Source organism: Tyto alba, unplaced genomic scaffold, assembly GCF_018691265.1.
Source record: "Tyto alba isolate M040663 unplaced genomic scaffold, T.alba_DEE_v4.0 Super-Scaffold_1, whole genome shotgun sequence".
NCBI classification, from domain to species: domain Eukaryota; kingdom Metazoa; phylum Chordata; class Aves; order Strigiformes; family Tytonidae; genus Tyto; species Tyto alba.
In genome coordinates, this window is record NW_024881261.1 from 7,661,634 (window position 1) to 7,733,722 (window position 72,089).

Genomic DNA, 72,089 nt, shown 5'->3' on the forward strand with positions numbered 1-72,089 from the left:
ACAAGAACACTCAGTTTCTGGGGACAGGGCAAGTAAAACAGCTCATGTAAAAACAGTTGAAATATTCCTCTGGATAAAAAGTTACAAAAAATTATGACATACTTAGCATATTTGTGCAAATGAGATAAAAAAATGCACTACTATTTTACCTCAGGTAAAGTTCTTCATCATAACTACAGGCTTCTAAAATATGGTTTCCAGGCTATTCTGCCTCTATCTACTATTCCACAATGATAAACCTTTAAACATATTATGTAACTATGTTTCTTGAGACTTCCAATGTATGGATAATTTAATGGCATCTACAGAAGTGTTTAAATGAGTGTAAAGAAATAAAATTTATGGATTTCAGATGCTGCTGAGTTTAGAAGCAGACTGAAAAATATGGAAGTGAGGAAGTGATGAGGTATAATGAACTACAATTGCTTTGCATTTGGGATTTTCAAATATGTTTAAACCATTGGAACCTCTTCTTGCATTCAGACATGTTTCAAAGAGCTTTAATGATTCTTTCTTCAGATAAATGCTGTGCATTGGGAATGGTGTGAACCAAAGCTCCTCTGGATGCTCTTGTTCCAGTCAGTGGCACACTGCATCACAACCTGAATTTTGGAGCTGAGTTCCCTCCCTGTTATGTCCAGAATTGCTGACTCTTGTAACACTTTGTGTAAGGCACCGTTTTGAGTACTAAAATTATGTCAGTGACGTATGTTGGTTCATGTGATTTTAGACATTTCAGGAATTACTGTAGAGTCAGCATAGAAAAAAAAAAAAAAAGGTCAATAATGTTGAAAAAAGCAAAAATAAAACAGGAGAGAGAGGTGAATGAGTCAGCCTCAAGACCTGTGATGCTGATGGTATTTTCCAGATGCTCAGTAGGGGCTTCCTAAAAAATAGAGTGTCTTCTGATGCTGAAGGAGAAACAGGTAAGAAAAGCACCAGTAGGTATGACTGTATCTCCATAAAACTTAAAGGTACACTTGCACATACAGCTTCCCTATGAAACAACTGTCTAAAAGGTCCGTGTTACTGTCTGATTTCCTGGGTTAATTTATTTATAACTTATTTTTTAATGTTGAATATTTCCAAGCTGGTGATAATGGAGCATGATGCTTTTTTTATTATTATTATTCTCCTCTCCTGAAGGTATGCAGCAAGCTGAGTTTTGTATCTAAATTTTGTACCTCATTTAATGTTGGCTTAATGGCTAGTTTCCAAAATACAATAATGCCTAGCCTCAACAGGATTTCTACTGTGATTTATATAACAGCCAAGTTCAGGGGCATTTCTCTTTTTTGCTTTCTCTGACAATATCTCCTTGTCCTTTTATTTTCTTGTTTATTTTAACTCAAGATGGACTGGGGGGAAAAAGAAAAAAAGTGAAAGTTATGCTATGGAAATTCTGTGATTCACTTTTAAAGATACAAGCATAATCTTTCACTAACATGCTTAGTGAAAATTCAAGCATGCAGGATCAAAATTCAAAATTATTCGCACTCTCAAAAATAAAACAAATATGTAAAAATCTTGAGAACACAAATTTAAATCACAGCAGAGAATACCGCACCTTGAAATCAATAGTCAAGTTCAAATATAAACCTGAAATTCCAACACTAAAGGTTCTGTGTGGTGAATCTAGCCCAGGATTTTGTCTGTAGATGCACTTTATCAGACATGCCCACCTGGGACTGGGAGAATAAAGGCATAGCAGAGAGTCACCTCTCTAGGAACTAAACCAACTGCAACTTGTCTGGAGTTGGATGTCTGGTTCTGGTTTTATTTCTACAAGGCTGAAGTTAAACTATATATTCTTGCCCTCTGTCATTTGACAGAAGAATGTACTCAGAGCCCTAACATTTGCACTGCCTGTCTTGCTGCCATCGTGAAGAGAACCTACTGCCTTGTAAAAATGTAACTACACGTGTTTCATAAAAATTGATATAAAAATAACAACACTCGGGTACTTACATCTTTCTGGAACAATTGAATACTGAAACAAGCATCTCTGGTTCTTCCTTCTGCAAATGGATCAAATTACATTTCACTAGGTAATAAAGTGTGGTACAATAGCCTGCCCAATCTGTTTTCATCTTGTCTTGTACAAAGTCTCAGATATACTTACTCATTATTCAATCTAATGGGCCTGCATTTGGCATATATTGAATGTTAGTGCTCTCCTTGGAAGTTGCAGAGGTTAACTGCTCCTAACAGTCTCTTTCCTTCCTTTCTTGGCATGTTTTCACCATGAATAATAGAAACAACAGAATTGAATGTCATAATACCCTAGAATGAAGGTGCCGGTACAAACCATGGCAATGAAGTAATGGTAGCAATTTTTTTTGTCCTAATCCCTGATCATCCCAATGGAACCTAGTCCATACCTGGAAATAGTTTGGAATGTATCAGGGAAGGAATCTGCTCCTGCCAAAATGCTTGCAGAATTGAAGGTCCACATTATTAAGCATTATTACAATTCTTCATTCACTTTATGGGGAGTGTTTTCATGATTGTAGCTATGCATGAGAAAAAGAAAATGCTGTCAGAAGCTGACCTGGAGATGTTACACCCTCTATTCAATTATCATTTCAGAGGAGGAAAAAAATCTTTCTAAATACAAATGACCTAATTTAACATTAACTATTAGCTAAATCATGGTCATTGCAGTCTTGTAAGTGGTCCTGCTGCAGCAAGTTAAAAACAAAGTTAGTTTTGAAAACAGATGCTTGAAAAATATTTGTATATATCTCCTAGGCCTTATAGCAAGGAATTACACAAATTGCTAACCACACACAAAAATTAATACGCTGTTGATACAGTTGAAATATTTTCTTTGCTCTCATTTCGTGCTATAATATTTTCCTAGTCCCTGCACTCAAAGTAGATACATCACATTTTGATGTAGTTAGGCTCTTTTCAAGGTGTGAAATTGGTAAATACCAACACCAAAGGAAAAAGTTTCTTTTAATACTGTGCTGTGCCACTTGAAGCAGTATTACCCGTTGGCTTCAAGCCAGGAAACTCCAGTGAGAACTATTTTATAGCAGATGACTATAATAAAAGATATTTAAACATGGCCTAACAATGGATTAAACTAGTAAGACATAGTTTGTGTTAGATCCCAAGGATGAATATCAAAAATAGAGGCAATAGTTTTGAAACAACAGCCAGCAGTGAAAAGTTTACTTCTAATATAAACCAGACAGTCCCCAAAATAATTTGTGGTTTATTTAATTCTTACCGTTCATCTTGTGTTCTTTTGAGTAAGCTAAAGTAAGACACCCGCCTAAAAACACCAGCTGGTTTAGATTTTGATTCTGGATCTCTAGTGAACTGAAAAACTGTAATCTGCATCTGCAAGGGTGGGGAGTCATTTCTGTAAACAGGAAAAATAGGGATTTGCTGGGGGGAGAGGGGGGGAGCACAAGGAATGGGGAAAGGCAGCTTATAAGAAGGTGCATTTTGGGAGAAGAGAGAAAAACCAACCTTGCTAATATATTATAATAAATTACTGTTTTGTCATTATCTGGTTATATTTGCACAAACATCAATTGCATGTGAGCCCTGAAAAAGAATGTCTCATTGCCTTTAATATGCACTGCAGTGTGCACCCATACAAAATCATTACTGTAACAAAACCAGCTGCGTGTAATAGAAAGCAAATGATTTACAATGTTACTATAAGAAACTACTTTATTTCATATTATCATAAAAAGAACAGCACTGAAAATTTGCATGACAAACACAAGAATCCAGGAAAGTCCAAATCTAATTCATTTTTAGGTTTTAATAGGTATTAATTTATGGAGGTGAATTGTTAAGAACATTTCTTAAAGAATATTTCCAGACAGTTTAGCTGCAGTATTGGAACTTCTATTTAGTGAAGTGTGAACTAGTCCAGTAGACGATGAAAATGCATAAGCCTTCAATAGTTGATTCACTGCTGGACCTAAAAAAGCATATTCATTTTTATCACCATGTTATGGCTGGAGGTTAGGGTCTATCAAGGATCTCTCTCTTAAAACATTGGGACTTCACTCCTCTGGACAAAGACTGCTGAATTAGATGCTGCTCTTAAAATTTCGGTTCTGTTATCAACCTACACAGCTACAGTTTTCAACTATTGTGACATTATAGCAAATAAACATGAGGAGTTTCAAACCCATGTTCTTCCCTGTTGTATGGAGTAGTTGGGTTACTCAAACGGTTTAGCAGATTAGGAAGGATCGACTCCCAGCTCTCACACAGGTCATGAAACAAGTTTCTGTTGTATCATGGAAAGTAAGCCTATTTTATGTAACTATTGAAGGAGATAACAGCTGTTACCAAAAAGGTGGCAGGCATGTAAAATAAAAACTAAAATCTTGAACAAATGAAGCTTTATAAGACCCAGGCAGGACTCAAACAAATGTTCAATGAAAGTCACTTTTATGGCTTTACTTTGGTTTATCGCAAGGCAGTAATAAATGTGTCTCATTAAAAGCCAGTAAAAGAACACCACCTACACCACCAATTGCTGTAACTGCAGATATAGCAGATCTGGAATAGTTACCTAAAGACCCTCATTTCCTAGCATTTAATGCTTCCCTGTCCATATAAACTAGCCTTCTATGGATTTAAAGACTGTTGGATGCTAAAAGCAGCAGCTGTTGCTGGGAAAACGACACTTTCAAAGCCCTGTTTCTTTCTCAAGGTGAACTTAGAGAGAGGTTGAATGACCATGGAGCTCTCCTTGGCTAAAAAAAATTTCCAGAGGAGAACACGCCAACAGAAAGACAAGCAATTCCCCCATTTTGGCTAGAGCGTAAGTGTTTTGCCTCAGCTTTATTGCTCAGCGGGTCAAATTCATTCCTGGTGAAATGGCAGTTCCCATGGTGAAGCCGCAAGAAAATTCTGAAACCTTCTGGCACCTGTCAAGAAATGGGGATGTGAAAGTGGGGGGAGGAACTGGCATGTAGAAACTGGGATTAAGGGTGGGAGCCACCACATAAAAAGTTATCCTTGTTCTAGTTGTTAGAACTTTTTTATTGCGTAGAATTTACATACATGCTTATTAAGTGGTTTAAAAAAGAAGCCTGACAGATATTAAACAGCATGCCACACTCTTTATGCTGCTGCCATACAGATGTGTCCAAAGCATAAACAGACTTACAGTTAGCACTCGGTTGCTCTATGGGAGAGTATCTCTGTAGTAAATTTCTCCAAACTTTTCAGGACAATTAACTTGAGAATTGGAAAGTTTCACCCCTCCCCAAATTTGATCCTTTGCTTGATCTCTCACTGCTTTCAAATTATGCAGGGAAAATATATAGCAAGTGTTTTAATGCCCTAGATTGAATTTCCTAAACCTAAGCTAGCAGTAGAATTACTGGGCCAGGGATTCTGGCACAAGAAGTACAGCTGTGTGTGAGCTGGTGGGAAAACTACTGGAATATCATGACTAGTCTTGGTGTTCACACTTCAAAGGAGCCATGGAAAATTGAAAATAGATCAGAAAAGAATGATTTCAAGATCTGGAATATCTGCCTTGTATGGATGGATGTATGCAGCCTAATCTGTTTACTTTATCAAAAGAAAGGTTAAGAGATTTGATCATGATATATTAATACCTACATGTGGAGAAGATTTGTAATGGCTCTGTAATTTAGCATATAAAAATGAATCAAGACCTAGAAGCTGAAAATAATCAAATTCCAATTATGGATAAAGCAGACAGGGTTAACAGTGAGGTTAATTAGTCATCAGGAAAATTTCTACAAAAGGATCGTGGCTTCTTCACCCCAGAAGCTTTTCAGTCAAGACTGGATGGCTTTTTGATGTAAGGAGACCTGTGAATTGGGGTGGGTGCAGGATTCTCAGGTAAGGTATTCTGGCCAGGGCAAATTTGTTAGTCATGATGATCCCTATGATTGAGGATGTGGTGCAGCAGGTCCATAGTATTCAGTTGAAATAGTTGGCAAAATCATCATTGGTATATGAACCATGGTAAAACCTACATCCCAAATGATCCCCTCTTCACAGCAACACTGATGCTCTGGGACAAACTGTCACCCATGCTTGGCCTGGTGTGCAGTTCCCTCTTTCCTTCCCAGTACCCTCCATGTCCAGACTTTTCTGCAGAAAATATAAAAATGGAGCTAGGTAATCTGCTTTGTCCAATCCTACTGATGCCATTCACAACCCAACTACTCTAATCTTTCTTCTACCTCTCTACCTCTTTTCTCTCACAGACTCCTAAATTTCAGGCTTGCCACTGGATATAAAAGTCTGCAAAAAATGTCTTCTTTGGGAACATACACTAGATGCTTAAATGCTGAAGTGAATCTCTGTTTCTGTGATTTAAGTAATTTCATGGATGAGCCTGAAAAGCGGTATCTTGGCTGGGATGATATTTGAGATAGTACTTACAACTACCTATGAGTTTTGTTAAGTAAAGGCTTTTTGCACAGTAATGTTAGTCTTGTGCCTCTTTAGTCAGCACTGTCTAGGCATTATCATGCTGCTCAAACCCAGCAATGGCACAATTATTAGTGCCTTACCTAAAAATTTCCATGACCTCTTGATATTGTCACTAGGGATGGAAGGACTCACGTTGTGGCAGAACTCACGTTGTGGCAAGACACTGTACAAAAGATCCTGAGATAAATTAATCAGCAAGAACACCTGATTGCCAAAGTGGAGGATTTGATTATATAGCCTTTCTTATCACTGTAAATGAAGGTGGACATGCTGTTGCAGTAGTATGGGAGAGAGAAAAAATGAGATTGAGCAGCAGCAAAGAAACAAAGGAGAAGCTGAAGGAAAACAAAATATGGAGATGATTTAAAATCACTTATGAGACCTGTGCCTGCTAATGCATTTTTTCAAATGATTATGACTTACATAAAATACATTCAGACATCTTCTTCTCATTAGAAATACTAAGTTAAAAAAGATATAACCAGTATCCCAGTGTGTTCCTCTTACATGAGCTTTTGAACCACAGCTACGAAGTTGCATCCAACATTGGTATGCCTTAACATCATATGTTGCTGGATGAGGAGACATCTGTGTTCTTACATGGACAATCATATTTACTCCAACATCAGTGAGAGTGTTTCTAGAGAACAATTGCTGATGTGTTAGCATGGTTTCTATTTTTCTATTGAGACTGGTATGCTCCATCTTTTATTTAATATTTTTCTAGCAGATGGGAGTTTCAAAAGAGCTGCTACAGATTGCTTTTACTCACTACTTCTTCAGTTAGATAGACAATGCTGTCAAACATCAATGGAAAAATACAGAGCACTATTGGCTTAAGCCATGAAGATGCAGTGAAAACCCCAAGGTAAAGACCAAGGTAAGAAAACAAATCACTTTTGCTAATGCGAGGTCAATTCAAAGTGGTGGATGAAGAAACTCAGAGGATGAAGTCTATATCTTAACACTGCTAGTATTGACTTTTTTAGTGAGGCTCAACCAGAGATAGCTCCGGTGGCAAACTTCCACAGCAATTCCTCTTTCAGAAGCAAAGACAAAGGAGCGTGGAGAGCAAAGCTACAGAGCCAACAAGAGACTGTAACACCAGGCAATTGTTTTCATTTTTATTTACTCAAAAAAAGACTAAATCTGACTGCACTGCTTTTCTTTCATAAGCAGGTACATTTTCTGAGCACAACTCTAAAGCAATAGCGGACAAAGTGACAGAAGAGCCTCAGTAGATTTCTAGTGTAGGGGAATGGGCTTCAGAGCTGCAAATAATATTCAGAGTCTAAATTCTGCTCTCCATCACACTGGAGAAAATTCAAAGTAACTACCCCACTGACTTTAGTGGAGTGATCCTAGATTTATATTACTGTAAATGACAGCAAAAATTGGACCCAATATAGAAATAATTTATCTAACGCCCTAAGTATAGTTGCACAATTCAATCTGTAAATAATGCCACTAATGCACATATGGCTAATTTACATCCAGCCTATGAGAACATATCCAGTGTTGATTTCCAGGACGCTTGAAGAACTAAGCAGTGCCAAAATAAATTTGCAGTATTCCCATAGTCCTCACAATCCTTCCAACTTTTGGTGTTGTGAAGAAGATGCACTACAGATATTTTGGAAAAGTGAAATTGTATGTGTTACATGGCTAGGTGTTGGATAATTCTTACAAAAAAGGCATAGAAGGCTGTCAAGCAGCACTCCATGTCTACTTGCATGAGGTCTGCAAGCTCTCTCCTCTCAATAAATTGTTTTTATCTAATTTGTCTCTTACTGGGAGCAGAATTTTAGGAGCAGCTTGAGTTTTCTAAGAATAAACCATGCTTCAAAGAAAGGAGGGTTGTAAGAAAGATTGGAGAAGAGTGCTTGGAGTACATACATTTAATGCACATAAAACTTAACTACAGCAATTTAATTTAGATTCCTTCCCTAATCACATATTTATATTAAGACCTTGCTGAAGCCAAATTAAAATTTATATTGCTAGGAGGCAAAGATGATATAAAATCTGAATTATTCATCAACTCAGCAAGAGAAAAAAATAATTCCAAAATACCAAATATTAGTTTGGATTTTATACCAGCTCTGCAATGTGGGGTGAAGAGTTAGAAAATTCATGTCTTCGTTTACCGGGGCTTGAAAGGAAGCATGTTAAGTCTAAGTGTAACAAATACATCAACCATCCTTCCTTCCTTCAGTATGTTATGTTCTTTTATTTTACTGTTTTGTTTTTTGGTTTGGTTTGGCTTTTTTGTATCATCAGGGAAGAACAGTTCTCCTGTTACCAACATGCAGGAGGTGCTGAGACCCTGCAGTTAACTGCAGATTAATCACGGCTGACTCAGTGCTGCAGGTGGATTCCATTAGACCCTTCAACAACAGAAGAAACATGGTGTAGTCCTCTGGTAGAAGAAAATTCCTGGGAAGAAATTCTGGGGACAGCCAAGCCTGGGAAAAAGTCTTGTGAATGAGCAGGAAGTTTAAATGTGTTGCTTTAGTTAAGAAGACCAAACTTCAAGGAGGACTTTTCACTCTTTTCAAGGAGCACACTATGCTTTAAGGTGGGTAGGTATTTTATCTGCTTGCTGCAACTGCTAACTTAGTATACAAAAGAATGATGTAAGTATAACAATTTAATCTTCTTGCAAATAGTTCCCTTTTGTCTGCCTTTATAAGGCAACCTATTGATGGCTGAATGTGTAGATCCTGTAAAGTATTTTGAGGTTGTAGATAAGTTCAGAAGTTCTACTACTAAAAACTATTTTTAGGACACAATTTTCTGGTATTTGCTGAGAGTCTCCTTAAGAGAGTTGATAACTTTGGATAATTTCTGAGGTAATGGTCTCTGAGATCTTTGGAGACTTATAAAGAGAGAATAAATGCATAAGTGATTTAAGCCCAGGAAAAATACCTCTGAAGAAGCCTCGTACTCAGATAATGATAAAAATTTATTTATTTCCTCCTACTTCATTAGGAAGACAGAAAGAGGGTCATAATTTTGAAGTTGTTTGCTTCTATTGCTAATGTTTCTTAGTTTCTGTCAAGCACGAAAAAGATTATTCTCTGCAGAGATGACAAAATTATCTTTGATTCTCTGCATATTATCTGTGCCCATTTTCAATGCATAAAAGTTGATTGTGACCTTTAAGCATCAGACATGTACTAAAAACAAGAAAAGAATGTGCATATTTAAGTCTGGAAATAGACACCGTGTAGCCAATATCCATTTCTAATGTAACTCTAATTTGCGCCCCAGTTTGTGCTTCTATGGTTTTTGAATGGGTACTTCTCTAAGGGTCAGCTTGGAGGTTTCCATGAAGTTTTAGGAGAGCCACCAGCAAATCTGAATCTAACGATTAGCAGTTAGTTTTAGAAGAGTTGCATGTAACTGGTCCTGTCCCCCACAGAGGTATTGCTGAAGACAGTCTGAATCCTACCGGGTCTAGGGCACGGTGTTGCTCCCTCAGTGTGCCTGAGATATCCCATGGTATTTCGGGTTAGAAGCGCTCAAGGAGTTTGCATGATGGGGGATGCATTGATAAAAGAGTCTGTTTATAATTTGTGCAAAAGCTGCTGAGGGATAGGTGTTTTCATGTCTTTAAAAGACTGAATTGAAATCTAACCCAGACAGCTGACTACCATCTTGAGACACAGGCAGTGTGGGTCAAATCTGGATGACTGGCAAGTTTAATTATAGCATTTGATGACTGGTTTACAGCATTTAAGCTTCTTTGAACTTCACAATGGATGATAGTGTTGAAAGGCTGTGAAACAAGTTCAGCTAAAAATGAACAAAAAAGATGATGCTTCTAACACTCTTAGTGGTACCTGGCATTTATTTGAAGTCTGATATTGCACATAGTTCTACTGTATCTGTGACTCCAGGTTTCTGGTTGAAAAGTACCGGATTTCTACCAGAACAATGGACAATTCTATGGGTTTGCCTGATTTCAAGCCCCTTCTCCCCTCTTCAGAGACACATTTCCTTTACTGGTTTTTGTATGATCCTGTTTATGGCAGTAACAGATGAAAGACGGTGAAGAATGAGGCAGGGGAGACACAAGTTGCATAGGATAAACTCATAGCTGGCTAGAGAGAAAAACGACACAGAAGCAATGACAGTGGCAGTACCTGAGAGCTCAGCACCAGTGAGGTGCCTGTATGGCTGTCAAGCTATCAGAGAAGATTCAGCACTAGTGTTGGGGCCAAATGCCACCTCCTTCTGAGGAGATGTTCCATAAGAGTGAATGTGAAAGGTAAAAGAGAGTGCACAGAGCAGGACATCACATAACTCGCTCAGCCTCAGGAAAACTTGAACATTTTGGGATGCAAAATTTGGGTTCAGGACAGAAATGTGATTAATATTCATCTAGTTTTTAGTATTTACTTCAGAATACTTCCAGTTTAAAGAATTCTCCTCAAACCAAGAGAGCAGACAAAAACAGTAGCTTGAGAAAAACCTTCCAAGTCACAGCGGTAGGTTTGATCCCAGCTATTTGATTGCTGCAATCAATTAATTCTAGTGAATTCCTGAAGAAGTCACTAATTGAAAAAATAACGACAGCTAAGATAAAGTTAACAGACAACAATGTTCAGACTCAGAATTTGCATAGTCTCTTCAGAAAATGTGCAATCTGGACAGTTGCAACAACTACTGCCAGTTAGTCAGTTAGGCAGAAAGCAGAAGCTTGTTACATGTCTAGACAAAACCAGCCTGTGCCTTACAACTACATAACATTCAAAACATATCACCTGAGATCTGGCAACAAAGAATTATTCAGCAGATAATTTCAAAGAGATACCACTTTCATAAAAAAATAACAAAATGCTTCCTACTTCATAAACAGAAATCAGGGAGAAATTAAATCACCAAATTATCTGCTACAGTTTACCACTGTAAGCACAACTGCTCTGATCCTCTTTAGTGAGTACTCAACTAGAAATGAAACCAGAGGATGAAAAACTGTCTCAGCAGTGCAGGCAAAAAGATTTTCTTGCGTTTTCTTTTGCAAGGGCAGCCAGAATATCAAGCTTGATGTTTAATCAGATGTAATGTTGGCTCAGGAGGAAGAATTGAGAGGGTATTTCAAATTAATGAAACTGGAAAAAAATCCACCATAATTCTTGGAATTCCCTCTATAAAAAACAATATATATCTCCTGGGCCAGAAATATCTGGAAGAATGTGTAATAGAGATAGATGGCACACATGAGGATTAAGGTTCCATATTAAAGACACCATGGATATCCAGTGCTGTTCTGTGATAAACAATAATTTTTTTAAAACTCACTCTCATCACTGTATCATGATTTCTGTCCAAGTCCACTCACTCTGAGGATGATCTATCATGAATCTTCCAGCCCTTGGTTTTGTTTCTTTTAGAGGATTTTGAACTCAAAATGTTGTTTGGAGCTTACTATCAAAAGTAGCTCCCTTGAGCACTATATTGTAGTAAAAAGGATTCCTCTCTGAGGATGGTTGGTAGCTCCTGTATCATTCTTTGCCTAGTCCTTTTTCCCTGTCCTCCCACCACCTGTGTAGGATTGGAGAAAGACAGATGAGAAAATCAAGCCTGGAATTCTTGCTGCTGAAGAAAAAGCCATCAAAGCTGGAATATCCGGCCTCAGAAAACTGTTTCTATATTTCTGGTTTGCGCTGTCTGTACTATGCTCCTGGTGGGTGCTCCAACACCCCCCTCTCCTTGTAGGTAATGTCCCTCTCTTCTCTTGCATTGTTAGTCCACATAGCTATTCCTTCCTGAATAAACCACTGAAAATAAATAAACTTGTGGGATTAAGGAGCATTTTGATGACGTGAGCTAACTAGAAGGAGGAATATGGTGACCTTGATACATAAAAAGCTGTAAGTCCTTTTCACAGAGAAAGCATGAATTACAGATCTTGCCAAAACCCAATCTAAGAAAAATTCCTCCCTTTACCCAAGAGACATTTGAGTTTTAATTATCTCTTTCAGAGTCCCTAGACTTTTCTTCTCTTGTATCTATTTTTGTCTGCGTAGAGACAGTGAAAACAGAATTTGTCCATCACACTGTCAGCTTCATGGTATCCTTCCCCATGTGAACAGTTGTTTGGTTAGTGCCCACTTCAAACTCGGGCAGAAAAAAGTGGTTTCTCAAAGATTAGTCATCCTCATTAGCATTCCCACTCTACTGCTAAGGCAAAGTATTTAATATTAATGACTACTGATATTCTCACACTGTTTGTCCTGTATCCACAATACTTGATCTCAACATGGGGAGGAAAAGCAAAAGTGAAGGAACGGTATGGTCTCATAACCAAAATGGTGCATAGAAAACAAAATGGATTTTCTAATGTAATGTTCACTAAAACATGGGCAGTGATAAGCAAAACCTAGAGTGCATGCAGCCACTGAGCAGTGGTGGTGGTGGTTTAGTAAATGGGAATCTGAGTAATTTCTGGATTAATGCTCCAACATAGTGCCAGGGGACTCTGTGTTACTGGAGATATCATTATTTCTCTGAAATGTTTTGTCATTTATATCACACGTTGCATTCAAGAAGAAAACAATGTCCCTATTCCAAAGAGGACAAAATCAAAAGGCCGGATTGCAACTTGACCCTAGAGGAGTATAAGAGGGAATAAAATATATCTGGTGCACCTTTGAGCAGAATTCACTTCAAGCACAGAGGTGGGGGAGTTGAGAGGGCATCTCCCCAGTGCTCGCTCCACCAGCTGAACAGAGAGGAAAGACATGAGGAAGGCTCCTCTCTCTTCTTCTCATATGCCAGATTGCACATAAAGAGTAGGGGACTAATAATCTGATTATTTTTGAAAGCAGGAAAGGCAGATTGGGTATTGTATTGATATATTGTACACAGAGGTACAAAAATTTCTTCCACCTTTCCCCTGTTCAGCTGTGTGCATATATATTCTAGTTAGCCCGTTTAGAAAGAGACAATAACAAGAAATTATAGAATACCAATAAAAGCAAAAAGCACAACTCCTGCCTAAGAACTCGTAAAACTTTTCCTAAGACACAGCATGCAAGACATGATGTTTGACTTAAATTTCTGATCAAATAAATACATCCTGCCTACCTAAAATTCATTTCTTGTTTTGATTTGACAAATGTATCATGTTTGGTTTTGATTTAGTGCAATGAGGAATATTCTATTAAAAAAAAAAAAAATTGCATGTGGTAAAATTCATTTAAGAAATAATGTGATGTACATATGCCTCCCTGGTTTCCAACAAGAGCCCTGTGGCTTTCCTGCATGGCCCAAGTTTCCTGCAGAACACTGTCACCATAATCCTTCCTGGCTCTTCCAGCCTGAAATACTGCTACTCTTTCCCTAAGCACAGAATTTCACGCTGGGAGCTTTGGTGACAACTCACTGTGAAATATTTGGGAAAGATATCTGAGGATGTGGGACACTGGCAGCTGAAGAGGAAGGGAAATGATTTTCAGGTGAGGGGGATGACAATTTATCCCCAAGATTTGATGTGCAGCATTTTTTGACCATTACTATCTCACCGATACAAGCCAAGGCTGATAACCATAACACTTATAACTCTTTAAGAAACTACTGCCCTACATAATCCATTTATATGTTTTGCCTAAATACAATCCCAAGACATATTCTGAATTTACCATTTCCAATTGGACCATCTATTTTCTAGTATCAGCAAAAATCAGATACAATGTGGAAGAGGAAAGAAGGGCCAGCGCTGCGTTAATTACCACAGCACATAGGCTAATACAGTTCCCTGTCAAAACTTAAGGGTCATTTAAGTAGTTATTTAAATTGTGTACACGGATAACATAAGCTGGAACTCAGACTAATGACTATGTGTAGACTGGTGATCCCCAACCTTTTCTGACCCTGGACAATAACTTGCTCAGCATTAAGAGCTGTGGGCAGCATCATACTTTACTCTCCCTAATGGCCTTCAGCTTTAACTTTTTTAATTTCCTGTAGGTCTCAGCAGTATCAGAAGGTCTCCCAAGCTTTTTGTTGCTCACTAACCTGTGAGCTGCAGGCTGCGGTCTCAAGAGTGTGGGGTGGTGGATGAAGAATTATCTGACTTGGCTGCCGATTTCCCTGCTTGAAATGGTTTGCGGGGGTGGGATACACAGCCTTGCAACCCTAATTACTTGTGGACTTTTTTTTTGGTAGAAGCACAGTCAATACCTGCGATTCCGCCTACAGGTGCACATATACACACACACAGAGGCATAGCCTCCGGGTCTACCATCAACAAAACTATGCATCCTCAAAACATCTGACAATTATTTTCACTTTCTCATTTCAATCCAACAGAAGCACCGGGGGTGAGCAGATGGGGTGGAAAGTAAGCTCCCAAAGCGGCTCGCAGCCGGACAGGCTGACCAAGAGCTCGCTTCTGCGCACCGCAGATCTGCGGCTGGCTCCATGGCTGCCCCCCCCCCCCCCCCCCCCCCCCCGAGCCCCTAATATTTAATAATAATAATAATGATCATCATGACAACAATAGGTGTCCGCATAAGTTCCCTCCACCCCACAGCTTCAGTAAAGACCGCTCTCCCCTCCATAAATGAAAAGAGTGATGAATTAATTAACGAGGCAGGGATCTCGGGCGGACCCCGGCCTCTCCTCGGGCAGCACCGCCGGGCGTGAGGGTGGCGGGGGGGGGGGGGGAGCCTCCGCGGCGGCTGCCGGTGCCCCCGGCAGCGGGTGCCCGGCCGCGGCACGGTGGGGAAGGGGCGGGGAGGGGGCGAACCCTGCCCTCTGCCCTCTGACCGCCGCCGGGGCCGCCGCTGCCGGCAGCATGGGGAAGGCGGAAGCGGCGGAGCCGGCCCGTCAGGCCGGGCGGCGGCGGCGGCGGCGGCGGCGGGGGGAGAGCCTGGCAAGAGACTGAGGCAAGCGGGAGGGCAGCGCCGGGACGGCCGCGGCGGCCCGGCCCGACACCCCGGCGAGGAGAGGGGCGGCGGAGAACCGGCCCCCCGCGCCGCCCTGAGGCACCAAGCTGTGAAGGGCAGGGGGGGAGGCCGGCGGCGGCCTGCGGGGCCCCGCGCCGGGCCGGGCCGCGCTGAGGGGGCCGCGGCGCTGCGGGCCGGGCGGCGGAGGGGCCCTGCTCGGGGGATGCCCTGGGGGGTGGCGGGGAGCCGCGGGAGGGGAGTGGTGCCGGCGGGCGAGGAGAGGCCGGGAGCGGGGGGGCCCTGGCAGACCCCAGCCATGGAGCCGCAGGTCGGGCTGCGTGGGGAAGGGGGAACCTGAGGGGTGGTGAGTGCCACCCGCGGCGAGGAGCGCCGGGGGGAGGACCGCGCCGAGCCCCTCTGGCAGGTGTCTCCGTCGTTAAGTGCCCTTAGGCAGCAGCTCCCGAGGCTCACGGATTTTGTTATTGCTGCTGCGATCTTCAAAGATGATGTTGGCAGAGCAAGCACAGAAGTGGTTCCCAACTCACGTGCAAGTTACGGTCCTTCAAGCCAAAGGTCTGAAGCCGAAAGGTAAAAATGGCAGCAACGATGCCTACACCATCATACAGCTGGGCAAGGAAAAGTATTCCACCTCGGTGGCCGAGAAGACCCTGGATCCCGTCTGGAAAGAAGAGGCATCCTTCGAGCTCCCTGGATTACTCATGCAGGAGAATCCAGAAAAATACATCCTGTACCTGATTGTCATGCATAGGTCACTGGTGGGGCTGGACAAGTTTTTGGGACAGGTGGCAATAAGTCTGAATGATATATTTGAAGACAAGCAAAGACGGAAAACAGAGTAAGTGATGGTTGGTTTTTTTCGTTGTCATTGGTATTCCGTGTACACTTGCACGAGGGGAGGGTGGGAAATAGTAACCTTACTATCAACATACTTGGAAATTAAATTAGGGCGTTTTTCTCTTCCGTGGTGGTTTCAAAAGCCCCTAACGTGTACAGTTATGTCATTGTGGCCTGACCTCTTCCAGAGAGTTTACTGTAATCACAGTGGTTTCCCTGCACAGGGAAGGACTGTCAATAACATTAACATTTTTTGACAGAGTCTTGTGGTCAACATTAACTCATTAGAGTCTGTTTTTCTAAAGATTTTTCTTCTTTCTACTGAGGTCTGTATCCCCATTCAACTCCTACCTCAGTTTGAACCATGTATGAGACACAGACTCCCTCGAAGCCTGGTGGTGGTGTCTTTAAAAATGTTCTCCTTCAAGTGCTGCAACCAAGCATCTTTAAATATTTTATATTTATGTTTTAGTGGTCAATGAACTGTGACTTAATGAAGGCTCGCTTCAGCTGCACAGTGCTTTTCTGATCCTGATTAGTCTTAGGCCGCCATCCTGCAGGCTGCTCTATACAGCAGGCCTCAACAGGGACGACTGAAGAGAAATTGCTGCTGTTGTTGTAGCCTCCATCGTTGCCTACATAAGCCTTTGTCAAATAAAATTTCCATTTGCCAGCAAATTCTGGCACTGGAATGCAAAAAAAAAAAAAAAAACAAACAAACAACAAAACCAACCAAAACCACAATCATCATGGCAATTTGTTAGGCTGAACTGACAACATATCTAACTGGGGTTTTCAGCTAAATTCATAAAATTGTTATAATGTCTAGTTAGGACATGGTTGCACAAAGGTGTCTGATACCAGTGTAATTTATCCCCCAAAGTGTATGGGAATAAACTGTAGGTGTAAGCGTACTGCATGTGACTACATGATTTGTGTTTGTTTTAGCTCTGCTTGTCCCACAGAAGTAGTCCAAGAACAGCATGGAAACCTCCAAGCTAGCTATATGTGGACAGTGGCATCTGAGTGCTGACAAATCTTTCTGCAGTGGTTAAAAAGTTCCTGCCCTGGATGCCTTTCCTCCTTTAGTGTCTCTCCAGTAGAGCAGAAATGCTCCTGTGCTCAAATCTCAGCTGTTGAAAATTAAAGTCTGATATTTCTTCTGTTGGTGATGGTGGGTCTATGGTAACATGCTGGACTTTACATCCAAGTGACTAAGAGGCTGGCAGTGTTTGTCGTGGCTGACTGTGCTGGGGAGGTGTGAACCTCCAGCAGAGTGGGAGCGGGAGGTTGGAGGTGGAAATCAGTACAGCAGCACCAGCCGGGTCTTGTTGATCAGACAACTGTTTCTGCAGAAGCCATCTCCAAACCTGGTCCTACTTACGTGCAGTGGCTGAGGTTGAAAGAGCACCAAAGACAAGTCAAAGCTGTCTTTGCCCTGGTGGTTGTCTTCTTTTTTGAAACTGAATTTTTAGCAAAACAGTATGTTCACTAACAATGTAACAGGAAAGAATGTGTCCGTGCAGAATGTCTTGTGGGTTCATGGTCTGAAGTAGTATACTTTCTAATTGCTTATCTTTTTAAGTCAAACCAGTTATCTTGATGCAAAATGTGGTAAAGCCTGTAGCCTTAGGGTCTTAACTTCTATTTACACTTGATTCAAGAAGTTTCAGTGCTCTTCAGACATGCATCTTAAATATTCTTTAACCATCAGTTGTAATTAGTTTTCAAGTCAGTAGACAGCTGCCTTAGCTTAAACACCTCGCTGCTCTACAGAAAAAAAGGTGAATGAATGAAGTAGAAAAACTACTAACTGTAAACATTTTGTAACTCTAGGTAGAAATATGTATTCAGAAACCAGAGGAAAATATGTAAATTATTCATGTATTACTGTGAATAACAAAACCTCTTTTCACTTTGAGGAACCATATGCTTTTGCACCAATTTTAGCAAAAGCAGTATTGGAGTCTTACAAAATTATTGCAAAAATTTCTAAGTGGCGTAATTATCATAGCCCTTGTGGTAGTTAAATAAACATTGGGATCTCTTCAGTATTTTTATATGGAGTTGTGCTTAGCAGGGCTTCATGGGTGTTCTTTATTTTTAATTTCTTTCTCTGAAGAGCGAGAGAGGAGCTCACACTATGTAAATGTGCAGCGGTGCTCCCCTAGGCCTCCGCTGCGCTTACCAGCGCTCCCCGAGAAAGCTGCGCTTTGCCTGCGAGCTGTACTGCGGAACGTGGGGGCCTGTGGGGAGAGTTTTACAAACAGCCCTATTCCTATTTTTGGAAGTTGTTTGAGCATTTAAGATTGCAAATTTTATTAAAAGTTGATGGGTGTTAGGCTTCTAAGGCCGAACAGCTGTACTTGTAAAGGTCTTATATAAGTGTAAAAGTGCAGATAGGCGGTTAGTGGGATTTTTGGCAGCACGGACTCACTTAATGCCGATTTAAATTCTTAAGAGTTAGGAGCCACTGGAAGCCCACTTTTCCTGTAGTGTATTTAGGTGCTTAGAAACCTAGGAAATGTCCTTTTTGAAAAAAACAATTCAGAGTCCTTAAGCGTTTAGATGGTTTTGGAAAAGTTGGCATGGTTGTCTACTTGTATGCCTTCGTGGAGTGCGGGTGTGTTGTTGCTGTCTCCTTTAAGCATTAGTTGGAGATGTGAATGCAATGTTTGTACATGTATGTGGGAGGAGGGCAAACTTTCAAGAATATATTTGTAAATGCGATCTCAAACAAAAAGCTCTTTCTTTTTTTCCCTTTATTAAATCCTTTTTGATACAAAATACTCCTAGTCCTGTGTTGGCAGTAAAATAGGGGTAATATATTTGGACCCGAAGACCTTCTAGCCGTGACTGTGGTGTGGGAACTGAGACACCCAGTGCCTTTCAAGACCAAGTCCAATGTCTTTATTACCAAAGCATTCTGATGGTTGAAAGCTATATTCATTGTTTCAGAAACACTAATCTGTTTTATTAAGCAATGTTTTTACTTTCAAATATGTTCAACAGGCTTGTGGTGTTATTAAATCCAGAGTTATTTTCTTATGTTGATGTAACCTTAACATTTCTTGCTTTGTTTGGGGATGAATGAGATCCAGTTATTTGATGAAGTGTCTATTGGTAATATTTCTACTTTTTAATATATTTAATAGCTTCCTCTTTCCAACACAGCTGTACATATGGTGCTGTAAGAGACAGACTCAAGAGTCACCAGGGTATTGCAAAAAAGATATTTAATATTCTGCACAATGCTGAACCCTGTCAGCAATTCCCTAGTGCTTTTTTAGTAAGGAGGTATGAGAAGTGAAGGCTACCAGCTGATTTTGAATTCCTAGGAAGATTGTGGGGTGTGTGACATTCAACTTTTTGTATTTTTTTTTCTTTAATATTTTATAATTTGGAAGAGATATATTTAAAAATTCACTGCAGCTTCAGAAACATTATGTTAGGGAAAAAATAATATTTTTTTTTTCTGTAAAGCTTTTTTTGTTACTTGTCACATCTTAAGAAAAAATACTCTGCAGTAAAGTTTTCAGGCAGAGGCCTCATGATAAGATTTGTGCGCCTTGTGTTCTAATGAACTTACTGTGGCACAAGACTTAATGAAACAAAGCAGTATGTTTGCTATAATTCGATAGTGAAAATTTTTATATGTACCATCATGCAATGTCCTTTTTCTTTCTGAAACTGATGATTTTTCGAATTCTTAAAAGTGAAAATTCCTGGAACGGTTAGATCCAGATGTGGCTCAGATGGTCCCTTCCTAGGTCTTTTCCAGAGACTTCAGCCAAAGCATCTGCAGGATCCTAGCTTGGGGTTTTTTGTGTCTTGGTGCAAAAATGCCCATCACGCTGTGCTAACTTTGTAACTTGGTGTCTCTGGCATCTCTGCTGTAGTTGGAAATGGACAGGCTGGTTTTTCTACTTCTGCTCTTTTCTCCAGAGTTGAAAACTAGGCTGCCGATGCCGAGAGATTTTACTGAGGTTTTTTTAACAGTTCAAAAAGCTTGGAAGATACAGCTTTATTGGAAGTATACTTAGCAGAAGTTTTAGATCTTAGATTTCTGACATGTTTTTTTATTTTTTGCTGTAAAATCTTGTGGATTTTTTTAATTCATCCTGAGAAATATGTGACAATTTTTTTTTGGTCTGCTGTTGCAGAATAAATATACCTCTTTTGCTCTTGCAGTTTAAATGTAACTAATGATCAGTGACTGTGTTGTTTTAAAGCATCTATACCTTTTTGTAATAATTTAAATTCAGTTATAATTCATAGTTGCATCAGTACTGATGATGATCTGACAATGCATAACATCAAAGCAAATTTTTGAATTATCATGGAATAAAAAATACTTGTTACCTGACATGTCTTAATTTACTGGAGTATTTTTCAGTAGCTTTTCTTAACGATCGTGCTTAGGTTTTTGTTTTGTTTTTTTGTTTGTTTGGGGTTTTTTTGTTTTGTTTTTTTCCTGTGTGCTAAATGAACACGGTAATAGAAGAACACACTTCCATTAGCTTTCACCATGATGTTACTTATTTCATCAGCATTTGCTTCATCCTTGTTGTTCTCTAATTCCACTCTATTTATTGTCCATTCTTTTATTAGCTTTCCTGGAGAGCTAATTTTACTGTACATTCAGCTGATTTAAGATGCAACACTTGTCTGGAATGTTATAAATTTGAGGAGGGCAGGTGATGGTAGAGTTATTATTTCTTACAGAAACTTTATTGGAGGAAACACCTTTTATTTGTGACTTAATTCCCCTTCTTCCTGCTTTCTGTAATACCTCAACACTGTGCCCTCTCCCCGCCCCCCCCCCCCCCCCCCCAAATGGCAGCAGTATTGTAAAAACTGCCTATTTGAGCATAATACAGTGAAGCAATCTTTGTCTTAGATATTTCTTATCTGCTTACATTGATCGTATATGGTAGTCAAAACCAGCTTCTCAGCAAACAAACCATCAAGCAGAATTGATTGTCTATCCCTGTGTTGTATGCACTTAAGCTTTAGTGCTGCTGAGCTGCCTGAAAGACATGAAAATCGTGTGACTTCCTCCAAATTAACTTGAATCCCTTCTTCTCAGCCTCCTTCTTGGATATGGACAGGTTTCCCCCTCAATTGCCTCTGCCCTGTCCTCTCTCCCATCTGCAGTGGTGTAGGCAAGAGGCAGGCATCCGAGTAGGTGGCTTCAAATACAACTTGAATTATGAAGAAGCAAACAGCTCGTAAATAGATAGTATGTCATCGGCTCAGTGCTTGTTAATGAATAGTGCCTTTTTAAAAATAATTCTACGAAACTTAACACTTCATAAATATTATTTACTAATTTTGAGTCTTTAGTTTAAACCAGAAAAATGCACTTTAGATGATTTTAGGTGATAAAAATAAATGGTAGTGGAAATGGCAGGCTGTAACAGAAATTACCAAAATGTTGTGGTTTGAAAGAGAGAAAACCAGTTCTACCCTAGTCAAAAGTGGGAAGAGTAGTAACTGAGAAATTTGTTAAAGATGCAGAAATAATGAACAGCCTGGAGGATCCACATGGATTTGTGCTGTTACTTTTGTGGTACCACTCTGTAAATAAAAAAAAAAAAAAAAAAAAAAAAAAAAAAAAAGAAGGGAAGTTCATAGTGAGGAACAGAAGAAAAAGATAGTTATAGGGGAAAAAAAGAAGTTGCACCCAGTTGTAGCTTTGTGCTATTATAGAAATATTTTCAAATTATCTAGAAATATTCTGAGCACTTACATTTTGACAGCAAATGCAAGCACATCCTCTGAATAAGTCATGATTTTGAGTCAGAGTGCCATCTGGTTTGTAATACTCCATTTTCTGTGTGCACACACACTCAACTGAAATAATTGGCCTTAGTTCTCATACCTTCAGTTATTTTGTTTCAAAAATAAAAGTTTTCACACATAGTCTTAGCCAAAATAATAAGTAACCTAAGACCACTTTAATTACTGTGATTCCAACTGATGTTTGCTAACCCCTTAGTAAGGGTGTTGTGATATGTGTCAGTTCCCATATGTTTTGTGGTGTTACGATGTCACTCTGTACTATTTATTTTTAAACTCTGCTTCGTATATCTCATTTCAGTTGGCTTCCAGGAAGTAATAGTATTCATCTTTGTGAATGTCATCACGTATTTTAATAAATAATCTGTTCTCTTCTTTATTTCCCCTTATACACGATGTAGTCTGCTCAGCCCCTTGCCTTAATTTTGCTACTTACTGACTTCAAGGACAGTCTTTTGGTATGGTATCACAGTGATTTATCACGAAACAGACTTCTGTATTTTTCAAAGTACATTTGCTGCTAATGAAAATGTTAGATGGGTCAGGGCTTTGGATGTTGCTTTACCCATTAGCTGTGGACATTTATGTTAGTGGGGCTTTGTGAAGCAAGTTTCTTCAGTGTATCTAACTTGAACATAGTAATCTAACATGAAGAAGAACTTCTTTCATGTGAAACCTGATAGACATGTTCTCTCACTGGGATTTTGATGGTCTTTTTAGAGGTAATTTTTTTAAGTACCTGCTGATGTAGAAAATGCTCCTGATCTCTGTGTAGCAGGTTAAAGTTGCTTAGCAGATCAGGCTGCTGATTTTATCTATAAAATCAAGTTTAGAAGTCTTGCGGATGCTGTGGTGATTTTGTGACTTTTTGCAGAATTCCTTCAGTAATTTGTGAATTGAAATCAAGATTTTTGCAAAAATCTTTGAGTGCAATCTAGTGATTTCAGCAAAGCAAAATTAGATCAGCTTGGTAAATATTTACTGGTAGAGTGAAGGCAGAGTGATGTGTTTGAGAAGCAGCAAAATAAGTGGGAAAAATTGTTCAGTACTTCCTATCTTTAGCACTGTCAAGAAAACAGAATCAGAAGGTCGTCTGTCATGCACAGGTTGAATGTGCTGGCTAGAAGACTTCTAATTCCTGTTGAAATTGGTAGACAAGCATCCCAGTGGTTTTGGAGGCTGTTAAAGTTTTAAGTATATAATTAAAATGTAATTAAAATTATGTAGTGGTTTTTCGTACCCATAGTGTTGTTATTTTTCTTACCCATACAGTCAACCTATCCTGCTGTTACATGGTGAACAGAATAGGTTGAGTGATGCTTCATCAGAGAGGTTTAAGACTTGGAACTGTCAAATTCCGTTGAAGATTTGGAGGCTAAGACGCGGCAACATCAGCTTCCTGCTATTAGGAGAAAAGAAACAAGATACTGATTTCAAAATATGTGTTGAATGCAGGATGACATGTGCAATGAGAATAGTGTAGATAAGCAAAAGTGAGTTGGAAAACCAAGTTCATGAGAAGAAAATTAAATCAGAAAAAGAGGAGGAAAAGAACAGTTGAAGAAACAGTGTTGAAAATGTATTTGTAGATCACTAGCTATTTAAATGAAATAGGCAAGCCAGAATTTTGTAACTTGCTCATTTATAGGAACTTACTTCAGTTTTATACTTAACTCTTCCTGTCTACCTTTTCTAAGTTAAAGGGTTGAGTACTGCTAATACTACAGAATTTACTTGAATAGTATGCAGAATATGGTTACTGTCTTTCTTAGAAATAAGAGAGCTTGCTTTTTCTACCCCTAATTGTAGGTATAGCTAAAATTGCGTAATTTCGTCATGGTTAAAAGATAGCCATGTTTCTTCAGATAGGGGTTTAGTTTTTCAGGGCTGACTGGGCAGCAGGATTTTTCCTATTCAGGCTTGAATCTTGGTCTTCTTTTTTTGTGTTCAAAAAATTGCCAGCATACAGGACAATTTACATGATACTTACAAAATAAAAATGATCAGAAACCTGTGCAAGACAGGCGAAGCCCATTGGTGAGCGCAAAAACAGATGAGAAAAAGAAGCAAGGGTTGTTCTGATGGAAACCATAGGGGGAAAGTCGAAATTAGAGGGTGTATGGAGGACGTTGTCCTACAGAACATTTGAAGGTGAGAGCAAGAAGTATGAATGTGATTCAGAAGGCAATAGGGCTTCCTTTGAAGTTGGGAAAATTTGCCAGACTTTGTACAAGGTCTGTTTAAATAAAGACTGTCTGCAAGACTGGATGTAATATTTGGTTATTAAATAAAAGGGCATCTGCTCTCATAAAAGCCACCCTGTTTTGTTCATGTATGTTATTGGCTATTTTCCTACTTTGTACAGGCTTTCTATAGAATAGGCTCATGGCAGCTTGACAAATGGAGCATTTATTGTGGCTAAAAGTACTGTAAACAAAACCAAAATAGCAAGTTTTATTGGATTTTATAATACATTACAATTTTTTAAATTGGCAGTGGTATAGTGGAATTTAGTATTTTAGGACCCAAATGTTGTTATCTGAAAACAGTGGACTTCATTTTCCAGTTCTTTTTCTATTCTATACAGTGCTGGTTTTTCTATTTGTTGCTCACGCCCATATGTTGTAGAAACAGATTCTAATAAGAAACATTTACAGACTCAGTTGCTCATTCACGTGCAGTTCCACACAAATGCATTGCCTGCATTTGTTCTCATCTGTTTAAAAAAGTAATTATTCGCCTTTGAATTTGAAGAAAATCATGATTTGAGTCTGCTTCTCATATTGTCTTGTTATGAGCTGAAGCATATGGAACCTTCATTATAACTAAAACAAGATAAACTCTCCAAGGTAACAAAGAAACCTCCTTGAAATGCCTATGAAAATTAAATATCTGTGTTTTATACAAAGATTTGATCCAGCAATCATTATTCAAATAGGAATTCCACTGAAGTCCAGAGGAATTTTGCTGGAGCAAAGAGTTTATGATTAAATTCTATTGGAATCAGTGGTAGTGTTGAACCTGGTCCCAGCAGGTATGAAGTCCAGTCCCTTATGCCGTTGTGTTCTCTTCTTAGGTTAAGGAGAGTTTCTTTGTTTTCCCAGCTGAACTTATTTTTAATGTTAAGTTCTTGAAAGTCTACTTTGAAAACAAATGTACAGGCTGCAAAGGCAATGTATTGTGTGCTGGAATTCTGTCCTTCAGACCTGGTGAATGTCACAATAGTATGCAGAGGTATGCTGTTAGCAGGTGAGTACTGGTAGTGACACTGAGTGGTTGTTGTTTCATGATAACAATGTCAATAATTGAGTTAAATTAAGTTTTAAAGGAAAATACTTTCTTCCACACAGCAAAAGCGTAAGAATTTATGTCTTGATACTGTTCTAAAACAAGTTAGCAAGTGTCATACATCTGTTTAAAGTTTCACTAATTCCTAAGTAGAAACACATGAAAAATCAGCAATCTTACCAGAGATACAGTATTAATGTTTGAGACCTGTGAGGGGAGGGGAAGAGGGAGAAGGGGATTATGTTTTCTTACAGTGTAGTCTGAGCCATTAAATTTGAATGTCAAAAAGTAGGGTCCTCTCTGCATATTAAGCCTCTTAAAACACTCATAAGCCTTATTTATATTTATGTTTATGTTTAGTGTCTGTCTAAGGAATCAAGGTGAGGACTTCTTCAGTTTCAGGGTAGTTTTTGGTTTGGGGTTTTTTTCTACACAGGCAAGATCTCTGATGGAGATTTATAAGCAAAGGCTTGCTCATTATGACTGTATTTATTTTATTTTTTTTAAGAGAACATGTGAACATATTTTCTAGTGAATAAGAGTTTTAAAGAAAGTAGGCTAGCTTGTCTCCCAGTTCTTGTGATGTTATACATCGCAAAAAAGATGTACTCTTGATTCTGTTGTATGGGTTTTCTGTAATGACTCTATAGATGAGCTAAAGAGTTTCTGGAATCAGTTACCAAGAAGTGAAACATTATTAACTAAAAGGAAAAATGATCCATCTTCTTCAGACACATAGCATATTTCAGGTTTTGCATTTCATTTAAAATACATAAATGAAGTTACCTCACAGCAGAAGGAAATCTTTCTTCCTCAAGGTTTAATTGACCTTCTACTGGTTTGAGCTGCTGGATCTACTGGTCTGGATTCATGTTGTCCAGTGCTGGGAAAGAGAAGGTCTGATATTTCTCAATTATTCTGGTTTAGTGTGGGTTATATAACCTTTTAGTCATCACAAAGCAACTAAAAAGGTATAATACTCTTTATCCTTTTGTTATTTCTTTGCCGGGTCACTTTTAGAAGTATTTTCTCAACTCCAAAAATAGCATCACTGCCTGAAAATTTTATTTCAACTGTCACCTTTAAAAATATTTATGAAATCTGAAAGGAAATTGAGGGCTATTTTTCTCCTTTCCTGGCCTCCTTTTCTATATTTGGCAGTATTGAATAATATATGTGTAATTGCATAATCAATTTTGCATCTGTGCTGATAGGCAATTTCATTTCTTAGTCTCTAGTTCAAGTGTTACTTTATTCTGATAATGCACTATTGTGTTGGTATGTGCATGTATTTCTCCTGACAGTGGGTTTAGAGCCCTCCTTTGGAGCTGATAGATCTGAAATATGCCCTTGTGTCCTTTTTGAAATAGGAAAAGGCTATTGATGATGAGTTTGGAGAAGGGATTGTCTCTTGGTCATTCATTTAGATGAAGCTGTGGAAGGAAGATTGAGCCATAATTCTGCAGATGCTTCCATGGGACAGTAGAGCACAATAGGGGATGAATAAGAAACTTGGATAATTCTAAAGCCTTTGTTGGACCTGGCAAAGAAGCACACTTTGCTTTTGAAACAGATGATCACACCTTTGATGTCTTTTCAAGGACTGGGGTTTATGTCATGGTTCCAAAGCCTGTGGAAATATTTCTCAAGTTAATCCTACTGGTGACCTGCAAAAGAAGAAATGGCTGTTAGAAACCCCTGGGTGCTCACTGTTCTGCCGCTGGTGCTTGTGGAGTTACCGTCAGCATCAGTAGGGGGTTGCAGTTGCAGAACCAAAAAGGCAGTTGACTATTCAGGGGTCTCAGATACTTCTTTGCTAGTGCAGTGGTTAGAAGGAAGGGACAAAGGGGTAAAATGTTCACTAAGGTATAAACCTGAGCAAAATCAAAGGTGAAAAGGTTACTAGATTAAATATTTGCCACATAGTATACACTCAGGTACTATACATCACTGTTAAATAAAGGCCCCTTGAAAAATACCGAGTGTTCTTTTAAATAGCAAAATAAAATGTATTTGTATTTACAGTTAACATTAGATACAAATTCTCTTTTGTAAACAGATGTGAGCCCATTAGCTTTGATGAAGTTTAGTAAGCTTCCATGGAATTGACTTTGGTTCTCAAAACAGGTGAAGACTGCAGAGAATTTTGTGCTTGCTTGGTTATTAATTTTTCTCTTCAAAAACAGATATGGAAAAAAAAGTTTTTCAGTTACAAGAATGTTTTAAGTTTTGGTATGGAATTTTATTTTCATATTTTAAGTTGTACTAGCCAGATACATTAACCAACTGACCAGAATTTAATGACTAGCCTCCAGAAAACACAACTTAACTTGCTTTTTTTCTCCTTTAAGGTGGTTTCACCTAGAGTCCAGACAAGGGAAGAGAACTAAAGACAGAGGAGAAATAAAGGTCAATATTCAGTTTATGAGGAATAACATGACAGCAAGTATGTTTGATTTGTCAATGAAGGACAAAACCAAATCCCCTTTTGCTAAACTAAAAGACAAAATGAAAGGTCGAAAAAATGATGGGACGTTTTCGGATACATCCTCTGCAATCATCCCAAGTACTCACATACCTGATGCAAACATAGAGGTGTGTAGTGGTGAAGTACAGATGAAATCAAAACCAAAAAAGCCTTTCCTTTTGGGACCTCAGCGGCTATCCTCAGCTCATTCGATGTCAGATTTAACAGGATCACATGTCTCCTCAGAAAAAATTAAATCTGGCACAGTTGGCTACTCTCATCTTTTCAGGCGTCAGCTAGACTCTTTTGGTTCAGTTGATGAAGGTGGTAAGTAAAACTCATGACCATTATAATTACAGTTCACTCCTATTAGAGCATTCAAAAATCTATTTCTTCAGTTTATGAAGCAATTACAAGGCCAAAAAAGTAAGAATTATTGCTGGCCTATTTTTTTTTTTTCTTCTATTAGTTGGTGGTAATGCCAAACTGCTGTTTATGAATGTACGAAATAACTTAGATTGGTCATAATTTATGGTAGTTTAGTGTTTTTCTTCTTATGTCCTCATTTGAGAGTATGTTATAGTCAAACATTGCATTCTAGAGGGAACTGTAGGCAAAGTAACATCTTGTGAAAAATAAAATTCTGTTTAAAAAGTTGAAAACTATCACCAGAGTTTTAAACCTCATTTATACAAAGAACTGAAAATACTTTGCATTGTTCAAAATTATCATGCAGCAATAAACTACTGTCATGTTCTGGAATGGCACACTAGTCACAGCTCTCACCTTTGTAAAACTTAGTCTTCACACAGGAGACAAAAGTTTGCTGTAGTGTCTATCCAGAAACATTTCTGAATCAGAAAGTTAAGACCATGGCTGTTAATTTTGGGGGTTTTTTAAATAGCTTAGTTACTCAACAGTGTTTTGAACTGAGACTCAATTGCGAAGCTTCTAGACCTAAGCTAAAATGGGTTCTCTGCATGTCATATACTGTGATATAGTGTCTCGTTGATAATATACTAATGACAGATTGTTTGCAGGGAGTCTAAAATCTCCACATAGAAGGACATTAAGTGTTGATACTTCCAAAATGAACCAGCTTGACAGCACAGTTGATGAAGCTGCGCTTGAAGCACAAAATGACCCATTTACCAATGTGAGTGCTTCGTTACCCCAAAAATTTGCTACACTGCCAAGACAGAAGAATCCATTTGAAGAAAGCCCAGCAACATGGGATCAAAACATAAGTCTGTTTTCCAAACCTGTCGAAATCAGAAAAGAAATTAAAAGAGAGAAAAAAGAGAAAGTTAGTCTTTTTGAAAGAGTGACTGGAAAGAAGGATAGCAAGAGGTCAGATAAACTTAGCAATGGGGGATCAGACAGTTCTACTGACTTGAAATCACCTAGTGCATTTGGTGAAACTCATCAGGAGAGTTTTGATTATGATTCAACTAATCCGTTTATGACAAACTTCAAGCCTACAAGTATGTTGCCATCTTCAAGGTAGGTTTTTGCTGTATTTCAATCTGATATCTTGAACATGTTATATAAATGAAAATGTGAAGTGTTGAGGAACACGATCTTTGTGCTTTGTATACCTTTATATCATTGCTTATCAGTTTCTAAGTAAAAGTTAAGAACTTTTTATATAGTTTGATCTTTTCTTAATTCATTTTGAAGTTATTATTACTAATATGTACTGCAGATGTTTTCAGGTACTTGTGCTTGTGGAAAACCTTGTTCATGATTCAGAATGGGTTCTTCCTGAAAGTCTTCTGCTTTCACTGATCACTTATTGCTAGTTATTACTCTGCCCTAAGTCAGGGTTTTAGAAAGAAAGGTTTCAAATTAAATAAAAGGGTGAAGAAAATGTAAGTAATGAAAACAAATCCTGTGGATGTCACCATTTGGGAAAAAACTGGATTTAGATTCCATACACTAAAGCACAAGAATTGAAGACCATTCTGTTTCTAAGTGGGAGCACCCACATGGGCACTTACCATGCTTGTGAATTAAGTTACAGGAACTGATAAGAAATTTTGATTTAAATAATTCTTTTTAATCCTTCTTTGTCTATTAACTGTTAACTTGTTTGCCTTAAAAAAAACAAAACAAACAAAAAAAACCCAACAACAAAACACGTGTATCGCACAGTTTGTTTCCTTTCTGGCTTTTGTTTGCTTGTGAGGAAAATATGCTCTCTTTTTATATATAGATATGTACATACACACGCACACACGTGCTGTTCCCAATAGATAAATGTTTAAGCAGTTAAATTACTAACTTTTATTCATTTGCATTCTCATTTTTTTCTGTATATTAATGCCAGAAATGAACAGTTCCTTTTTTTCAACATAATGATTCATTTCTATTTAAGGACTTGAATTTGGTAGAAACTGAATTTAAAAGTACAGTGCTCCAAGCTGGAATTTTAAGGTTGTAAAATAATCACAGTTTTAAGTGGAAAACATGGTTCTAACAATTTTGCCTTTTCTCTATTAATTCCTTAATTAATGACACAGTAATATTTTCTTTAAAAAAAAAAAGTAATTTGTTTCTTGTTTTCTTGTTCTTAAAGATTTTAGAACAGATTGATCTTATTGTATCCCAGCTCAGTTTTATTCATTGGTTAGAATGCATGCACTCCTGATGCAAACTTATAATCATTTTCTCAGTAAAACTAATCATGGATGTGAATTAGATAAATGAACTGAAAGGGAAGCGCTGTTGAAAAGTTTGGGTTGCTAGAAGCTCATACAGACTTCAGTGAATTATCTTCTTAGAGTCTTCTACGAGTCAAGTCAGTTCCTGGTGTCTTAAATAACATGTTTACAGACAGAGTTGTAGATTATTTATTTAATAAAGGATTCCAGTAGATTAGAGTAAGGTTAGGATGTAGCTTGGTTTGTCAGAAGTTAAACTTTCATTTAAATAAGCTCCTTTAAAGAGAAGCAATTTAAATAACAATTAAAATTACATAGCATTAAAATTTTTTTACATTAAAAACTGTATTCAGGCAGATGCTAGATATAAGTAGTGAAATCTTTTGAAGTTCTTGAATGCAGCAGATCTTGATAAATATAAATCTTTAATGGTAATCATGATGGACTTTTTCTTTATTTTGTAATTAAGCTCATCACAGTGCCCATTCAGAAGGACTCTAGTCATTTGTTTCTCCTCTTTGTATGAGTCTCTTTTACTAGTTCTTGACTTTTATGTAAACATAAACTTTTGATAAGACAAATAGATATTCTGTTATTTTCAAAAAGCCAAAAATAGTAAACATTTTGACCTTTTCTATAAGACAATTATTATGGAATAATATTTAGTGTGCAGTAATTTCTTAGAAGCTCTCTATTTTTATATGCTCCAGTATTATGTTCTGTGAAAACCTTTTAGAATAAGTTCACTTTCTTTCAAATGTAACTTGTACAATTACTTTCTTTTGAAGTAGAAACTAATACAAAGAGTGCATATTTTATAAGTTTACAGTTTAAGTTTACCTTTTATCAGTGGAGGATTTGTTGAATCCATTTTTAATTTTTCGAACTAATAATACTGTGAAGAAAGAATAATATAAATCTGCAGGCACAAAATACATGAGGTTGAGTAACAAATTCAGTATGGAGAAAGTATCCACAGGGAATTTAGTCTCTGAGTTATTTTTTATTTACTCAGCATGCTTTTAAGTTCTTTTGGATGGATACCATTGCTGCAAGTAGACCAGGCAGTATCTTTTTATTAAGGTGTGTCCAAAATCAGTGTTTTGCTGTGGATGAGGAGTGTGCCCTGCAAGTGGATCTCCCAGTTAACCCCTCTTATCTCAGCCTTGGTTTGAGTGATGGAATGGTCCTGGGGCATGTGAACTGGATTCCTGCCTGGTGAAACTCAGCTGGGAGATATGTTCCAGGAGCACACTGTAGCCACAGAAAGACATTCAGTCTGTGGGACCAGGCTGGAGATAGTGCAAAGTGGGAGGAAAAAAAAACCCACAGCAACCCTCTTCCCCCGCCCACAAACAAAAATTGGCCAAACCCAACTCCTTCATGTGCATATTGTGGAGGTCAGGTTCTTGGCACCAGTGAATCTATGTCTATAAAGTTAGTGGGAATCTTTTCAGTGACTTTGGGGAGCTTTCGGTCAGGCTCAAGTCCATCCTAATTAATTGTGTTTGGTAATGTTCACCGAGCAGTGATGATGTGCAGGACAGCAGTTCATAACATCGCGAACTGATGGCGAGGTGAGTTGCAGAACAGAGGTGCTGAAGAGCCCTTCACCCAACTAATGGTTAAGAGCTAACTGGCTGTATACATACTCTGTCACTAGTTACTCTTATTTACTAATTAAAATAATGAAGATAAATACATCTTCCATGTGTTTCTCAGCTGCTGATAAAGAAAACATAGAAGTGGTTCAGCAACAGTTGCAGGATTTTTTTTCCTAAAAGCAACAAGTATTCCAGGATTATTTGAAAAGTATTATTTATTTTTTATTACTATTATTTATTATTGTTATTTCAAGAAGGTTTAAGAAGTATTTTGGAAAAGCAAAACAAAACCTGCCTGTGTTTTGTATCATACTAGTTGTCAGGAAATCACAAAATATGGACCCCTAATTTCTATTAATCTCTGCTCTGACAAAGGCTTTTTCTGTGGCTTTGGCTAAAGCACTTAGTCTCCCTGCTCCTGATCTGTAAAATGGGGATGATATTTTGTTACCTCTTACAAATGCTGAGTGGATAAATTAGTATTTTTTTAAGGGTTTTATAGATACAGTATTACAGTATTACATAAGTGTTAAGATTTATTTTTTTTTTATTGTCTGGTGTAGGTGTAATACAGATATTTATGAGCTGATTTCTTGACAATTTAAAAATGCTGCAGTCTCATAGTGAAATAAGAAACGCTGTTTTTGCAAATATTACGAAATCTGTTGGCTCCAGAGGATTTATATCATACAGCCAACAAAGAATTTTTAAGCACAAAATATGTCTAGTATTTTTAGCCAGTATTTACCAGTAATAGTTTTGTCCTCATACTTCCTAATCTACTGTTTTGAAACTTTTACCTAACATTATCTTAAATTGCAGTCATTCTTACAATTACTGCTATTGTCATGGCTCTCAAGAGGTTAATTTGCCATCAGGAGCCACGTGGATTGTGTGTTGAACACAGTTAAAGAAATTGAGGGTTCTCCTGGAAAACAAAGATTGTTTTGTGCCATGACCAAACCTTGTGCATCGTTTCTCTGAAATTGTTTGTGTTTAGGAAAATACACTACAGTAGGCTAATCAACTGATGTGAAAATTTCTCAATTTACACCACTTGACAAGTGCTAAAAGAAAAGCATCTTTAATTTTAATGTGTTATTAGGACCTTTTTAGAGAGATTGTACAAGTTATTAACAAGGTCCTCTGAGACAGGAGACGGGTAATTAACAGGACCTAGAGAAAGAGAGTTTAGGTAATTAACAAGATCTTAGGCACTGGACACAGGGAAACAAATAGTCCAATATTTAAAGCTGACAGGTTGTTACTAGTCTGATCAAATTCCAGATCTGGGAAACTGAATTGATAGGTGTTTGGAAGCTTTCTAAGAAACATTATATATATATATATATATATATATATATATACACACACACACACACACAAACAATGTAAGTGTATGTCTGTTTATATGTATATGTATGTATATGTATACACATATATAGAGAGAGATGCATTCAGAAAACCTTTTAAAATAGCACTTGACTGAAATATTGTTAAACTTAGCGGAAAGAAGATAAAGCTTGTGTCTACGTCCTGGTTACGCTTTATCTCAAATTCTGGCAATAAATATGTTGCATTCTAAGCAGTGTGGAAGATGGAATAGTGGAGTACAAATAAACATGTAACTTACTAGATTACACTGTAACAATTATGAATAATGCTTATATTTATAACAGTAGTCATTGGTCTATTGGAGCATAAAATATTTTTTTTTTCTGTGTTCTTTTACCGTTTCAAGCTTTTTTAAAAATTGCTACTAAAAAACCCCGCAAAAAACCCAGTGCAACCCTGAAACTCATCTCTTTTGAATCTTTCTGCTTTGTCTGTCATTTCCAAATGTGGTTATTTTCTTCAGTCTCTCTCCCCCATACTGTCATCACACGCAGCCGTTAGAGCTGCCTGCCTCTCCCATGTTGCCTGTTCCAAACAAATCAGTATCTGCAGTTCCATTTTTCCCAGCGGATGCAATATTTGAAATAAGTAGCGTCTCTGCGTTCTGATATGTTCATTACTAGGTTTTGGAAAAAAGCAAACGAGTGAGGTGCCATGAAAACATGAGGCTCTTGATAACCGCGATGTGTTCAGATCACATTAAATTAAGTCTAAAGAACAGCTGATGTCTGTTACATTTCGGCAAATAATACATTTTTGTGTGTGTGACGGTCAGCTAGTTAGAGAAGCTTTTGTGAAATCATGGAGTTACAGACTTTCTAGGTTGCTGCTTGTCAGGTGAGCTATGTTAGTAGACCAGGTGCCTGGCTTTAGTCAACTGCAGTTGTAAAGTAAAATCTGTTAGCTTAAACCACAGTGAAGATAAGTTATTAGTGCAATAACTTGAATGTCATCAAAGATAAATGACTGTTGTTTCAATCTCTCCAGTTACGTACGATGTGCCAGAGGCGTATAGTCACTGGCCACAGCTCCATTGGAATGAACCCCAGAAGTTGCCTGATCAGAGCAAAAGGTTGTAATGGCTGTGTATTTCTTTACTAAGTAGGTCATCCTTTTCCAGTGTACAATACAACTCGCTATTTATGATTTTTGTATACTCAGTTCAGAAATGTTGATCTCTGACAAGTTTATTACTGTGCTTGCTGGGGTAATAAAGTCGATTCCAACATTTTAATGTACATTTCTCTGTCAGTCAAAAAATTACATCAGGTGAACTATGCTATTTTCAGAATTTTGTTTCCTCTGTCAATGTTAGAATGTCTTATTTTAAGAACAGCATACTTCTGCATTGCTTTTCTTGAAATGAAAGGATTTTTTTCAGTTCTCCACTGGGATTTGATTAGATATTTCTAGTTGAGTGTGATTATCTGTAACTGAGATAGAATATTGATAGACTACGACAGTGCATTAATTATACTGTAGACTGTTATTATTTGCTAATTCAGTGCAGTAAAGCTGTTAGTAGGACATTATTTTGCAAAACAAGTACGTGGCAGGTATGTGAGAGGTAACAGGAAACTGCAAAACAAGAAGTCATGAAAGGATTCCTAGTCTTGGTCTGTCCTGCCAAGACTGTTATTGTCCAGTTTAGAATGTCACTGCATGTGTTGAGAGAATAATACTGAAGTCTTGCCCAAAGCTACTACAAAGCAATAGTCACAGTATTTGAGATATTATTAGGGTAGGTTGGAACAATCAATTCCTAGAGAGATATTGTAGAAATACTTAGTATTTATCTTGACTTTTGCAAACTCTTTACTGGCAATCACTCCTAATTAGTTGTCTGTTTTAGGAAAGTGTCAAAACTGTCTGCTTTGAAAGTCCATCCTGCTGGCAGCATGACAAGATTTTTTTAAAGCTTTCATTGTCTGTTGGTACACATTAGGGCATGTGAAATCTTTTTTGAGTGGATGCAGGAGGCTTATTACCTATTCCAAGGGGGACTACACTGCCTGTTCTATTTTCTTTAAGAAAAAATAATTAAATAGTTATATCCAGTTTCTTTATTAATAAATGCAGAAGCTATGTAAAATTGATGAACTTTTTTTTTTAGTTTCATTTTAAGAATTAAGGATTAGTGCTATTTTTTTTAAGCTTTTAAAAATGGTTCTGGAAGTTTCAGCATAAAATTTTACTTTAGGGTGGTTTGATTTTTTTGGGTTGACTTCTAGATCTCTAATAGTAGGGTCTTCTAGTGCAGGTGCTGGCACAACTCTTAGTATAACAGTTCTTTCTTGCTCTCTTGAGAATAAAACTTCATTAGTTTTTTTAGCCATAGCACAACTGCCTAGTAAAAGGAGGAATATTTAAATGCTTAAAACCATTAACTTTTTATGTAAAACTGTTGTTGTTTGTTTCTAGAAACTTAAATTAAAATTCAATTGAGTACACTGTGTGAGATCATTTTTGATTTTAGAAGGTCTTGTAAGTCCTGAATAATAAATGCGTTTGCATGAGTAATATGTCCGGTGATGTGCAAGTACAAGTGCCATTGCTTTAAGATGCTTTACATTTTTGGAAGGAGAAGTCTAGCATTCTGACAGACCTAATGACTGCAGCTCTGTATGCCTCCACTTCCCTTGTTGTGTCTCCAGCAGTATCAAACATCTCGGAATTGGTCATCAGCCTGTTGTGGATCTAAATTCATGCCTGTTTTCAGAATGAAGGTGTTTCAAACTTCTGTTAAATTCTTTGAGTTGTTTTAACTGAAAGGTTCTGTGCTTCTGTGTTGTCATGTTTCTATTGCACTGAAATTCGAACATATGTGAGCCACAAGAGGAAAGGCTGCTTCCTTGAAGCGTGTACTGCTCAGGACCATTATTGAGCACTGTATTCTGTGATTGACTTCTTTATCTCTTGGAAACTTCTGCTATCTTTAAAGGGCTCTGTAGAGTGCAGCAATATACTCACAAACAGACCATTTCCAAAGGAGTCTATGTAAAGAATATGTAGCTTGAAAACAAATGATTTGCAAGAAGAGTGTGTCTTACATTCAAAGTTCAGGGGTTTTGGTCCAGTTTCTTAACTCTTGGCATGAGTCTTTATAGTAATATTAAGAAAATGGAGTGATAGCAACAAAACCTGATAGTCTTTTTGTGACCTCCTGGGGCTATACAAACTCCAGAAGGCCATGAAACATGGCTTGACAGCAGGACAATTTATATAGTGAAGTGTCTTAAGTGACGTTCCCCAGAATCTGATTGGGAAATAAACGGTAATATGCTTACTCCATACTTGCCTAGCTGCCAGACATGACAGTCATTCCTTCTCAGAGTATAAAGTGATGTCTGCGTTGCCAGGCACAGCAGGCTAATAATATTCTATGGAAAGCTGAGTTTCTGAATTTCATTAACTGTATCTGATTTTATTAATTTATTTTGTTTTTCTAGTACATAACTTAAATTGCATCCTAATATTTCAAGGTTTTGATATGTGTTATGAGAATCCAAAGAAAAATGCGTAAGCATTGTATTAAGAATCAGTCCAAAGACCGAGAAATAGGAATAATATTTCAATTCTAGTGGAAAATGAACATGGTAGAGCTTTGCTAATTACCTGTACACAGACGCTTCATGTTAAAGGAGAAAACCTGAGCTTATTGGTAGGATGGATATTTTGCAGAATGTCAATTTAACATAGAAGATTTCAAGATTTTGAATAGTAACGATTAACGTAAATATCCTAGTTTTAATTTCTAATAGTATACAGTACAACGATCATATAACTAATAAGAATAAAAAAAGAGAAGTAAAAAGCTTTTGCTCATCAAGAAAATATGCTTCCCATACAGCATAATTTAGGAGTCTGATTCCCATTCATTATGTCAGAGTAAATGGTGCAGGCACTAAAATGTTGAAATGAGTTAGAGGAAAGATTTTTTTAAAACATTGTTTTAATCTCTAGACATTTAGAAGCTAAATATTTAAGCAGCCACTAGACCTAATGTTGGAATTTTTAACTACCTTTTAAACTTCAGAAGGCAAAATTACAAGTTCCCGTCATAAACTTGAGCTTGTGATACATCCGAAACTCAATTCCGCTGTGTTGAAGTTTCTATACAAACTGCAGATAATCAGCACACAATGTGAGTATTTAACTGCTTCATCAAATGTAGGTGTTATGAAAAAAAATAAAGTTTCATGTAGTTTTAATGAAAATTATTTAAATAAAGTATAAAATAATATGCTTGCTATGATTATGAGGTAGTCATCCAAAACACTCTACCGAATCAGCATTGTAATACATCTATCTCCATTGTTAGCTTATCCTATTTTTATTTATCATCAATTTTCTCACCCAGCAACATGGCGATAGGACAGGGTTCTCATCTCAGATGAGCTAAAATTGAAATCCAAGCTAACAGAACCCCAGAAATTCAAACAAACTTACTATTTCGTAAAAATGTACATGTAAAGAAAAAGTTATATCCCAAGCAATAAAATAATTATTTAATCTGGTAAAAATATGTGAGATAACGTAACTGTTAAGGAAACTAACTGAATTCCCAGATGAGTGAAATGGGAGACGTGACTAATTGCTGTGCTAAATTAAAGGAGTCTCTTCTACCTGTAGTAGGGTAGGGGCAGTGCAGAAGTTGAGTGGCTTGTTTGATCAGTGTCACCTGCATGATCCTACTGCAGCTGATTTTTAATTGTGCTGGTGTGATTTACCTCCCTTTTACTAGTTCCTACCTTTCTTGAAGGTGATTGGAGTGAATGAAAATCTGTTAGTTGTGAGACAAACTGTTAAAAATCATTATGGGACCTGGGACATCACCTTGAGGCACATGAAGTTCCACAGTGGTGGGGGAGTGGCATCTTGCCCTGTCTGGATTAAGTGGAAGAGGTGGAAAATTACTTGATTCCTTGAGATGATGAAGGACACGGGAGCAAGAAGGTAGATGGGCTCTTTTCAGTGAGCAGAAAGAGGAGTAGCCAAGCCAGTTTGTGTAGGTTGGAAGGTATGTGCAGTGAGGAGGCATTAGTCATGGGTATTACAACACCTGGGAGTTACACACATTGCTAATGATGATGAGCCAGAGAAACCCAGTTTGGCTGTAGTTCTGAGAGTCAGTTGGCAGAAAGTCCATTTGTTAGAAAATAAACTTTTTTTTTTTTTTTCTATTTGTAAACTGAGCAAATTTAGTTTGGGCATAATTGAGAACAATAATTAAAGAATCCCACAATGCCTCTTTGTTTTACAACCACTGTTCACAGAAAACTGTACTCAGAAAAAAGCTAAAAAAAAAAAATATTTCCCAAGCTGTGAACATAGTTTTCGTGCTCCCATAGCAAAAGTTCTGTGATAATTTATCAAACCCTGGGGTAAAAACAGAGCTGGGACTATAACTAGCATTATCACTATGAACTGTGATTGTAAACACAGAAAAAAAAAAAGGTATAATTTTTTATAATTGCTTAGATCAATGATTTCAGAATGCTGCTAGGTAGTCAAGAAAATGGCTGCTCAAAGGAGGCTTGTGGTGGTTGTACAGCAAGTGGGCAGTAGTCCGAGGCATGTTTTCTGTAAGCTATTACCAGTAATCAAGTGAGATGGTAACTTTAGGGGTATAGTATTGTGATGAAATTTAAATTAAAAAATGAACGCGCTCATGAATTTCAGTACACCAAACATGCAACTTCCCCAACTGTATGCATTCATAGTTTTACAGTATTTTCTTTTGTGGTATTACTTGGTCCTCAGACAGTGAATTACGGGTACGGCGCTGAGAGCCTGCATCTGCTCACGCTCACCTCGGGCTGGAAGCGCTGGCAGGAAACCCTGCAGGGCTCCGGGAGGTCACCGAGCTCCCACCTTACTTAGCAGACAATCTCATTTAAAAATGTTATATGCAATATCAGCACCTGTTTCTTCCTTGAGAAGCAGTTTTCCACATATCTCTTTAAAATATGAGTAAGCGCATTCATGGGGTTTGGGTTTTTATTGGGGAATATTTTGTTTAATAGTTTTTCATTTTTTGCAAGTATATTCAAATAACTTCATGTAAAATACGCAGATGTGCTCTTTTGTAATCGCAGTTACAATGTCCACAATGTTACGGAAATGACTGCAGGTTTTTTAGCTTAAAAAAGAAATTAGTCCGTATTGCCACTGATTTATATTTCTAATTTTCACATGTAACTGCTGCTTTTCTTTTAAGCTGCTGCTATGAAAAAGAGTCCTAGAACTTATTTCATAGAAACTATAAAGTCATTCAAGGCAATGAAAGATCTTGCTTTTTTAACCTTTCAGAAAGTCACTCAGTTGAGCAGTCAGGCCGTATTATTCTATATCTTGTCTAACATGAGGAAACAGTCCCAAAAGAAAGATATCCCAAATTAACGCCACACTTCGTTAAATAGAGACATTCTTGGTTTTCACCAAGCTAATTCGATCCAGTTCAGTTAACTCATTTTTTTTTTGTACTCAGATCACAAAAGGCAGCCATGAATGAAGCAAGTTCATCATGTGTTTGACACATCAGTGTGAAACTAAAAGGCGGGCTGTGAGGGAGGGTTCCTGCCTTTAGCTTTTTAGACAATAGCCCGATGAAAGAGGCCCCTCATTCAGAACTGGTCTCCAGCAAACCAGGCAGACTGCTGCAGATCACTGTTACAAACAGGTATAATGGGAATTAGCCAGAACTTGATTTGTCAGACACCTCTTGATTTCTAGTTGTGACTGTTTATGTAATCCAATCTATCTAATATCCTCAGTCCAGCAGATAGTTCATGGGAATTCTGTCTTAGAAAAAGACTGCTTACTTTGGAAATTAAAAATAATGTACAGAATAAAAAAAATCAGTGTAAAAAAAAAAAAATGTAAACCAAAATATTTTTTACAGAAGAAAATCAGGTTTTACATTTTACATAATTTACATTTGTAAATTAAGTCCCTTCAACTTTTACACCTTGAAATATATGGCTTATAAATTCAGATAAGAAAGAGTAATGAACAGTCACAAAATCCATGTTCCTTACTTTAAGCTACCTTTAAAATTAAAACAAAAGGGTAAATGTGTTTTGGTAACTTTTTGCATTTTTCTCAGTCAACAAATGTCATCGTTGACAGCCAGTACATGCAATCTAACTTAATAGTAGATTCTGTGGTGTGGAAGAATGATGTCTGCTACGATGCTGCCACGTAAATAGTATTTGAGAGCTAAATACAAATTCTGAACTCAAATTTCAGAGTTAGTTTTCTCTCCAGATTTGATGTAGCAAGTATGTAAGAACAAGGCAGTAATGATTTTTGAAGATATTTGCTAGTAATTACATCAACCTGAGAGACCAGTGGACCATTTCTTAGGTCTGACACTTAGACAATGGCTGCTTTTATCAATGCCAACTGCACTTTTGCAGTTGAGGAACATAAAAAGTCTCAACACAACAACATCAGGCAATAGCTTTGCCGTTTGAATATGTGGAATAATCACTAGGTTTGTAAAATAATAGATTATTTGCTCAATTTTAAGTACGAAACAAATGTTGCTGACAGAAGATGCCTTTTCAGCTCTGGCTTAAGCTGATGATCTCACTGGAATTCTAAGGGACCTTCCTCCTCTAGCAGCTGCCATGAAAGCTGGGAATACACGTTAGTCTGCAGGTTTTTGTGGTTGTTTTTTTAACAAGCTCATCCCAGGGACCTCTTTCCAGAATGTATCATTTAAAGTATCTCTTTTTTCTTAGAAGCTCAAGGTAAGTCTAGAGATAAGAGAAGAGCTAGGGGACCCCAAGCTGTAATATCCATTCCTGCATTTCTTAATTACTTACTCAAATTTTATGACAAAAAGAATGTGAAAAATAATAAAAAAAAAAAAAGGTGAGCAAAGAATATATGAAAATTTCCATTAACTTTGAATATTTTCATATTTTTCCTAAGTCCAACAAATCAAGAAAATAGACAATATTAAATATTTTATAGCTATATACCTAATTCAGTAGTGTCTTCTAGTAGATGTTTCAGTCAGATAAATATGCACTGCTAATACTTGGGGTTTTGTTTTTTCCCCACAGTTTTAATATGAATCCTTCTGGCATTGAGGACCTCAGGAAAACAATGGTGAGTTACGAAGTGTTATGGAAAGCCATCAGTAAATGCCAACTAATTGGTGCTTGACACAGCATAATCTATTATTCTTGTTTAACCTCTTATAAGGAAATGTTGGAGGATTTTTGTTTTTCTTTTGACATACCCAGAAAATCTAATTAGAAAATTACAGGCTTAATGTAAATTTGAAAATAAAGAAGTTGTACACTGATTATGCGGTGTACTTCTGGTATGATGATGTAGAGAAGATGGGAAAAATCAGATCTTTGCACAGAAGGTAAAAAGACAACTGTTGCTTTGGGGTATTTCAGATGAGTCTAGAGAAGTAATAGTCAGATGAGGTATTCTGCATTAGGCAGTGATGTATTAATTGACCTAACAGGAGTTTCCTATCACTTTAGTCAGAGACTTGAGGAGAGTCTTCAGATGACAAATCAAAATGGAAGTAATTGACTGATGTATGATAGGATTAATAGTGCAAATAATAAATGAACAGCCTCTCAGGAAACACTAAAAATAGAAATACTAGAAGTTATTATTAAAAATATTCTTTTGATTACTCTAAAAGTACCTAGAATGAATTGTGTACTGGGAAAAGACCACAAAAATCCACGTATTTCCTATGCATTGTCTTTGCTTGAAGGAGAACGTGGTCTTGCTAGAATTTGTTCTGTGAATAGGATGAAATCTTTAGAAGTGGGTTTGTTTTCAGTCTTTAAAATATATAAAAAACAAGTTTCACAAGCAAATATGACTTTGTACTGTTTGTTTTTTGCTGGTTTATGTAAAGGATTTGTAATAACATTTGATGTTGTTGTAAATGACCAAGTTTTTCTAATGTAAGTAACTGGTGGGAGATGTCAGAGTATATGAAGGCTGCCTTTGATCAGATAGTAAACTGAATTCTACCAGGCAGTTACTTAATCTCTGACAAAAAGCAACATCAAAAAAATTGATTTAACTTAGCAGCTATTGTCTGTAAAGTAACCATAATTACAGTTTCTATGTGCTTGCAAATGCACTACCGCAAATCATGTAATTTATTGCTGGTAAAAGCATCAGTTTAATTCTTTTAAGGAACAAGATGTGAATTGTTTTATTTAAAGGATTTAAAGGTGATAAAAGAATTCCTTGATGATTTTTCTTTTGGAATACAAGCTATCCTAAATGTCAGTTGTAGGATTATGAGGTGGTGCTCATTTAATACAAAATACAAATTAGGAGGAGAAGAAACTATATCTCAACCATAGTTTTGAATGAAACCATTTGGTTTTTGTTTTTTTTTTTTTAAATATTTCAGATTGCTTTCCAGGGTGTTTGAAGTAATTTATTATTGGGTTCTGCAATAATAGCCCTCACCAAGTTATTATATTTCTTCCTTGTGCATCACATTTAGTAATTATGTTTGTATGTCTTCTACTCTGGTGCCAACACCTGTCTCTGAAAGCAGTGTTTAAATGGGAGCAGTAGCCAGTTGAAAGGGCAGCATGAGCTCTTTAAGGCCTAATTAAGAACTGAAAGGAAGATGAAGTAAGTAGGACAAAAGATGTGAAAGTAGCTTAGATGATATTCCCAGAGCAGAATTCCTCATTAGAACAATAAAGAGATGATCAGAGATTGCCAGGCCTTTGTTTTATCTAATTCCATTTCCTATGGCTGTCAGTGTGTACCCCAATAGTATTTTGTAGCTGAGACAATCTTTCATTGCATAGCTTGTTATTTAGAATATTTTTTTCTTGCTAATCCACTATAAGATTAATGTTTTGTATTAAAATTGTAGTATCTGTTTTTGCAAAGGTATAGTTGCTCCTCAGACATTTAAGTATCACTTACTTGCTCAAATTGAACATTAAAAATCTTCTTAACTTTAACAATATTTATTTCTAAGCATTAACATCCTTTAACTGGGCTAAAGGTCCTTTGGTTGTCCTTTAACCCAAAGATCTATATGGAACATGTGTATGACAAAACATCTTTAAAGCATATGTATTGCACACAATTTTCCAGCAAACTTTATATAATAAAGACGTGGAAGTATTAACGATGTCTTTTTCATAGTGTACAAAAATTTATTACCAAAAAGAGAAAATTTTACTTCCTTCCTGTAGAAGAAAATGTGTTAAAATACAATGACCACAAAATGAAATTATTTCCTCTTCTGTACTTGTTGGAAATCAATTACTAACTAAATTATAAATTTTATCAATTTAGCCATTTTAATAAAGTGGAAGTTACTGTTCACTTACAATCTTGTAACTTGGTAAGTTTAAGATACTGAATACACGTATACAAACATGACATTAAATATCTCAAGTATAGTGAGAAACCCTTAAAAGCATATCCTTTCAAGAGCTACTATTAGAATATAATTGATGGACAGAGGCTGACTGATCTGTCGTACTTCAGCCTATTTTCAGTGCACCATCACTTTTAATTAGGTTTATTTGAAAACTTTGGCCACCTGCGTATTTTAATGGTTCAACATATGCCAGTGTGCAAATATGGAGCTATATGGAAAGAAAAGGAATGGAGCATGGGAAAAGAATGAATATGACTTTATTATGTGGTGTGCTTCCTAGCTGTGCAAGCTTTATAATTTTTAATGACAAGTTTCTGCTGTAAACAAAAGCTGTCTTGTGTTGTTCTTCTGCCCTGTTAGAGGTGCAGGATTTGAGAGGTTAGATTATTTTACTTAATTAGAGGTTCCATATCTTTTAAATGTCTCCACTTCTGAATCAGCGAAAACTTACTGCTTTGCATGTCTAACAGTGCTAATACTTTTGTAAATCAACTCTCCCAGTCCTTTTCTCAGTTACACATTTCCAAATTTTTCGTAATCTGGTTACTTTGGGTCACAGCTAATTCTTCTTGACTCAGAGTAAGACATTCAAGTTTATACTGTTTTGGATCACACTTTGCCCTTTAAGGGGACTAATTTGCCCATCTCTGCGAATACCTGTACTTACTGAGTCGTTGGAAATCATTACAGAAACAATTCTATTTTCCCTTCTGCTTAATTCTGGGCCCCTCCTGCTTTTAAGCAAGCAAGCAGACAAGCAAGATCTTTTAGTAGTACACGTTTCTGTCTTAAGTGCTGTGGTGCAAATAAGATACGGCTGTTTAGCTTCACCTGAAATTTAAAATTGAAAGTTTTACTATATGAATCAGAGGCCAAAGCCTGGAGAACCACTGATGACTAAAAACAGAATATGAAAGACAGATGAGGGCTGATGTTATTTAGAGCTAGGTAAATGTTTTGCCATGATACGCTCAAAAGGCAAGAATTGAGGAAAGTTACAGTAGAACCTGAATTCTCAGGGATCTTTCTCTTGTTCTTCTATAATTAAGGTTACCACATAGCTGGTTTCCAAAATGGACCTGCTAACTGTTCTTGTGGTTACTGCTCTTATGGTCATTAACTGTGTATACATCTCAATGAGAACAATGTTTTTTTCTGAGATGATAGTGTGGGAAACTTACTACAAACTGGGCAACCTGTCTCCTGTTGTCTGCTCCAGTGGGGCTATTGGAGGGGAAAAAGCTCTAGAACAAATGGAGGTATGTTGTTCAGGAGAAGTTGCTTCTGTCAAGAGTTGCACGTGAGAAACGTATGAAAAGTGATAACCCATCAATTTGTTCAGAACACTGAACTATTTAATAAATTCTGGTGGTTTTTTACTTATCTGTAGGATGGAAATCCTTTCGACGCCACTGCAGGATACCGTAACCTTACTTACGAAGAGGTTTTGCAGGAGTTGGTGAAACATAAAGAGCAACTTAAGAAGAAGGACACCCATATTCGTGAACTTGAGGATTACATTGATAATCTTCTTGTACGAGTAATGGAAGAAACTCCTAGTATTCTCAGAGTGCCATATGAACCTTCTCGAAAAGCTGGAAAATTTTCCAAAAGCTAAGATAGCGATATTTGATGGTACTTTCTGCTGAATACATTAGTGGAAGGAAATCACACTTTAACATTTTGACTTCTCTCCATTCCATTGCTCCTAAAAAATTCCAGGAATCAGGGGAGGACGGGACTATGGTGTGGGGTTTTTTGTTTGTTTTTTACTCCAAACACTAGCAGGGACTGCCAAAAGTAATATTCTGTTAGATTACCTAAATAACTTTTTTTTTTTCTATTTGAAAACACCTTTAGGTACAGAATACTTATGGTAGAGTTAATAATGCACATTAAATATGTCCATGCAGTTTATATAATAGCTTAGTGTTCACTATGTGGCAGTTTCAACTGGGAAGCCTGTGCTGTTATGAATGTTTTCTTGAATGATTATTGGTGTTATGCAAATATATCGATTCTGATATTACAGCATGCCATCAAGACCACTGTTTTCAAGCCAGTGTAGTACGCTTTACTAAACCTAACTGTGGTTTGTTGCAATGGAATGTAGTTTGTTCTACACATATTAGAGGAGAACAGTGGTGCACAATCTTTGCAGAGTAAATGCTGTATTCTATACAATGTGCTTTTTGTATAACAATGTAAAAAATACCATGCCATTTCAGTAATGGCACATGCTGGAATCAGTTATTTTACCCTTAAATGCTAAATTTTGTGTATAATGATTGAACTTTGGTAGTGAACTCATGACATAAGGTTGGTTTTGAGGATATTTTGTATGAAGTTATTGCATGCCTTTTTATATTTTAAAGTATTTTGAACAGTGTTAATAGAGTTGGAGGTAGGACTGGAGAAAAGTATGGAATAAAGATATGAATACTTTGTTCAGTCAAAGTCTGCTACAGTGAAAATGTAGGAGAAATGAACAGACTGACTTAAATAGGCATGATAATTAAAAAAATACAGAACTGACTCAATTTAAGGTTGAGTTTTACATGATATATATCTGTCCTAGGTTTTTTTAAATCTTATGACAACAAAGTGTATGCCTTTAGAAACAGGCTATGTTGCTTAAACACATATAGAGTACTTAGAAAGGCTTTCATTAAAAAAAAAAAAATCTGTATTCCTTGTAAGTACTTGTAAAAGTCAGTTTTTATTGAGGCAAATGAAAGAAGAATGTAGTAAATGTCTTCCTGATCATTTAATAATTGTTTGTAAAATGACATCTGAAACAGGTATCTGTTATTTGATAAACTGGCAGAATATAGTGATGAACACGTAAGGGGAGAATAAAGTAGGAGAAGAATCCTCACAATATTAACATAAATAGATTTCAATATTAATTTCCTTCTGAGAGTCTCAGTTGGATTTTCTGTTGCTGTGAAACAGTAAGATGGTATTAAAAAGCACAGAGAATAGTTTAGATTTGGATTTAAGAAAACTGACTGACTTTTCCTCCTCCTCTTTTTTTTCTATACCTGATCTGTTTTTTTTTTTTTTGTTACAGTGCCATGTAATGGCTGTTGCAAAGAAGAAAAAAAGCTTGAAATTAAATTCTGAATGTTGTTGTTGTAAAAGATCTAAATATGTTTTCATTTTTAAAACTGCAAAAAATTTGTAATATCTTGAATAATTATGATCTGGAAAAGTTGAAAAAGTTCTACTGTCTGAATGCTTTTGATGATGTTAGTATTGTATGACAGCACAGAATTATTTTTGTTAGGAAAAAGTATTTCTTTGCACAATTGTTCTCAGATTTCATTTACTTACTTTTAGCTTTTTCTTCTTATTTCTTACTTTCTTTCTTTTTCTTTTAATTTTCTTCTTTTTTTTTTGCAACTACCTCCCATCCCCCAAGCGCTATGTCCCTAAAATGTATGCAGTTCGAGAGTTCCCAACCCACCGTTGGGATCCGTTAGTGGAGATCGTTGTGCCTGGATGGAGCCTGAGTGATTAAAGCCCTACCTAATTGTAGTGCTCTGCATTTAGATGTTTGTAGCACAGAAATGGGCCCACTTCATCAGGTAGTCTCTCTTGACAACCTAAGGATTTATCAAGTTCGGTACCTCATAAACCACATGAATGTTCTTTTGACCCACTTAAGATCTAAATGACTGTAAATTTGTTGTAATATATTTGAAGTGCCAAAGGTTATGTACTAAGTTATGGTACGTTTACTGGTGGAAGTTAGGTTTTGCACTCAATTAGATTTTAATTTCCTAATTACACCAAGATGTATTTCAGTTACACAGTATTTCCATAAAAGTTCTTAAACATTTTCAAATGTTTGGCTGAAGCAAGTGGTTTTCTCATATTGTTAATGGGGAAGTGTTGTGCAATTGTTTTGAATTCCACAGTCATTTTCAAACTTACTGGTATGAGACCATCTGTAGTATCTACAATGATCAAATCATACGCACCAATGGGGTTTAACAAGTAAACTAACCAGAGAATATGCTCCAATGACTTTTCACTTGCAAGCCAACTGACAATTATTAAAATGAAATTCTCACTATATTTAGCACCTCTAAAATCACTTCTTTTAGAATGTAAATGTAGAATATCAAACTGCATAATTGACTAAAAGCAGATCATTTGACATATTTGCATACCAAGAATGATAAGGAGATTAAAGGTAGCGAAAAGATCAATTTTTGTGCATTAGTGAAGAAATTTAGTGAAGCTTTGAATGTGCTATCTAGTCTTTGTCTGATCTGTAAGTGAATAAAAGCACCTTTTGTTTCTAACAGTATGTCCAGAAAGAGGGGCGAATGACAAATGCAATTTAGGAAAAGGTAAAGTTAGTAAGAGAGACAGAATGGGACACTTACAACTATGAAAATATTTTTATAGAGTTCTTATAGGTAAAGATACAGGCTACTTTTAGAGCAATTCTGGAAAGATTACTTGTGTGTCATTTTCTGCTCAGAAAGAAAATTTTAACATTTTTCTATTTTTTGAGATTATTTTTGAAAAGCATCTTCATCCCACATGTATTTTTTGAACCATGCAGCTTTCAAATGAAAACATTTCATACAGAGTAATTTATCTGTTGAAAACAAAGAAAGTTCTGTTTCTCCCATAAGATAAAATTGTAAACTTTCTTGCAGATCATTTTAAAACTATAATAACTCGCTACTTATGGTCAGTCTTTCTTGCCTTTGAAAAAGTAGGGCTGAAAATTTTTGACATCTCCACATTATTTTAATTCTTTTTTCCTCTCAAGAATTAGTGTAAGAGTTCATCTATGCACACACTATACTTTGAAATTATCCTTTGAAACAGCTCTGCTTATAGCCATATACTTTATTTACTTGAAAGAACAAATATCAAGGCCACACTTTAATGTTGTAAGTAACAAATTTAAACTTTCTGCCATTCAAGAAGGATGCTTAATATTTATATATGTTACCTCTTGCTGCTGTGTTTTACATTTATCTTGGTTTTCCACCTACTAATGAATGTGGCATTCTCCCTAGATTATACCTAACTACATTTATTGCTGTTGGCTCTGTATCAAGACCTATTTGTAATTTTCCAGCTGTGAAAATGTTGCCTTGCATTTAGAAAGGTTTCATGATTTGGGGACCTAATGAAACTCATGCTCGTTACGTACTTGTCTGCATTTCTTTCTGTACAGGATGCCCTTTCTTAGATGCATCTTCAAACAAACAGAACTGCTGTTTTAATATGTTTACTGCTGCACTGGAGGTTTATTTACACTTCCAGCTTTAAAAAAAAAAATATTGTCCTACATGAAGTATGTAAAGTAAGCTCATGCTTTTTTGCTCTTTATGTATCCATTACTGTTGTAGATATGATAGAGGCATTATCTGTGGGCTTTTAAAATGGTGATATTTAAAGCATGTTGACTAACTTCTCTTTGAGGTATATGGTGAAGGATTATAGCGCTGCTTTGTTGACGATGCTAGATTTAAGGGTCTTTTAGCTCTTTTGGTATGAAACCCTATTTTCAGGGATTTATAACTTCTAAATGTAGATACAGTCACTGGAACTATTTAATATGCAATAGGTAGCACTTTAATCTGTTTATGAAGGGTTTTGAGCTTTGTTTCTGTTGAAAAAGTCATGGTCTCCTAAAGCATGTTGGGCATTTGCTTTATCTTTCATAATTTGTGCATTGAAGAAGCCACTGTATGTTATAAATAGAGCCATTCCTATTCATCTTAGAAGCTTCCAGATGTCTGGTATTACAATGTACTATAAAAAGCTGAAGATCCAGGTTATATAGGAAGTCTGTAAAAGATATGAACATTACTTATAACTTAAGAGTTGATTTCGTCTTGTGCAATCAGTGGTAGTTTGTCCACATTTAATAATGGTACAGAATCACAACTATATGCACATGTAAGAACTATAAACTTAGAATGCATGAAAAACTTTATTTTTGTTTCATTATTGCAACTTCAACTCCTTTAATTTGATTAAAATGTTATCTTAATATTTTAATTTCTGTTCATTAAATAAATATTGCATGTCTAACACTAATAAAGCACCACAATGCACTACCGCAATATTTCTTGAATTGTGATGTTAATCTGTGTTACGCAAAGCACGTGACTCCTAAGCTCCACCTAAGTATGTGTTTGTAAGAACCATGCTGTTAAGACTCTCAGACCACAGAGAGGTGTATTTCTTTAAGGACCGCTCTAAACAAATAGCCCAGCTGTTTGCAGGGTAGTGGTTAAGGGAAATCTCTTCAGTAGTGTCCAAAACTTATAATCAGTGAAAAAAATGGCATGTTCTCAAATGTGTTAATGTGTATGTCTTTTTTTTTTTTTTTTTTTTTTTTTAAATATGACAGCTTCAGTCCCTTTAAATGCACCATTCCTCTGATTCTGTGGTAGTATAAATACTACTAGGAGATATTTGGCACTGCAGGCCAGAACTGCATTTAGCATGAGGACAAGCACTGCAAATTTTGATATGGAAAACATGATGCATATTTCTTTTCATGCTTGACAGAATAAAACCCAGCCAGAATGACAGAAAACTGGAGTGTTCTCCTGCACCTTCCTGCCCTGTAGGTCTTTTTTTCAGTGCTCCCACAAGTTTTTCAACATGCTTTTCTCAGAAGAAAAAAATGCTTTTTCCTGTCTTCTTTTCCTCTTTCTTGAGGCAGCGAGACAGCGAAGTCTGTCCCTTGACAATAGTAGATTTTCTGGGTGCTAAGGAGATATGACGAGTGGTCCTGGCTTAGGAGAAGAATGTTGTGAGTAGTTCACCCAGTTACTTGGAGGCTTGAATTTCACTGGGATGCATTTTCTTTCCTTGCAGTAAACTTGCTCCATGACTAGGTCCTTCGTTGTACAGCTATGGACTTACAAGGTTTGAAAAGTGTTCCTCTCCTTGAGGTATCTGTGAAATGTGGTGGTTACAGGAAATTATAGTCCATTTTTGAGATGTACCTGTACTTACACATGGTTTGTTAGGCAGGTTTCCATCAGCTGTTTCACCCCCTGTCTCCCTGACTTTGCAGTTGTCCCGATGGGTGAGTAGATGAGGAATGAGGACAGAGGAGAGAGGCAGGTTTCTGAAAGCTGCATATTAAATACCAGTTTCCATCTGTAATTCACATCTGGTAACTAATCTCAGTTCCTATGCCCATTTGAAAATGGAGCCAGCACAATTTCCCTACCTCAGAGGCATAATGTTTGTTAGTTGATACCTACTGTAGTTCTATTGACAATGTAAGAGCCCAGCTTGATTAAATAGCTTCCAGTTTCCCCAGCATGGAGTTGGTTTTTGAGTTTTCATTAGTTAACATCTCAACCCTGTAATGAAGATTTCCAAGGATATTTCAAATGTAGTTTAGCAGTTAAAGAGCTATTGAAATATTCAGAAGGAAACTAGAAGGATCGTTAAGGTCAATTCTCCAGTTAGATTTATTAAAGTTAATTCTTTATGGAACCATACAGAGTGAAAATCAGGATTTCGTTTCCATATTTTAAGTTGTTTAATTTGTTTTTGTGGAAGTGTTGTGCAAGTTATGGCTGCAGCGCACTTGGGATAAGTTGCCCTTTTGTGTAACACTGAGCACGTTAGTAAAGTTATAAATTATGATGATGAAAACCAAATCCTGTCTCTTATTCTGCATTAATAAATTACATATTGGATTATTTTGTAAGAGTGCCGTTTTATGAGATGGGAATAAGACTATCTGCTAAAGGAAGCTATTTTCTCTTGTCTGTACTACTTATTAAGTAAGTATGATAAAAGACTGCTACACTAAGTACAGCCCAATTTGAAAACCACGTGGCATTGTCCGTGTAATGTTTATATATGAGTATGTTCAATGCTGGAAGCCAATGGATATTCTATGGAGATTACTGCAATGTATTTACAGTGTGTTTTTACAACATTTATCAATGTAGATTAGTCTTTGATAAATGGATGATGATTTAGGACAGAAAAGTACCCTCTGTGGCTAAATACTGACATGCTTATACTTTAAAAGTAAGTAGTTTAAAAAGGTTTGGGGGACATGCAACATTTAAATGAAGCCGAATATTAAAAAGGGGGAAAACTTCATGGAGTGGTCTTTTGTTTCAGCCTTAGCAGTATCTGCTGTGTGACACAGAGGGAATGAGTAGAAGCAACACTGGGGAGATTCCGCTGTTGGGATCCAAAAAAATCACAAAAAGTTAGTAGGACTAGGATTCAGATTTCAAGGGATCTGCTTGCCCAGCCTGTGCCAGGTTCTTCTTGTAATAGGAAGAGTTAACACAGCATCCTTCCCTAGCAAGATCAGTGTCAGGGTGAAAACACCCACAAAAAGTGGAAGTTAGTTCCCAAGGTGTTGGGTGCGAGGCAGGTGTCAGGCAGAAGGACGGTGTTTTAGCCAGCTGTCACCTCTTAGTCCCTCTGACACCAGTAGTAACGTCAGAAATTAAACAAACCACTTTCCTAAGAAAGTTCGGAACTGTGAGGAAATTTGGTGTATGCAGCAGGTGGCTGGCCAGATTGCCTCTGTTGTTACTTGAAGTAGGTGTTTGGCTCAGGGTCTTGTGGAGTCTAACAAACCACCAAAATGTGTCATATCACCTCCTTCTCTAAATGATTCATTCGGGGCCTTCTTAGGTGATGAATGTCTGCTTCTCCGATAACTTGCTGCTTACATTATGAATTCCTTGAAAATTGACTCCCTGGGACATCTTTACAAGAGACATCAAGGATCCCCATTTAAATTTAATGAATATTATGTAATTTGCCAAGGACTTCTACAATGCATTAAGAAAATCTGCCTCTTTGAGGCCAGAGCTTTCTCAAAATAATGGCAGCTTAATGGCATCCCTTAAAAGCAGCTGCTGACTCTCCAGCTATGAGTATTTTCTATTTCCTAATAAAGTTTTCCCCATTAAAGCAGCTTATTTCATTAACTTATTAACTAATTCATAGCTTAAATATGCTTATATTTTGCTAATTGTAGATTACTTAGTACTTATTTAAGGAACACTGAAGCACAAAATGCAAAATGTTTTGTTTTTTGTTTTTTTTTTTTTTAAGAAAAGTCTTGCCTTGTGCAGAGCAATTGCATTTGGATAAGCATTTTCAGTACACTATTTTTAAGGAGTTTTTACATGCTATTTAAACTAAATCATTAAACGTGTATAACAAGAAATAATTTAAAGTGTTCATGCTATTTAAAGTTTTAAGTGCTTTATAGATATGTGCTCCAATATTTTATAGTTATGATTCAAAAGCTACCACAGTTACCTATTTTAAATAGTAAGGTAATATCATGAGTTTCCAAATTATTCTTTTCCAAAGTATACAGAGCCAAAGTATCTGATACACTCTTTAGTGTATTGTAGAAGTTAAAAATGAGCTCTGGGAGAATTAAGGTTTTCCTAAAAAACTGCACAAAACTTTGTGTTGAACTGCAGTGCAGCTAGATTTGGGTGTGTAGCCTCAGGCACTCCTTTATCCAACAGACTAGCATCAAATTTGCTTTATTTCTTTGTAAACTAGAGGACGAGAGAATAGGAATCAGTTTACAACAGGTGCTAGGTACTCCTCTTGGGGACCAAGGAAAACAATGTTGATGCTTTGTGAGGCGTGGTCTTGACTTACTGGCGTGTGTGAAGTATATTGAGTGTGAATACCAGGCTTATGTGTTTCCAGGATCAGATATAGAAAACGTCCTATTTTCTTCTATTTTCACATTTTTAAACTTCTATAAATAACTATTTCTTTATTGTTGAGGGCCAGACTATTGTTGACTATAATACATGTAACAGTTCACTTGATTAATATTACTGCTGTTTGAGACCCTCTTGTAATTGGCCCCATAATTCCCACTCAGAATACTGTGAAATAGTGTGAATTTTAAGTTGAGACTACATGAAAGGAACATCCAACAGCAGTGGGGAGAAATAAAATAATCCTAATTAAAAGCAGAATTATTGTGTGATGTGAAGAGTATTTTCTCTGGTAAGTATTTTTATTAAAACTGTCCAGTATTTGGAAAAAAAACTCATCCTTTGTGTTTGACAGTAAAAACTTTACTAGCTCTTTAAAAAACAAATACTAAGTTAAGGACTTGTACTTAACCTTTGTTTCATCAGACATGATTTCAGAGTTGAAACAGCTTTTTATTGGTGGAGTTGATCACTACAGAGTTATATTTACTATGGGGTCTTAGCTCTTCTTTTATCTCTTTCAGGATTTTCTGTCTAGTTTTAAGTTCTGAACATTTCACCACAGTCTATTTAGAGCATTATTTAAAGCTTGTTCCAGTTCTCTTCATTCTTATGCACGCCGATGTGCTAAACTACTCCAGAAACCAGCTTAGCTCTCACCATATTTGGAGGCTGTTCCTCTTCTTTGCTCTTGGACTGTTTTGGATGGGGACTTACATCTAAAGTAACAAATGAAATATATGATGAGAGCTGACTGCCAAAACTGGGATCAAAGCAAGTTTCTGAAGGGCTCACTGGAAAACTCTCTTGAACTTTGGAAGATTGACTCAAAGCCACAGTCTAAATAGAGCAAAACATGGTGAACTGAACATCAAGGTGAGAACAGATTTCTTGAGTACAGATTAGGGGGTGTGTCCCCCTAAGACTAGACAGTCACTTTAGTCTTAGGGGAAAGGTGGCACATAAGCATATGAATTTCCAAATGCATATCAATCAGGGTGGGTTGGTCAGGGTGCTCTTTGTCTGGAAGCCCACAAAGCTTTGCAGTTCCTGTTTGGGCTTACTACACAAAAGTGTGTTAGCCAAAGAGCATTCAAAATAAAAGGTAACATTTGTTGATAATGTCACGTGGGACATCATTAACTTGTTTGAAAAATCTCCAAGTTTGGAGATATGTTTTGTTAAATACATTCAGTGTCTCTCTCATCTAACTTAAAAATATGAGAACATTCATCTTCCATTTATTAGTTTCACCCATTTAATCTGAATAAGGAGGAGACTATTTTTCCCTGTATTTGCCTAAGAAACATGTAGGCTTGCAGAAGACAACTGCTGTAATTGAGTGGATAGCTGTGCTTTGCGGTTGAGAGTGAGTGTGTGTGTTAAAAAATGCTGATATTGGAGAAAAGAGCTCTTCTGTGAAAAATCTAAGCGCATCTCACAATTGCAGTATCTCTCAAAGTCCCAAGATTTTAAGGCGTTCAGAATGAGTAGGAGAAAACCATTCAGCAATTCTGGTGTTTAGCAATTGGGAGCTGTGCATTTAGTTCAAAAAGAGAAATGTTAATTTCAGAAAGAGAGAAAGTATGACAGTTTTTAGATAGTCGCTGTATTGAAGATTGATCAAATGCTAATATATAAGGTAGCTGTAGAAGGGAACAGCATCTCTCTCAGAATATAAAAAGGTGAAGAATGAGCTAGCTGAGTTTTCCTGTGGTAGGCATGAGAAGCAATAACTGCTTCCTTACAGGAGGCAATAACTGACTAGCTACAGTAAGCATCACACTTCGGGAGTGTGTTAGATGCTGTGAACACAAATAGTAACAGATTTCGCAGATGTTCCTAGTGCCTGGAAAAAAGTACACAAATTTTCCCCCAAAGTAAATTGCTTGAATTACAAGCCCCTGATTTTATTTGTTTGTTTATTACCCAAAGAACAATCAGCAGATACACAAAATACGAAATATTTTACTGCTTTATTTGATTCTTCCTTTGATTTGTCTTTGAAAGAAAAAATACGTATTTTAGTCTGACTAAAGGCTAGTGGACTCAATGCTTTGTTTAAAGATTGGCACATAAACAAAGAGTGATGCACTTATAAAGGGGAGATACCAGGCTAGTAGAGTTCTTTTTACATTTAAAATCTTTCTGTGAAATGGTGGTCTTCTGGCTTTTTGTGATGTCCTGGAAAACATCCTTCCCTCAATAAATCCTCATACAAAGTAGCCATCATTCTAGTTTGGGAAGAGTTACTAGCATGATACTGGCCAGTTGAAAAAAACACTCGTGGCAATCAGAATACAAAGTGATGCTTTTTTCTGAACTATTTTAGAAGGCAATGCTTTCTCATTAGAGCACTTAAAAAGATATACTGAGGGATAAGATCGTCACACTATAAAATTTCCAGGATTTCATCTTTTTCTCATTGCTAACCTAGGAGCGGTACCCGGACAGCTGAGTCCGTGTCTGAAAACCTTTGAGTGAGTTGGTTGCAGCCCTTGCAGTTTGCACAGTAGCAGATCTCAGCATGTCATTTGGATTATTGTTATCCTTTTGCTACAGCACCCAATGGCACCACCGTATATTATATCAGCTTGTATCTCTCAACTGCTGATTATTAATTATTTAGACCATTGGAAAACTGAACCTCCCTGCTTCCCACAGGTATAAAATGTGTTTATTTTAGATATGGCCCTGGAGTTTACATTGTCTGTTGCTGCTTGTGAGAAAAGCTGGCAGCATATCTGCTAAAAAACATGAATCTCTTGTTCTCAATCCACTTCTCATCAGCAGCAAAACTCACTTCTGTTTAAAACTTTTTTTCCTTTTTTTGTCTCTAGACCCTTACTAAGTAGAAAGTTGTGGAATTCTCAATAAGTGCAATTACTTTTTTCAAACTTTTATATTAATGCCAAATTTTGGCATTATCCCAGGTCAAAATGAGCTTAAAATGCTACTAAATTCCAGTATTAACAGTTATTCTCACTTTGCACTGGACTTAATGACTATCTTAGATCCAGGGCAGTGGACCCTTACCACATCTGTTTTCAAAGGAGCAATTAGCTTTGCTGACACACAAGAAAATTTAGGGCTGAGTATAAATCCTGGTCCGTAGGAACAAAATATTTTGACTTGTCTGATGTTAAAGTTACACAAAATATAATGTGTTTGTAGCCCAGGATTTTTGTGAGATGGCAGTAGCATCAGTCTCTTTCTGGGGCTTTTTATTCATCTGGCACTCAGCTAAGTGGTTGAAGGCATTGATTTACACAGCTTCAGTTCTGAATATAAGCTTTTTCTTCAGCTATTGAAATACTTTCTCACATGTTGGTACACCTGTACTTTCAATTTGGCTTCAAATCAGTATAGAGCATGGATTTTGGCAAGTTGTAAAAATTAGTTGAAGAATAATAATAAATAAAATGGCACACTGCCCAAGCACACTGTATTTTCTTTACTAATATAATTACTCATTGAACATATTTTCCAGATACAGTTCTGTATATTTAAGTATGTATCTGAATAACTGCACTTTTAAATTCAAGAGTCAAGTAGCTACTTTGTATGCCGCGCTTATCTTAAATAGAGTTTGATTTAAAACATTTATCTTCCCCGGTATCATCTCCCATGTCAAAGCACATTTAAATCATGCTCTGTTCCTAATATCGCTTGTGTTTAAAATGGTATCTGAGTACAAAAAAGTTTGATGAATGCTCTGTTATTTGCCCACTTTGTAGTTATTAGCTGCTCTGTCATTGTTTTGAATATCACTGAAGTTGAGAAGGAGAAGCTTCAGCAAAGTAAACTTTTAAAAATTAAAGCGAAGGTCAGACTCCAGGGTTAGCAACACTAGAAGACTGCAATATAAGATGCGTCCAATTATGCAAAATCATGTGTTGAGTTACAGCCTCAAGTCTCCGTTGGGATCTGTGAGGTTGCCTAGGTAAAAATGTCAGAGGAATTTCAGGAGGGGTTTTCTTTTGTTTCTCCCTTAATCTTGACAGAGAATGATGCAATTTTGACAGTACTCATCATTTTTAGATCAGTAACTCAAAAGAAAAACTGTTATTCCAAAGACATGTAGTAAGCGCATCATTTTGGTGAAGGCAGCAGACCCGGCACAAGATTTCGGAGGCATTTGGCACCTTGTTGCATTTAATTGGTTTGCACGAGTAGAACATTCAGACAACACCTCTGAATCTAGAAATAAGTCAGTTGAGGGACAGGAAGTGACCCACTAAGGCAGAGCAGTTTTTACTGGTTATATTCTTAATATTTAAACCAAACACCATGATAGCTAGGTGCTTTTTAAAAAGATCTTAACTTTTCTTTATCCTTATATTTTCTTTATCTTTTCCTTCAGATAATTGGAAAGCACAGCACACAGTGGTGCCAAATGGTGGCTCCCAGAATGGCTGGAATGGAGAGGCCAGCCTCAGTTTACATGGATGATTTGTGTGGAAGTTAGGATAATTAATTTGCTAAAAAAACGTCTAGTTTACTTCTCTTTTCTGGATGAAGGAACAACATTGTGTGCTATGCTTTTAAAGTACTTATCCCCAAGCCAAAAAACTGTGGAGATATTCTGTAGACTTCCTAGTTCAGAAAAGATCAAAACTTACCACCATGACATTTTCTCAACTTCTGTGTGAATCTGAGGTATAAGGTTTCATAATTTTGATCATTTGTATGAAAACATTCTTAATAAGAGAAACAGACAGATTATGTTCAATAAAAACAGAAACACAGTTCTGAATATGTTTAAACAAGTTTTTGCATTGATAAACAAAATTACTGGGTATTTTTTTCAATCACGCAGACAAAAAAAAAGTCATCAGTACTTACTAAAGAATTTGTACAGTGCTCAGGGCAAGTTACAGCTGGATCCTCTTAAAGACCTCAATCTTTTACAATAAGTGACTCATAAAACTATTGTAGCTATGAAGCTTTTCAGAAAATTTATATAACTAAAAGGGATTTTCACCATTTGAGCAAATGTTAAGTTATTGTAAATATCTACTTAAAATATGACGAAAAAAACATGTGTTGCTTTTGCAAAGCATTTCTCTTTCAAACAGCCCAGAAATTGAGTTTCAAAACTGAAAAACTACAGTAATTGTTCAAATGATTTTGACAGAGTGATGCTTCCTACTAGGCAGGGCTAAGGCACCTGGAAGGAAAGTCTTGTGCATCTCTCTGTGTCATTAGCTGAGTATGTGGGAATTTCTCCAATTAACTCTGCAACAGTTCTACTGAGCCAAACAGCCTTTTCTTTTCTTATGCAAGGGAAGTGTGCTGTGCGTATCTGTAAATAATACTCAAATTCCATTGAGTTATTGACAAAGGAAGTAAATTCTAAACCCTAACTCCTGTCACCCTCCAGGGTCTGCCCTCATCTTTTGATGTTGTTTAGCCCTCAAGACATCTCTCTGCCTTCCACAGCTTGCAGGTGAAATCCTGTTTTAAGCTCTTCCTCCTGTCAGTAGCTTTTCCTTCCCCTCCAGGATCTGTCACATCGAAAGCACTTACCTCTCCTACCTGTGTATCCATGTGGAGTCAGTCAGGAAACCGTCTGGTGAGGCATTAGGAAAAGCCACCACTGAGAAGATAGTGACACAGCCATAGAGAGGAGAAAAAGATAAATTTAAACATCTATCTTTTTCATGTACACTGTAGAAGAAACAGTCTGTTCAATAAGGCCGTTAGTGAGTCTAACCAAGAAGGCTGAATTATTTCTTCATGACCAAAGCACTAACAGGAAAGAAATTCCCCATCAGTTTTTAAAGTATCTAATGATACGTTGGGGGGGGATGTCTCTTTTCACCGAGTGCTACAGGGACGTTTTTATCATAGAATAACTCAGGTTGGAAGGGACCTCAGATTGGATCATCTAGTCCAGCTCCCCCTATCTTCAGGCAACATCACCTTTCCAGAAAATCTGTGGTAATTAAATAGTTTCTACACAGGAATATAATCAACTGTCATGTTATGTATCTCAAAATGCAGAATTGCACTGGGTAACATCTTTTAAGATGTAAAAACAACAAAAAAAAAACCCACCTTGCAATCCATTATTCTTCTGTGTTGTCCTATTTATGTTAACATGACTACATCTGTGAGTAATGGATATGAGATTAGGTCATTTTCTAGTCAGCCGAATGCTCTGATAATAATGAATTCAAACTGACATTGCAGAACTCCCCAGAGATGTGTAAAAGTAAGTATTGTCTCGATGCTGATGTTAAAAGTGAGTACTACATCTAGGAATCCAAGAACAACCTTTTATAAAATCTAATATGGTCTATAATAACAGGTAATATTAAAATTTATGGGTTTATGCTGATAAAAAATATTCAAGCTATATTAGCAGCAAAATTATTACTGAAGCAATAAGGACAACCACAAGCTTTATAAAAATTATTATAATACTGTATGATTATCTATTCTCCAAGGGTCATGTTATAAAGCTTGTAAAAAGGATAAAATGGTATCTAAATGTACTGTCAGATAAATTTCCATTGACAATGAGGGAGAAAAAATTAAAAATCATTTAGGGCCTATAAACAGATTTAGATGTAGAATAAAACATGTAATATTCAATTTATTGATTTATCTAATGATATTAGAGAGATATAATAATCTAGAATTTTGCAAAGAATTTAAAAAGTTGTGAGGTTACTATTAAATGGGTATTTACCAAAAGACAGAGGAGGTAAAGGGAGTTGGGCTGGCAGAACTGAGATAACATCTATTTGAACATAAGTGAAGTAAATTCAGGAAACAAGTTGAACAACCAAATTCTGGCATCCTGTAAAGCTCTGGATACAATGTAAGTTAAGAAATGCATTCCTTAAACTGGGAAAAAATCATAGGCATATAAAATTTATATCAAAATAATATGACTGAACTTTTATGAACCAAATCCTAAATTTGATGTACCAAATACTCAGTAACAAAGTCTATACAGCATTGTTAAAGTAGGATAGCTAATGAGGTTCGGGGAGTACAAGTGGAAATGATTGGGTCAGAAACAGAAGCAAAATCAAAAGCTTAGCACATTGAGAGAACCAAGGTTTCTCTTGCCGAGTCTTCCAGGAAGAATGGAGACATGCTATAAGAGGCTTACAATAAAGCTTAGAAAGACCATGCAAGTAATTCAATGATAATTTACCTTTACATATTCTCCGCAGCTTCCAATTCAGTGTTAGAAGAAAGCACCTTTCTCCATGCACAGTCAACACTTCAGAAACTACCTGCTGTTTCAGGACATCATACTAAGAAGAGACCTCCAAGAGCGAGAAACTCCAAAGGCAAATTCAAGCTTGCCATAAAACTTAGTGCAGACCAGAGGTGCAGTATGGATAAATAAATGGATCTATTCAGTGAGTACAGATGTTGAAAACACATGGTACTTGGTTGGTTGGGTTTTTTTGTTGTTTTTTTTTTTTTTTTTTTTTTTACGGAGTGAAGAGATCTAAGGAAAGATAAACTGTTTACAAACAAATGTTTTACTTGTGCTCAGCAAGCTCATTCAAGATAACCCAATACTTGTTTTATCTAAAAAGGAAAATTCTGTGAAATTCATCTCTTTTTACCTAAAGGTCAACAAATATCTACCATAAGGTTAGACCAAATCTATGAGTTAAAGGAAAAAAAATGCTTCTGTGAGGCAAGTTGAGCTGATTTAAACCCAAATACTAAAAAAGTAATTTAAATAATATTATTAAGCAAGCAGAACACCTTTAAGGCTGCTATAACTTTGTCTTAAGTTTGCTTATATGTAGGGCACACTATATCTTGTATCTATTATTTAGGCACTTGTATAGATTATTATTTTTCTATTTGCATTTAATGTGGGTTGGATAATGATTGTGTCCTCATTCGTGTAGAAATTATAATTCCAATGGATAAAAGATCTAGGAATTAATCTTGTTGATGCTACTGAAATAAATTACCCTAAGTAGGCTAGATATATAAGAAAACAATATAAATTCATCTAAATTCAATTATTAAACAAAGGGAATATTGTATTTAATTAGAAAATTGAATCAATTTACTTACATTCATCCTTATCCTTCATAATTTTAGAGATGATAGATCTCTTCCTCTTACACTGTATTGTTATACTCAGACAGAAAGAAGAGAATAATCTCTCTTCCATTTTTCAATTCCTGTTTTATTTTTTTCAGCTGTGGATGAACTAATTACTAATCAGAACTAGTGGAATAAAATGAAGCAAAAAAAAAAGTATTCTTATACAATAGAAAAGGGTAGTGTTGTCAAAACCTGGCTTAAGACTTCAACAAACTGATACAGATGTTTAGCCAGGACTTAACTAGCTTAGTAGTTTGACTTTCTTCAAAATTTAGAGAAAACTTGTATGAATATTTCTTAATTTTAAATAATTGAATAGGTTATGGTAAGATTAGTACTAATAAAATGTATTGTGAATTTATTGAAATGCAATTATTTTTGATTTTTTTTTTAATCTAACTTTTTTTAATTGTTTCTGTTATTCATTCCAATTTATAGTGGATAAGTGAAAAACAAAGAATATGAAACTTAAGATACCTAATCCAGCTGTTGGAGACTTCCTTAATTGTTATAGTCCAGTGCAAAGTCTGCTCAAGCTGAAACCAGAAGATCAAGCACAACAAAAGCTAAATGGGGAGAGGTATAAACCAAGGATGAGGAGGACATGAGCTGTGCTCTGATATCCATATAAGCAAAATCACGGTTTTCTTAATACTGAATGAAAATAAGTAAAAAGCATTTTATCTTGTTTTAAAAGAGTGGAATTTGGCCACGGTACTGACGATCATAAAACAAAAATTATTTATAATCCTCACATTTTACCATGCATTTATCATTATTTAACCCCTCCAAACTCCCCTAATGTAAACTGATACAGGTTTAGGCTGTAACTTGTAATTTATGTTTGAAATCCCAAGTCACTGGACTGAAGCAAAACTGGTGGTTCAGAAAAGCACAATATTTTCACACGAAGAAAGCAAAACAAAAAGAACAAATCTCCTTTTGAAATAGACTTTATTATTTGGGTTTGCTGGACTGATATTTTTTTCTAAGGGAGACTTAGGGCTCTTAATGTACAATAATCTAAAAATTGAGGATTTATTGTGGTAGTTCAAGATATCATAAAGGCTTATGCAAACCAGAGTTCAAATTGCAATTGGTCTAGTTCCTTGGAGTTGTTTTAGCTAGAAGGAACTCATAAGCTTTACAGCCCAGGTTTTTATGAAGCTTTTTATCCCAAAAGGGTCAATCTGAAAATCACTGTAGGAAGAGCTTGTTATATTTGGCTGGGATCTGCAATTGTTAGGAGTCAATCCAAAATTTAGTGAAGTCATGGATTTTCATCGAGTCAATATAGATTAATACGGAATAGATCTGTCACACATCAGCTAACAATGACCTTTCTTTACATGTATATGCATTTCCCTTCTGAATTCGATTACCAAGATATCTATTTCTTAAGCCCTACAAAGTACTTTTCTTGGGAAAAATACCTTGCCTGTCAATTTTTCAACCAGTGATTATACGTAGTCATGGTAAATCCTGCAAACTACAGTGAGACTAATCCTGGGAGAGAAAGACCTGTGCACATATCAAGAGCACAGGTATCCAATTTTTCCAAAGAAATATGAGTATATTTAACTATTTAAATCATACATGAATATTGAAAAAGATGCACCAATAAGCTTAGGGATTTTATTTGCATTACTTTTTCTGAGAAATTATTGGGCTCATTTCCACCTGAATTTATCATCACATACAAAATTGCTGCGGTTAAGAAAATTGCTCTTTGATGTATAAAGGGATGAATTGTTCTTCCAAAAGTAAGATGTTACAGGGTTTGGCAGTTGTTATATTAGGGTTTATGAACGGTGAATGTTCTACAATGTTCTCCTGTACCTAGTGGGCTCATACTGTTGATGCATCTCTGAATGAATCTTGTAAATGGTGGTCCCATAGGTGCGCTCCAATTTTGGAACCTTTGTTGCAGCAAATGGAATAAAGGTTTTTGATAATCAAGTAACATATATGCTCACTGTAGCATGTGAATTACACCACCTCTGTTTCTCTAGATTCACTTTAAAAATATTTGATTGGCACCACACCTTCTGTATATGGTTATAGAGCTTTTTTATATTCACTGGCATATGTGGAAAAGTTTTGTCCAGTACACTTCAGATTATTTGTAGACTCACTTGCATCAAATGACAGAATCAAGGTATTTAAGCTGACACTTGATTGACTGGGCCAAAATAAAGTGTACACTCCACTCAGCTAGACTCTCCTTCATAATTAAGATGCTTATGTAGTTCCTTTTAAAAATGGAAGTGATGCTAAGCAAAAGCTTTGCCAGCATTGCAGAAAGCACACAAAGTATGGGGCTGGGAAAGGAAAGGAGACAGAATCTCCATTCTCTAATTCAGTGATGATAGTATTTGGTGCCTTAAAGCTACAAGAGTTGTTGATGAATGTTCAGTGTTAAAGGCAGTGCCACTCAAGTTCAGGCATAATATATAGAGCGAGGCACCGAACCCTCAGAGGATGATGATGGTGCTGAGTTATAAACATTGAAGAAGTTTTACTGTGGAAAATGTAAGTGCTTATGTGACCAGGGGAGCCATATTTCTTTAACTGAGTGCCTACATTTTATTCCTGTCTTTCTTTTTGTGCTTGCATCTTTTGGCAGGTGATGGCTTTGACGATTAGCCACAAATCATGCAGAAAGCTGTAATGGAGAAGGAAACTGAACCAAAGCCACCCATCTTTCAGGCTAGTGATATAATCAGCAAATCATCCTCTGGCCCTGCTATTCTGTTCTGGATGATCCCTATGAAGAGGATCAGGTTTGATTGTAAGTTATCCTCTCCATAGCAGATCCCAGGGGCTCTACAATGGAGAGGTCTAAAAGACTTAATTAGGACCTGCCAGTGTGACCAAGCAGCTATTTACAAGTAGGTGTGGTAAAAGCCCACAAGTCCAACAGGGCAGAGAAGCCTGCAGGGACACTGACAACTGTCTTGGAGCCATTACATCCACGCAGACTGTCAGAAGTAAAAAATGATTCACAATGGAGATGTGCTCCACGATCTCAAGTCACCTGCCTCAAGAGTCATACTCTCCTAGTACGATAGAGCCTTCAATTATGTGTCACACACTTTTCCTTTTCCTGCAAAATCTCTGATTCATTCATCTGTCAGTCAGAACCAGCTGTGGGCTCTGTGCTTCCACATCAGCTGCTGATGCATTAGGGCCAGTTTATCTCCCTCGGATTTTGTAAAATAATTAGTTAACAGGTATGAAACATATCAGCTGCAAGGCAATTGAGGGCCTATAAAAGTCTCTAAGAAATGAGTCTTTAAAGCTTGTCTCCTCTTGCTAATTGAGAGGAGGCAGGGAGAGAGCAAGAGGTATAATTTCAGCTCTTAACATGAGCACAGTACATCCTGTGGAAAAAATCAGATGTGAATAATAAGACAACCCTAATTCTGTTATTTCTCAGTTTTGGAGCATTTGACTTTATAAACTTACATTCCTAACATTTCTTAATCTATAACTTGATGTAATTTTAACATAAGGATTTTTTCTAATGGCACTGGGAAAAGTTATGAACTCACTCTAATGCAGGTGAATAAGCTTACACCTTTGGAGAATCACCTGAGAGTAAGAGACCTAACGAATTTAAGAGTAATGATGTTGTTCATTGATGTTCCAACAGGCATGGAGGTGTCAGCATGGTTGGGAATCTCATGATGTATGGTCTGGAACAGCCTGTTCTTACAGTTTTAAGAAGCATGAGCTGGCACGCCTGTAGTTGCCTCCAGGGCTTTCTGCTGGAGCAGTGCGCTTTGTGGGGCTCTCCTCAGCCCTCGGGGTGCTGTTCCTGGGAGACTCTTCCCCGCGTGGGGCAAAGGTGCAGCACCCACTCATGCTCTGCTGCATTCCAGGAGTGCTGCCCAAGCCTAAAATAGAAACTCCTAACAACCACAGGTGAGAACTTTGTTTTGTAAATCAGTGTTAGTTACTAAGCTGGGAGAGGCCACAGAAAAATAGTTATTTAGCAGTAATTCTATCCTGGAGCATAAAAAATTATATACACGCATTTCATAGAGCATGGATTCTAAATCTGCATGTTTTAGATCAAATTCTGTTCCTAACATCAAGAAATTATGTGCAAGCCCAAGCAACCCTGACAAAAGCAGCCTTGCTCTGTAGTTCCTCTGATTGAAGGGGTCATAATTTGCCCTCAATTACCTTTAGCTAAGCATGGATCTAAGCTAAACCCTTGGATCTGACCCCCCTCAGATTTGCAAAAAGTTCAGATGGGCTCTGGCTTTAAATGTGGCACACAACTCCCATCTCACACTTTAACTGCAGTAAATGTACCTTTTGAGTTTACCCGTGCATTTGCAGTTGGAGAACTTCAGAAGATAAAAAGTTAATATGATATAAATTTAGGGCCGACATGCTTGCACTGTGAAGACAGGTTAATCAGCCTCTCAACATCCTGTATTTCCCCTGGCAAGTAATGACATTATGCTGCAATCACATCAACCTTTTTTTAACACTGCCCTCAAGAAAGATTTGGAAAAGATAAACATTTCCTGTAGCATTTTTTTACCCCTCTGACTTGCATCAGCTATATATGATTTATCTTTTAATGTGTTAAGGCCAGCTCAGTACTCCCTGCCCAAGATAATCTCTCATTGACTCCACCAGGAGATTTTCTCATGGCAAGAACATTAAACAGAACACTGATTTTATTTTATTTTTAATGTGCTTCTGACAAATTTTTTAATTTTGTATCTCTCTTTTAATTTTCATTTCTGTCTCAGTGATGCAGTGGAGATAATTTATTGGGATATAGTTTCTACCCTATTGTTTCAGCTCCACTTTAATACCTGCTGTGGATGATAAATAGATAGCCTGTCGACTGGTGTAAATTATGAAAGTGCAAGTATTGCATTAGTCTTTCTAAAGCATTGTCAGCCACAAATTACTTAATGGTACCCATAGTTAATAGGACATTAACGGTACTATTGTGGCCAGTAAGGAATGTACAATTGAATGTGGGGCAGGTGTTTGCATCACAGGTGTGTAATATGCCACGCACTAATATATCATGAAATGTGATTCTTCCTCCTGTGCTTTGCTTCTAACTTTATTTATTATGGCGGTCTCTGTGCATAGGCACTGAGTTGAGTAATTTTTGGATGGCAGGATTGCTGTTATCAATGATTTTTTCTTCATTCACATTGGCACTTACAATATTTTCTGCTAACTTTAAATATTCGTCCTTTTTTGCTACAAAGTCACTTTGATAGTGACTTGGTTTAAGAAATTGAAAGCCTACATAAACCTTGCCTTAATAGGACTGTAGAAGGTAAAAAATTATTACACTCTTTTCTTTTTGTACTGTGGAGACAGTCCTAAATTTTATCATGTATTTGCTAACTTTAAACTCCACTCTTGAAAATCCTTGTATTCATGGTTACCCTTTGTAACAAAAAAGAATTTATGAAATCAGTGCTGCTATTTTTTCTATTAAACATGTTTGTAAAAATAGGTCCTGAATTAGGATACTATAGAGAAATCAGATTTTCATTGGCAATGTTCTTTAATTTTACTCATCATGATAACTGTCATAATTAAATGTATTAATCAGAAATTATTTTTTGTTTACTTTTTAGGAATAAGGTATGGGGGGGGGTTGCATGACTTTTGCATGAACTTCATTACAAAATGAAATGATTAATTTAAAGCAGTTCCCCTAAAGATTTTATGAGGCTTTTGAACCTTTTTCCTCATTCTGTGTAGTTAATGACATGTAACCAATTGCAAGATCAAAAGATAGTTTTGCTTATGGTATATGTTATGAAGCACAATGACCTTGTCTTCTTCATTATTTCACCAAGATGCTTAGAATTTGCATCTCCCAACTTATGCCAGTTCCAGTGTGAACTTTGCCATCCAGTGATATTTAATATGAGGAATGGGAGGGGGTGGGGAGATTGGTTTTGTTTTGCTATGGCCTAAACAGATAGCCAGAGAAGTATGCCACTGGAGGTGGCAAAGAATTACTGAAAGGACCCAAATAAACTATGTCACTGGAGCCTTCCTCTGGTGTCCTTAAATGGAAAGATTTGGGGGCAGCAGGACAAAACATGGGGAGGTCATAACACTTCTGTTTGCCTTGGGGGACCAGTCATGCTGATTAAACTCGTTTTTCAGCTTTTAGTTTCAACCAGCTGTAACCCTAAGAAAATGCAATGTCTTAGTTGTCCTTGTCTGGTTTTGTTATGTAAGATTCATTGTGGAGATCCACACAGGGCTGGAGGATGTATCACCACCGTTTTGAGGTCTCTGTGCTTCACTGCTGTTTGGCACGTGGTTTGATGGAAGTGCAGTCACTTAACAGTCCTGTTGCTTAATTAGTTTCAAAGCTGCAGAGAATGTTTCAGTGCAGACTTTAACTCCGGCTTTCATAAATGGAGGGAAGATGTCTCAAAAAAAAAACCCAAAAAACAAAACAACCTGAATTCCAGCACCACAGCTGAGTCTGAATCTCCATCCAGGCTGACCCAGTTGCAAAGCCTACTCTGGAACTGACCCTGCAACACTTCACGGCTCCAAAGCTTGTGCCAAGTAACTCTGCACAAAGTCCAGACTCTCACTTGGATCCATCTGCTCCATTTGTGTTGTATCTGTATTTTGACTATCCCCTACATCCTGCTTTTTCTAGTAGCAGAAATGTTTGCCCTACCTTGGAAACTATGGGGCCAGATGTAACTTCTGAAGAATAGCTAAGAAAAGCGAAGTAAACAGATCTTTGGGATCCATGCCGATCTTGCAGGAAGCATTGTCTGCCACAGTATCAGACCTTAATTATAGTAATAGGAATATGGTAATGCTGCAAGAAGAGATCAATATCTACAAGCTTCAAGTTCAAAAAAAAATCACTTTGTCCCTGGGAGGATGGGTTTCCAGGGATCCTCAGGCAAGACTGTGTTTTTCCACAGTTCAGTACCCTCGTGAGTGAGGCTCATCTAGAAAGCAGTCATATTTCTTGCCTGTTCAATAACAGTTACTTTGCATCAACTCTAAATATACTCGTGTTATGAACACAGCCAAGACAAGTGGCAGAAGCTATTAAAATAATGCTTAAAATTGCTGCCACTTTGTTTAGTTCATTCACAGTCCTTCCCATGAAGGAGGTGGTTTCTAGAAGCATTTATTTTCCATACTTGCGCTCATTGCAATGCAGACTGAATGCCTCTGCATAAACAATTAATCTGACTTCTTTGCATCAGGCACCCTTTCGATAAATACTGCTGTTGCAACTTGTTTGCACAGGGTGAAGACCTATCACTTAAAAACGTTTACTTGATATATTTACATATAATTCTGCATTCTCTCAAGACCTGTTGGCAGCATTAAGTTATTCTACAATGTCAGCTGTTACAAGGTTGTGAGTTTCTTGGCTCTTCAGTGTTGCATAGAAACAAAGCACTTGCAGATGCTTTGCCATTTGGCTGTAATGTTGCTTTCCATTTAACAAAAAAAAGCATTTCTTGGACGTCATATGAGCATCAGTATCAGATTTCTGAGTGATTAGACCTGTGGTACAGGTAGATCTAAAACTGTTGTTACTGCTGGTGTGTACTAAACCTTTAGTAAGGTCTTTGATGTTCTACCTGAGTGCTTACAAACTGCTGCCACCTTAGTCTGTCAGCATTTTTGATGTTCCAAAATGTGAAAACGATAACCACATATCATTAGCAACCTGTTGCTGTTCAAAGATAAAAGCCAGTGATGGCAGAAGCAATGTTAATAGCCACACTGTTATCTTAGAGACACATCAGCTGAGCTGTGCCATGCACTAGGATTTGTCTTGCCATCTATTAAAATAATTAATCGGCAAAATGGCATGTTAATGAAGACTGTAGAGATGCCTAGATTGGTCCATAAAAATGATCCTTTATGCCCAAGTCCAGATTCTGTTCTCACTTGCAAAAAGCAACATGTGAATAAATTCAGAAGCAGATCCATAAAACTGAGACAAAGTATAATATGAACAAATGACTTTTAGAATGATTGTTAGATTCATATGAGGGAGAAAAAAACTGTGGAAACTGTGAAATATTGCCAAAATTAGTTTTGTTAGTAAGAAGTAACTTAGACCAGGCTGTGGTTGCCACTAAATCATCTGTCATTGAAATGTATGCAGGCCTGGACGATAGTTGGGGAAAGAAAAACCCCCTAAATGTTGATAGGAAAGTGCTTGGAAGCAAAGTGCTTAGTAACAATCAGAAGAGATGACAGATTGTATTATTGCACAACAATAAGTCTTCAAGGTATTAGAGGTATCAATTTACAGCACTTTCTATACCATCATTACCTGCCACAGTCTGACTCTAATCACAGCAATAGAAACCGGGGTAGCTCCATGGGTGTTTGTGACTTTCTCTGAATATTTATGAAGCTTATAAATGAAATCAGGATCTTGGTCTCTGTTCTTAGCCCATCTGTATAACCATGAAGGCCAAATGAAGCTTTTAGTCATTATACTTAATTGGATGAATGGCCTTCAAAGCTGTCAATAAGTGGTGTGTTCACAGTAAGGTAATTAATAACGCTATTTCCTTTTGGAAGACATATCATTAGCCATTATTTCTCCAGATACAACACTGATGTCTTTATTCAAAGAGGTAATTGCAGGTTACCCACCAATTCCCCACTAGTGACATCATCTTTGCAAACTGAATCTCACAATCTGTCACTTCTGAATTCATAATTAGGATATTTTTCTAATGACAAGTGAATGTTATTCAAAGAAATACCTACTTTGTCGTTACAGGAATAAGCACAGCCGTACTGAAGAGTGAGGGGCTTGTAACACAAATAAGGCTTGTGAGTTGTTAGACTGAACATCTGGGACCTTCAGAATGACTGTATTGAAGGATCCAGCAAAAGTCACAAAGGCAAACCAGCAGCTGTATCACAATCAGTGCGTCACCAATAATTTTGATGGCATACTTGAACAGACATGCCAAAAAGATTCCCTGCTGCAGAATTTATTTGCTAATTCAGAGTATTTTATAAAAACAGATAAAGAGGTTCTGTTAGATTGCCCCCATTCAGAAAATATGTACTATGCTGTGTGAATGTCCTTTCTCACCCCTCTTTATTAGCTAATGTGCTATGCAGCATAGTTGATTTCTGACCCTATCCAGGGAGGTCAGAAACATGATTAACAATGGGTTACTTAGGTGTTTTTTGTTTGTTCATCCTATTTTAAAATGTATGTGTACAAATAACAAGAATTCTTCACCATGATGTGAACAGCTCTTGCCAGTGTTGTAAAGATATACAGGTAAATTATGTCTATTTATGTCAGTGTGAAATCCTTAAATACAACCATAGTTTTCATCTATCTTGAAGAGTTACTCCTCTTCCTTTTGCTGGGACTGTTTGGATTTTTCAGTATCTTGAGAGTTTCATAAAGATATAAGTGACAGCATGGTTTATGTACTGACTTTGATCTGCAGACTTCAAACAAATACACTCTGCAAGTATCTGTCACAGACCCAAAAGTCTAGCAGGAGCTGGAACCTGTTTTATATCCAAACCCAGATATTTTGGTTCTCTTTTTATATCCTCACCTTACCACTAACAGGAACCTATTTAACATGGTTTCTGCTTCCCTGATCCTCACTGTTTGTTTGATCTTAGGTCACCCTTCACGTGCATCGCCTTCTTGCGTCTTGACTCTTCCCATCTCCAAGCCGCCCTACGCCCTTTGCTGTAACACGACAGCGGTGAGGTGCCCATGGGTGACTCCATAGACCTATCCCAGCTGAACAAATTGGCTGCTCCAGTCCCACACGGGATTGGAAAAGAAACTGAAGAGAACCATTCTGCAGGTTTGTCTTTGTCATACTCCTGCTGCAGCAAGCCTCTTGGCTTGCTGCTCTTCTGCTCTGGTTAGCATGCAGGCAAGCATGTGCTGTAGCTTCAAGGCAACAACTAAGATCTCAAGTACTGTTTCAGCCACAGGGATGTGTCAGGAGTCATTTCATACTGCCTTTTTGCTCAGTTCTGTTCTTAAACTGAGTTTTTGTCTCCACCCAACTACATATGTGCTTTGGAAGTGAGCTGGCCTTCAGCTGACCCTACGTCAATTTGTGTACCTCCAAGAATTCAAAATGCAGATGGAGGGTTGCAAAGGACTGGATTTGGAGGGCTAATAGCATGGCTAATCACCAAGCAGGGCAGACAATTTGGAACAGGTCTGGAGCAAAAATAGTCTTGATGGCCTTGGTATTCTTGACCCAGGATAGGAAGATTATTTCTTATTTTACCCATATAGCTTTGCAACACTAGCAAGAGCTGTCAGAAAGCTGTAATGTAGTGGAAACTCTCTGGAGTTTCTTGGTGGTTTAAAGATATGGTGCTAAGCAGTTTCTTCTGGTAAAATATTTTAAGTAGTGACATA

General features: G+C 37.0%; 1 protein-coding gene across 1 annotated transcript; it reads left to right on the top strand.

Annotated features, from left to right (window-relative positions):
- The first annotated feature begins 15,636 nt into the window (after positions 1–15,636).
- On the top strand, positions 15,637–49,936 carry RAB11FIP2 (RAB11 family interacting protein 2). Its single transcript, XM_032988630.2, has 5 exons — positions 15,637–16,209; positions 27,650–28,092; positions 28,806–29,268; positions 41,503–41,548; positions 45,226–49,936. The coding sequence occupies exons 1-5, from the start codon at positions 15,857–15,859 to the stop codon at positions 45,451–45,453; spliced, it is 1,533 nt and encodes a 510-aa protein (XP_032844521.2). The 5' UTR covers positions 15,637–15,856; the 3' UTR covers positions 45,454–49,936.
- Positions 49,937–72,089: the final 22,153 nt, after the last annotated feature.

Coding starts and splice junctions, on each gene's coding strand:
- RAB11FIP2 (XM_032988630.2), top strand. CDS start 15,857: ATGATGTTGGCAGAGCAAGCACAGAAGTGGTTCCCAACTCACGTGCAA. Junction 28,093..28,805: donor TGGTTCAGTTGATGAAGGTG/GTAAGTAAAACT, acceptor GATTGTTTGCAG/GGAGTCTAAAATCTCCACAT. Junction 41,549..45,225: donor AGGACCTCAGGAAAACAATG/GTGAGTTACGAA, acceptor ACTTATCTGTAG/GATGGAAATCCTTTCGACGC.